Consider the following 72,089-nt stretch of genomic DNA (forward strand, 5'->3'; position numbering starts at 1 on the left):
CTTTAAGATCTGAATACTTTTTCATGTTTTTTTTTGGTTATGAATATTAAAAGAACACAATAAATATTGAAGCTTTCACTCTTTGAAGACGACAATAAAGGTACAAAGTTTTTTACTTTGGCGGATATTTTCTTCTTCTTTAAGATCTAAATATTTTTTGATGTTTCTTCCTTTTATGAATGAATATTTTTTGGGAGACGGATGAAATATTTGAAGAACACTCTTTGAAGACAACAATAAAGGTACAAAAGTTTTCTACTCTGGCGGATCATTTTTTCTTCTCTAAGATCTGAATACTTTTTGATATTTTTTTCTCTGATGAATGAATGTTTTTTGGGAGATGGATGAAATATTTTAAGAACACAATAAAGGTTGAATCTTTGAAGCTTTCATTCTTTCACGACGACAATAAATGTATGAATGTTTTTTTACTCTGGCGGACCTTTTCTTCTTCTTCTTTAAGATCTGAATACTTTTTCATGTTTTTGTTTGCTTATGAATATTAAAAGAACACAATAAATATTGAAGCTTTCACTCTTTGAAGACGACAATAAAGGTACAAAGTTTTTTACTTTGACGGATCTTTTCTTCTTCTTTAAGATTTGAATATTTTTTGATGTTTTTTCGTTTGATGAATGAATGTTTTTTGGGAGATGGATGAAATATTTGAAGAACACTCTTTGAAGACAACAATAAAGGTACAAAAGTTTTCTACTATGGCGGATCATTTTTTCTTCTCTAAGATCTGAATACTTTTTGATATTTTTTTTGTCTGATGAATGAATATTTTTTGGGAGATGGATGAAATATTTTAAGAACACAATAAAGGTTGAATCTTTGAAGCTTTCATTCTTTCACGACGATAATAAAGATATGAATGTTTTTTTACTCTGGCGGACCTTTTCTTCTTCTTCTTCAAGATCTGAATACTTTTTCATGTTTTTGTTTTCTTATGAATATTAAAAGAACACAATAAAGATTGAAGCTTTCACTCTTTGAAGACAACAATAAAGGTACAAAGTTTTTTAGTTTGGCGGATCTTTTCTTCTTGTTTAACAATTTTCTTTTTCTTCTGTGACAAATTTTTTTCTGACCAATTCTTTTCTACTACTAATCTTCTTCATTATCACTTTATTAACAATTTTCTTAATTACCCCTCTATTTTTTATCTTACAATGGAATTAATGGCCGCTCCACAATCCATACTTTATGCAAAAATTATTGGCAAATTCATTACTATGTTTCTCAAAGGCCAAGTGTGTTTTATAATATTTCCTGACATTTCTATATTTTATCTTTAATTACTTTGTCTTTTTCTCAACTTGCTCCTTTGTCAAGGATTTTGGACACATGGATTGAATGTTCATAATACGATGTGGGAAGGAAATTAGTTCACAATGGACCATTGTTGATGACAATTGTAATGTTCACAACGTTACATACAATATGCATATTCACAATCCAATGATTTCCCAAGGCTGAGATCATTTAAGATCTTTCTAAGCGGCTAAGTCAGACAAATTTTTTGTCTTAAAATATGTTGGAAGTTGTTCTTTTAAAATCCACTTCTCTAGACGTTCTCTAGACTCAAAAATACAATCCAACTTCCTAAACAATATTGCAATCTGTCATTTGCTAACTATGTCAAAGTTACTTCATTTTCAAGTTAAATTGTCGACATATTACTGTCAAGCCATCCACTTGGTTAGATATCTTAATCTCTTATCTTTGTATTTTTTTAATTTAAATTTAAATGCCTTATTAATAAGTAATATCTTTTCACTTGTATTTGTAGTATTTGAAAAAAGACTATGTGAGTTATTTTCGCAACAATAGAGTTTCAACTGTTGTGCTCCACGGACCAATAGACGAAGTCCAATGTAACATGATCATAAGACCAACATCTGTTAAGATAGGAGGTGACTAGAAAAAAGTTGTGTGCCCTTCATCATCTAAAGGTGGAGGACCACCATGAAGTTTTTTTGAAGTTGAAAGTGAAAAAATAAGCTTGCATGTAAAAGTTCTTTATAATTTAAATTTCTTCTAATATTTATACTTTATATGTACTTTTTTATTTCGGTTCTTATAATATTTGTAGTTTATTACATTATATACTTTGCAAAAAAAACATTAATTAAATTGTTAAGTTCTTTAATAAATTAATGAAAAACAGAAGTGCTAAAGAGGTGAAAAAATGTTAAAGAACATTTGAATAACTTTAAAATAATTGTAAAAAAAGTTAAAGAACTTTTAAATAATATATTTACTTTGAAAAACTAATAAGATGTCTTCGTATTCATTGCACCATCGGTATTGTAACACGTTTCCATCTAAATTTCACATGAAAACATCACTTGCATACAATAACTTCTTTTATTAAATATTAAATAGTTTTCACTAAAATCATTTAATGTAAATACTACAATAACTACTTTGCTTACATTTTGAAAACTTCATTTTTAAACTAATTCATTAATAAATATTTATTAGATGGTTTACATAAATGATTGGACAACATTGCAAATAAATGTATTCCAAGATAAGTTAATAATCATCACTGCTCAAAAAACAATGCAAACCTCTTGGTATTACAAAATATGTGCGTATTCTAACTCATTAAATGTATTGTTAATAATATTTTTTTAAAATAAATATGAATTTGTTTAAATGTTTTTATCAATTGATTTCATTATTATTTGCACTGCTCTAGATAATCATCATTGTATTGCTCCAGATATTTGCACTGCTCCAAATATTGTTCCATCTCCAACACTCTTTCATGATTGAACCTTTTCGGATTCCAACATTTTAAGACGTCATATTCACATTCAAAAATACATTTTGAGAAACATATTTATGACAAAAAACAAGAACTTATCTGTTGACATTTACACATTTCATTTACGACTCTCATCCAAGAACTTCTCTGTTTGATAATCATTTGTTTGAACATTGGTTTCAATATTGCATGACCAAAGACAGTCAGAGTTCTTCTACATTTGTTACAAATATTATTTTTGCAACTATCATATGTAGAAAAGTATGCATTCAATCTCTATCTCAAAAGTTATATCCTTTATTTCATTCTCTCAATGAATCACGATTTCTTTTTCAATGATTTTCAACTTTTAAATACCATTCATTGAGAGATAGTCACTTTTTGTTTTCAATTGTACATATTCTTTTCCTACAAATAATTTTCTATCTTACCAATTAAACAGATGACAACTACACAATCCACACTTGGTCCACAATCCATATTTGTTGTAAAGTGTAAGGGAGAATTCTTTACTATTTTTATTGAAGACTAGGTTTGTTTTATATATTTCAATTACTTTACACATTAAATCATTTACCATTGTTGTTCACTATGTTTCTTTTCCTGATGTTTCTTTGTTTATGAACTTGCTGCTTTGACAAGGATTTTGGATTTGTTAATCGATTGTTTGTGATAAGATTAGGGACTAAACTGGGTCCATGTTGGACTATTGTTGATAAGAACGATAATGTTTACAATGTTACATTCAACATGGATATTCATAATCCCATGATTACAAAAGGCTGGTGTGATTTAAGAAATTTTTATTAGTTACATCTACCAAAACTTTGTTACTTAAGACATTTTAGAAATTGTTCTTTTCAAATTAACATTTACGAATAGTGTTCAAACTCAACTGTTCAAAAAATTTTAAGGCATACTCGAATAAACCTTCCTCTGACAAGGTCCAAGTTAATTCATTTTGAGTTCATGCTTTCTAAATATAATATCTGAAGGCCATGTTTATGAAATCGAAAATTTTAGTGTTGTTCCAAATAGTGGAATATACCAAACTACACACCACCCTTATAAGATTAATTTTCAGTTTGGTATAAAAGTTACTTTTCTTGATACTAAGTTGGTTCCAGATATCAAACCACAATACACACCTTTGTCAGTATTGACTTCCACTAGATTTGACATAGATTATTTAGTAGGTAAGTTAAGATTTATAGTTTTCTATTATGTATTCTTATTTTCTTGGTATGAATATATCTTTATTTAATTTTTTATCTTTTAGTTTCATCATTTTGATGTATTATTATGTAAATATCTTGGGATTACTGGTAGGAGTTGACAATGAAAGAGAATTGCAAATAGAGGGAAATACAACAAAATTGAATGTCATTGTCATAGAAGTTGATGAGTACTATAGTTATAAAGTTTAGTACATACATTTTTTGTTGTTGTATGAAAATAATGATTTCACATAACATTTATTGAATTTGTAGGTTTCGAATAGAATGTACTTTGTTTGACATTTATGTAGATGAACTGGATGTCTTTCTTTCAAGTGGATAAGTACAAAATGTTGCAATAAGTATAGAGTTTGCTAAAGTTAAAAATTTTCAAGGTAAATTGTTGTTATTACTTTTATGCATTATTTATTAGACTATTTTTGCTAAAGTTTGCATTATCTCAATGTTAGTTTGAGATACACTATTTTTGCAATTTAGATAAGGTTCAAGTTCAGAATTGTAAGTACTACACTAGGATATAGTACAAAGTTGATTTTAAGGAGGCCTCTAAACTAAAATCAAGGTAAGATTTTATTTCTTCATTCTTCTAATTTATTTATAATTTCTTCTTAATTTGATTATAAATTAAAAATCTTTGATTATATCTATTGTGTTTACTTTTTTTTGACTTGACAGAATGTGTGAGAACACCGAATCTCCATCACAAGGATTAACTTAATTGTCCCAGAGTTCCAAACAGATTGTTGAAGATGACTTTTTAAGGCTTACACCTAGGACAAATATACAAGGTCTCAACGATTGTAAAGAGGTAAGAATATATTAGCAGTTCCAAATTTTTTATTCACATAATGATTGTTGTGACAATTTTATTTTACTGTGAAAGGTAATCACTTACGTATTGTTTGGAAGCATTAAACATATTTTGGCTTATGATGATTGGTGGTATATTGCTTATGTTTGCAACAAAGTTGTTTATCTAGATTCTAAGATGTTTTTTTTTTTTTGTGAAAAGTGTAATAAGCATGTTATGAAAGTCTTTCCAAGGTAATTTTATTGTGCATCAAAATTAATTTAAATTGAAATATTGTTTGTACTTTCACACTTTTTATGATTAATAGCTTCTTCTATTCATTTATCATATATAGGATCAAAATTCGAGTCATTGACTCATCAGATTCAACAATGTTTTTGTTGTTTGATAGGGATGCAACCATCCTTTTAAAGAAATCTTGTGTTGATATGTTACATAATTGAATCAATTAACAAATTGAATACTTTACAACTTCAATAAAAGACCAAGCATTGTACTTGTGCAGTTGCGACGTCACATTTGTGTACAACAATCTCCTATCCACATCCAATGAAATCGTTTCTGATTCATTGAATGGAACAATTGCTAGGTCACGTCTTTCCTCTAGATTCGATTGACAATGGACCTCATCACACTAAGCCAAAATTATCAATAGACAACACACTTTAGAGAGCGCTTAATTAAATAAGTGCTATCTATACAAATACAGAATAAAAAGAGAGCGCTTTATTGAATAAGTACTATCTAATTGACTTCACAAGAAAGCTCCCTTTTAAATAAGCGCTATCTATATTTATTTTTTAATTTTTTCTCAAAAATTCTTTTAGTAGACAACACTTGTAGAGATAAATGCCATGTATTGGGATACCTATTGAAAGCATGTAATTTAACAAATGTTGTCTATTGTTCTGCTCCTTTTATTAATTAAAAAAATAAGCACCTTTATGTTCCTTTCTCCCCGCGCCCATTCAACACTCGATCGTCTTCTCTTCATCAACGTTCTCTCTTTTTTCACCCTCGCCCATTCTATTTGTGTCGCGCCCATTCTTTTATCGTTAACATTCATTCATTCTTCCACACTCGGGCGTTTCGTCTGTGTTTTGTTTGCATTTTGTCAACAATTGTGCGTTTCATCTAGGTTGTAAACATTGAAAGCTGAAAGCTCCAACACTAAGGTCATCTGTAAGTATTGTTGAAAGTTGCCATGTAATATGATTTCTCTTATTGAGAAATTTTTGATTGAGTTTTGTAGGGGGAAAGGGTGAAAAGGAGTACACGATTGAACTTGTCATATGCCTCCATTACCTTTGTGAGATTATTAAGTTGTATGGGGTTTAGGGTTTTTGTGATTTTTGCTATTTGAAGTTCAATTCAAGATGTGTACAAGTAGTGGGTCAATCAGAATTGATGTAGAATCTAAAGGCACACATTATTATGTGGTTGGTAGTTTTTAATGGTTGTTCACGTGAACTGTTTTTGTGGACATGTTAGAGGGAAGGAGGGATTAATTACTTATTTTTAGGTTAATTCTATGTTTAAAAAGACTTTGATTTTAGTCCTTGTTTTTAACTTGCATAGTGAACTGAACCTAGCCACTATAGAAAGCTTTGGAGTGAACTTGTCGTGGTCATAACATCAAAAATTGAATGATGGCCAAAAGCTTTCTCTCTTGTAGTCATTTTTTATGCCTTTGATTGTCTCCCATATACCTTTACAAAACTCTTCAAGATTTGGCAAGGGTATCAACTAATGGCAAGGGTATCTCCCATTTACGAGAGATATGGCTTTTTCATTTTGCCAAGAATTTGGAATTCTAGTAAAATGGATGCTAGATTCAAAAGTGTTAGGCAAGGTATGCTTCTAAAACAAATAAATATGTGTCTTGGTTCACACTAGAGTTTGGTTCATCCAAGTGTTGTGTTCATAATATAATTTTAAATATCATGGCATACAAATGGATGAGGGTTCAATTCGTAGTGAGTTTATGCTTGTTAGTGCTGATGGAGGATTGTTCTGTCTTGTAGTTTGCTCAATGCAGACCCTCGAGATTGGATATATGATTGGTATGAATTATGAAATGGAATTTTTCTCAGATTAGTATCAATTGAGAAATGGAATGATTGAGGTTTTGTTTATGTTTTATAAATATTTTATGTTTGATTTGATTCATTAAGAGTAAGGTGCAACTTGTATTGCATTATATGATTTTATGATTAGGTAAAGACAAAGATTAATCGTGCTGATTTTAAATATTCTTAACCTGTTATATAATGTTGGTACCATCATTTATCATCATATCAAGATTATTTGCTTATGAACTTTTGAATAATAGCAATTTGAAGTTTTTGTGATGATCATATTATAGGAATTTTTGTGAAATTGATGAGACCTTTTTACAACCCGTGATTGAGGCTTTACAACTGATAGCAAACATCAATGTAGAAAGCCATGTGAAATGTCGTGTAAATGATGTAACAATTATTGCACGAGTTATTTGATTCCACAAATTAAGTGAATTATTGTTCCTCCTGTTTTGCAGGTTTTGTTGTAAATGATGTACTGAAAGAGGTATGAAGCCTGTTGAGGATTTATTTAAAACACTAGATAACAATGAATCACAGGTGAAACAAATAGCATGCGTAAAATCTGAAGCCAAAGGTTATTTTTCATATCCTAATTATTCTGATCTATAATCAATGTGGTTTATCTTCTCTGCCTCCAATTATAACAATGTAAACTTATCACATATTGTGAAAGACGAACAATTCTAATAGAAATAATTTATCTTTATCTTGATTATATATATATATATATATATATATATATATATATATATATATATATATATTTGTAGTGTAGTTTTAATTGGCTAATTTGATTTTTTTTTTGTTGTAGTATTTTCCTAGTTGCAGATGTCAACAATATTTTGACAATCAAATCATTGAAGCTAGGGAAGATTGATTTATTTATCTCAATAGTAAATGCTTATTATAGGTTGGTATGTTATGTTTGTATCCTTATAAAACTATGATTTAGTTTGAATTTGTACATTTCATTTTAATATTGTATCTAGTTGGTGATAAGTATAATTTTTTTTCTATTGTAGGATCAATTGGCTAGGATCAATTGGATGTGGAATATTCTAAGACTTAGGTTCATTTATACCGTGGAATTAGTGTGTTAGGTCAAGCTTGTATAAATTTTGTTACTTTTGTGGCTTGATATTGGTTGGTTATTTGGGCCATTTTGGGTTAGATGTTTGATTTGATATTGGTTGCTAGGCATTTTTTGTATAAGTGTGTTATAGTAGTTTGTTTACTATCTTGAAAGGAAAACTTGCCTAGCAATGCATGCATATTTTTTGAATCACATTTTGTTAGACTTTTGATTGATTGTGGTAGTTGCCATAGAAGTTTTATGCAGAAATAACACTAAAATAAGAAGGAATGAATGAAAATTAAAATAAATTATATAAAAAGAAACGCAACCACTAGAGAGTGTTTGTTGATCAAAGCACTGTGTATTAAAATACACATACAGAGCGCTTATTTAGAGAAGCGATGTCTATTGATATGTAGAGAAACATTGAGCAGATAGAGAGCGCTTATTTAGAGAAGTGTTGTCTATTGAATGTCATTAGATAGCGCTTTTTTGTAAGCGCTATCTATTAATAGATATTGGTCCAATAGAGAGCACTTAAAAAGCGCTATCTATGAACAAAAACAGCGCTGTATATTGACAATTTTGGCGTAGTGTCAGCTTCATATGCACTCACTTTGGAAGGGGGTGATTGAGGGTTTTCACATTTGAAGAAATCTTCACGAAATTTCTTGATTTCTGCCTATAAGTGATCAATGCGTCTATTATTTTTTTCCAATTTTTGTTTTGCAGAATGGGAATATTCTTGATCACCTTGAACGTCATCAACACCTTCATCCACCGTGCCTCCTTTAGAGAGATTCAGTGCAATCCTCAAAATAGCATTTCTTTTGTGTTCTTCGGTTAAAGAAAATTCCAAAACAATCTATAAATTAATAGATTAACCAAATATGATTAAAGCTAAACATAAAAAATATTTCAACACAATCTAAACCACAAAAATTGAAGATGGACATAAATAATCTTATTATTTTCAAACGCGAACTCAATGTTTGTTGTCCTTATGGTGAGATATGGCCATTCTAAAATTCTAGGGAAATAACATACTTGATCAATGAGACCTAAGGAAAGATGCTCCACAACCCAAAAATAAAACCCAAACTAATTTCACCCTACTAATGAAAACTTTGAAAGATGTAACAAACACAAAGATTTCGACTTTTACCTGCATCACTGAAGCTGTCCTAACTATGCTAATGGCATGCTTATTTTGTTGCTGCACATAAACCTCATATGACCGACTTATGGCGTCTATCAAGAAAGTATAAACGACCACCCAAATTGTAGATTCTTAAAGATGCAATGCTATCCAACAATTTGAAAGGTAACACTCTTATTCTACTAGAGGTTGTGGGAAAATATAAAACAACAAAACACATCAATATATACAACCGACAAACACCATCCACATCGTCCACCTCATCACTACTTAGCATGGAATAGATCTTCCTAGTTATACTTTAAATTGTTATGACCTCACCATCAAACAATGACCCAACTTCCCCACATAATTCGTCATCAAATTCAACGTCATCACCTATTACACTAAATTCCAAGCAGATGCAAACATCTACACACCTAAGTGGGATTGGGTTTTGCATTACACGAAAACCTTTAAATTCTGTAACTCATCACCTTAGCATCTCCCTTAACAATAGTTTTGAGATATCCACAACCCTTTCCATTTGCAAACACCATTTGAAAGGTGTACCTTCTAGATTTGAACGATGTATATGTCTCAATACACCATTGAGCTCAACAATGTATTTTTGTTTTAACAAATTCATGCATCCGAATCTATAAATAAACATGTCACAAAATAACAAGTAATTTTTTATTCAACAAATAAAAAATTTCCATATGATATCAAATATTTTTTAATAAACTCAAATTTACCGTCTTCTCTACCAAAATAACTACCAAAATAATTATTGAGATGTAAAAAAGAAATAAGCACACCTACCAAAATTCTTCACAAGTGAATTGTTTCCCAATTCACAGTTTCATAGACCTACTAAAAACCAATTCACCACATTATGATGTAAATAAAAAATATGATATGGATGAATTTTTAATAAAATGAAATTTACATGAATATAATTTTTACTTCAAACTTCAAAACAATAAATAAAGATAGAACACAAATGTATTTACACATAAGAAAATAAAATAGGAAAGTCAAAATTAAGGGTAAAAATCAAGTTATCATCCTAATAAAATATAAAAGACATCATTTTATATTTAAGTCCTCTCTTCTATCTCTAGGTTTCAATAACAAAAAGCAATTCTGCTTGCTGAATTCTTACCTCAATATTTGGAATTAAGAAAAATTTTCAATTAAAAAATGTAAACTATTAACTTTTTCGCATTTAACTTTAACTTTTTCATTGGGAAATTATACTTAAAGTTATTTGTGCTATGCATACGTCAAAATCAAGCTATACCAGTTTATACTATTTAATTAGTATAGAAATGAAGCTTTTTATGCAAGGTATATAGCAATATATACATATACATGTATCAGAAGTATGAGTAGGAATGCCACCATTACTTCATAATTGAGCACAACACACATGTCATACAAACAATATCATTATGCCAAATAGACATAAGTTAATGTGATGTTCATTTAACATATATAGTGCTATACAATGTGAAGCATGTTCTTATTTGTGAGCACGAACTACTAATGCTCAGGGAGGAAACTTATTCATTCTGATATATTATTGGAAGGTAATAATATAGCCAATATTATTATATATGAAATAGTAATGTGTGAAAAATTAATATAGAAGAAGCAAAATTTCCACATTACATATCCGTAGAAAGCACATAAAACCAGTGTTGTTAACATCATTCAACATCCAAATACACCAAAACTTTTGGAGTACATATTCACTGGATACCTTTTAAACATGGAAAATGATAAACTAACTCCATATTCTGACCCTTTCTTTGACTCCATGAGGTGACATGCATATGTGGCTTTTATTTTTTAAATTACAATTAATTTTATAAAACCATTTTCGATGCAGACGTGACTTTTATTTTTTTTATTAAAACTTCTTTTGTAGAAAGACGTAATGGACAGTGGGTGTGGGTGTGAAAATTGAAGGGGCGAGAAATAGGTTTTCTTTGCGCAGAGCCAACAAAAACGAAGAAAGGGGAAAGAAAGAAAAAAAGGGAAAAGGAAGAAAGGATAAAAAGGGAGAAGACGTGTGTTGTAGTGAAATCGAAGAAGAAGAAGGGAGAAGACGAACCTCACAGAGTTAGGGTTGTTGGTGTTTTCCATTGTTCGATTCAGCGTCTTGGTTGGTAGGTTTGGTTTTTTTTTTTTGCGTTTTTGTAATACGCTAACACTGTTTTGGTTTTTTTATTTGAAATCGCCATTGTGAGTTTTTTGGTTAAGGAACTGAGAATTTGTTTTGTTTTTGGTGGCATAGTCGTTTGAGTCATTCTTTAAAGGCAAAATTAACATCTATCTTGTGCAGGTGAATTACCACAACACTGTAATCGAAGAAGAAAAAGGGAAAAGACAAACCTCGCAAAGTTAGGGTTTTTGGTGTTTTTCGTTGTTGATTCAGCTGGTGGTTGGTAGGTTTGGGTTATTTTTTCATTTCTGTGATTTTGGTGCTTTTTTTTTTAAATCATCATTGTGGGTTTTTAAGTTAAGGAACTGTGATTTTGTTTTATTTTTGGTGGCATAATCTTGAGAGTCTATCTGGGTGTGTATGGTGATTTGCCGCAACGTATGAAATCTTCATTGTTAAATTTTAATGACAAGTTTTTTATTACAAATAATGCTTGTTTCATCTTAATTAAGTCTTTCTTGGTGTGTATGATTTTTAATGAACCAAGTACTTTGATAAGTGCATGAATACTAGTTTTCTGAATAGGTTGATTAAAACTGTGTGATTTTTTTGGTGATGACCTGTGTGCACATAAGTGATGACCTGTGCTGCATTTTTTGCAATAATGTGGTATCACTCAATTTTTTGAACTTCAATACTATATCAGTCAATACATTTTTACGGGGTGATTCACTTTGGATAATTTGTGTTGATTTGTAATTATTTCTTTCATGTGGTTTCATCCACAAGTGGATTAAACATGTGTGATATGTTGATGATGACTTGTATGCACACAAGTGTTGACATGTGCTGCATTTTTTGCAATCATGTGGTACCACTCAATTTTTTGAACTTCCATATTATACCAGTCAATACTTGTTTATGGGGTGATTCACTTTCGATAATCTGTGTTAATTTGTAATTATCTCTTTGATGTGGTTCCATAGCCAAGTTGATTACACTTGTATGATTTATTGGTGATGACCTGTTTGCTCATACATGATGACCTGTGTTGAATTTTTTGAAAGCATGTGGTATGACTCAATTTTTTGATCTTTCATGTCATACCAGTCAATAGTTGATTATGGGGTGATTAAGTATGTGTAATATGTGTTGATTTGTAATTATTCATTTCATGTGGTTTCATACCCAAGTGGATTAAACATATCTGATTTGTTGGTGATGACTTGTGTGCACACAAGTGATGACCTCTGCTGCATTAAGTGATTATGTGATAAGTGTTTTGTGCACGAGTAGTAGTTGTTCAAAGTGAGAAGAATTACGTTGAAGTAAGTCTGAGTGCTTACATTGTGCTTACCTGACTTATGTATTCAGGTGATAAATATGAGTGCAACCAGTGAGGGAAGTGATTTCAGTGTTAACTGCAAAGTATGATATATTTTGGAATTCAATTTATTTTGAAATTTGTTATGATAAAAATGACATAACTGTATTTTTTTATTGTTTCATATTTGTTTTAGGCATTCATGCCGGACAAAATTGATTGGTAGTTTGAATAATAAGTTAACTGAGGAACAAAAGTCATTTATTCGAGGAACACCATTTGGATGGTTGGTTGAGTTGAAAGAGTCTGTGAAAATATCAAGGAATCTTTTGAGTCCGTTAATTAGTAGGTGGGTGGAAAGGTTTGGGGGGGGGGGGGGGTTCACATGAGTACAAAAGTTGTTGGATTTACCTATTTAGATGTATGTCTTGGTCTAGGTTTGAGGATGGTTGGTGAAAACATTGATTTAAACCAGGAAGGGTTAAATAATGATTCAAAGAATTTATTTGGAGCTGCCAAACTTGTTCATATCGAAATGGTATATGATTACATTTTAAAACATATTAAAGAGCTTTGTTTAGAGGATTTTGGTAAGCTTTATGTTTTGTTAACAATTTCTGAGTTTTTGTTGCCCAGTCGTAGTGGAACCGTTTTTTCTATTTTGTTCAACATTGTTGATGACCTTGGTAGTATTGGGAAATTTAATTCGGGTCGAGTGGTGTATGAGTATTTGGTTGAGAGTATTTGTGAAGCTAAATTGTTCTTGAAGGAGAAACAAAGTACCAAACACTTCCATGTAGCTAAATGTGTTTATTTGTTATAGGTAGTGTATGTTAAACTAATTTCAAACTCGTTTGATGACTTTAAAATATTTGGTTATGAGTTTTGACTGATTTTGATTACAATTGTGGCAGCTATGGTCTTTTGACCATTTTTTGATTCCGAATTTAAAGGATTGTCAGTGCACGACCAAGTTTCCCAGAATCTTGCATTGGATGGAAATGAAAACAAGGGACAATCTAATTAAAAGGAGTTTCACAAATAACACTATAAGTTCGGTTTTTTTTTGTACGATTTTTTTTTAAATGTGTCATCTATACTTATTGATGGTTCTTGTGAATTGTTGCAAGTTGATGTAGATGTTGCTGCCTCTGCAGAAGAGCTGACCAATTCCTTCGTTAAAGAAGGTTTTGAGGTATATGGACGTCGAAATAAGGGTAGTAAAATAGTTGACTTAATTAAAGTTGTTGAACGTCAAGAAAGTGTGCTAGGGGAATTGCGAAAAGAACTTTTAGACTTGAATGCAATGATGATTGAGGGGAAGAACCAACGCCAGCAACACAAGGGCAAACTAAAGTTTTCTGAGTTGGGTGAACCAAGTGTTGGTGATTTGCATACACCTAATTCCAACCACCTCAAGGGCTTTATTGAATTTGGCGATTCTAGTGAGAGGGGCCATGTCGAAGAAGTACATTTTCAAATCAGGAAGCACAAGAATCTGAATAGAGCAACATGTATGTGCGACGAAGGGATGGTCCTCGGATGCGTGTCAAGAGTTTTGCAATAAGAACTCCTTTTGCAACATATAGTAGGAGGAAGTGCCATAAGTAGTTGATTTAGAAAAATTTATGTTTGTTGCAGTTAAGATTTATATTGCTAACTTTGATATTTTTTATGTGTAGACTTTGTGGAAGTGATTTATGACAATTTTTTTCTTGGCTTACTAATTGATTTATGAGATTCTGAGTGGTTTATGTGAAGTTGTAACATCCCTAAGGAATATTACTTAAATAAATAATAAAAAAATAGAAAATTGAATCTCAAAAGTCGCAATATTATTATTCCCAAACGCGGGAAAAATTATAATGTGAAAACACGCGCCAAATTTATAAAACATAAATAACAAGAGTATTACAAGTTCCAAAATTCTTATTCATAATTAAAACATAACAAAATATAGTAAAAACCTCCTAGCTCTAATCCCCAAGCTAGTCCTCACTCCGTCGCCTGAGCATCCTCAACATCACCTGTATCAACATCTACTCCCGTGTAACGAATCACACGATCATCGCCATACACAAACAGAAAGGGTGAGCTGATAAAAATAAAATAACATATATATATATATATATATATATATATATATATATATAATAACACAAGATAAGTCATCCACCCATATTATCCAATCTACTTAGTTCTTGGCCAAGACCTTAACCCCAAGGCTTTTTAGCCTTCAATCACACAAATGGTTAGCCTTGGACTCGGGAATATGATGCTCACACGAACCTGCCCGCTCGTGGTCCTACCTCTATGAACCTCCCCACTCGTAGTCCTGCTCTACGAACCTTCCCGCTCGTAGTCTTGCTCTACAGACCTACCCGTCCGTAGTCCAACACATGTGATCCACCAACCACGTACCTCCCTGCACGCAGCATCTCTCAAGCGTGAGCACGAAACATACAAACCTACCTCGCTTGTATCCTCACGCGAGAGTAACTGGATATGAACCTCCCCGCTCATATCATCACATGTTAACCACCATCCAGGAACCTACCCGCTCATAGCCCAACATCTCCCGATCCAAGTATAGCATCATTACTTAAAACGCAACACATACACAAGTCAAAGTCTGTAGAATTTTCGCCTGGTGCAGCCCCAATCGCCGCCAGGCGAAACAGGTCCAGACCGCCTGGCGATACCTCCTCACCGCCAGGCGCCAATGCTCTCCCAAACCCATTGTTTTACAGTCACCGCCTGACGGGGCACACCTTACCGTCAGGCGCCACGCGGTGCAAGGACCCCTGACGCTAGTCCTATCGCCTGGCGCACACACTCGAGCCGCCAGGCGCTACACTAGTGGCATACACACTATCTGATTTTCTTACACAGGACAGAGCACATGGACTTATACCACTAAACAACACCAAGATAATCATGTTCTCTTATTCTTCAACCTCGAATTGGTGAAATTTTGTCACACCACGCATGGTCCATTACCTATGATCCACTTCCTAATTGACTAGTTATGAATTGGCATTTAGAAACCATAATATCACATTCTCCAAGGATTTGTTTTAACATAACACCATTATTGCCCAATCCAGCACCTCCACTACATTTAACTAGTATTTCTATGCAATATTACATAATCAAATATCATCCATCATTGCATATAAGACACGAGTGATACCTAGAGCCAATAAATCATACTCAACAATTATCCAATCACACATATGCAAGGACTATGCTTCCAGAACCTGTCCTACTAATTAAAAATTATCCTTCTCCCTTTCTTTCCTTAACATTCCTACCAACACACCATATCCTAGTCTCCATTGCGTAAACATTATACCCCTCCAAAAGTACCCTGGTACATCAATCTTACCCTCTTCACTCACCAACTGTTCTGTATATTTCAAGTACCCAAAACTCTCTCGCGGCCAATCTACAGCACAACACCCAAACTAGGTCTGCTCACGTCACCGCCTAGCGGCCAACATGGAGCCGCCAGGCGACGTATCAGAACCTGGCTAAATTACAAGCGTTTCTGCATTCACAGTGAACCCCATTCTCACAAGATATGGTCTGGACTCCCATTTTATCAAAATCAAATAGCCCCTCGCAATTTATCAATTCGACTCCCAATCCTATTACTCTTTCCGCACCATTAGGTTTTACCCATACATCATTATATATCCCAAAAAAACCCAATATTAAATTTATTCCTAAGGTTGAATCACAATTCATCTTCTTTTCATCCCCATGTGTAATTTAAAATCATACAAGCAGTAATGAAATCATGATATCTTTGCAACCTCACAATTATAAGAATCATAGAGAGATCAATACATCACGAAATATACAATTCTGCAATCAAATAGTGACAGAATAATGTGCATCGTCTGGCGGTTCTTTCGTGCCGCCAGGCAGTTCATAACAGAACCCCAAAATAGGGAGAAAACTAACGTGTCGCCTAGCGACACATGCACGCCCGTCAGGCGATTTCTGGGTAGAACCCAGAATTGTGCAGAAAACCGCACAACCAGACATAGTGTTCATGCAATTATGATCATACAAGGCACAATATAGTGATTACGATTAGAAACACGCAGAAACAACTCCCCTTACTTGGAATCTTTGCACAAATTCGAATTTGATGCGTGTATCTAACTCAAAGATTCTCCCAAGCTTTGTTTCTTCTCCAATATTGGCTTCACTTCCAACTCTCTCTCTGCAACCAGTACCCATTCACGAAAAACTCCACTACCCAATGGTTCACCCTCAATTTTAGACCTTCTCTCTGCCTAATCTCTTCCTCTCTCAATCTTAATGTTCCCTTAATTACATTTTAATTTGCTAAAATGAATTTCTTAATTAAAAGTATGATTAAAGCCATTCAATGGATGTTAACCCATTCTTTTTCAGCTCTTACGTTGCCCCTGCATCAACTGCTAGGGTTTCTAAAACCCTTCCTAATCATGCCAAAAGAAAATTTGGCAAAAAGAGAGTAAATTTGTTCTTAGCAAGGTTTGAACCCACAACCCATCAATCAACAAGTCAAGTGCACCACCAATTAAACCAATTCATATTTGTGATAATTTCTATAATTCTAGGATTTTATTATCACGTCTAGAATTGAAGTATACCATCAAAATGATGCACAAATTAAAATAACATACAATTGGCACACATAGGACTCAAACCCAAGTCCTCTCACACAATCAAGTACTCTTAACCATTTGAGCTAGTACTTTTCCACATCATACCACCCCGCATCAAATGCCTTAAAAAGACTTCTATTACCCGCATTTATTAAATAATTATTTAATTAACTATTTAATTTTCTCGAGTCTTACATTCCCCCCACCTTTAAAGATTTTTGTCCTCAAAAATATGACTTACCAAGAAACAAGTGCGGGTAGGATTGCCTCATGCGATCCTCCATCTCCCATGTCATATCCTGAGTAGCCTCATCCCAAAGCACTTTCACGGTCTTGATCTCTTTCCCTCGAAGCTTCTTCACTTGCGAGTCGAGAATCTGCACTGGTCCAGTGTTCACCGTCAAGTCTTCCCGGATCTAGATATCGTCCGACTCTAGTACATGGGATGGAGCTGCTATGTATGATTTTATTCGTAGAATATATGTTAGTAATTTTTATTAATTAAAAGATAGTGGGCTTAGCAGAGACCACGAATTTTGAAGGTGTGCAAAATGTTTAGTGTAGGTCAACACTTAATACTTGACTGATAAACATTTATTATTGTGATAGTTGGCATGTATGTTATGTTCCACTTGTACCACAATTTTCCCACAGCTTCATCATGGGCAATATCCTACATTATATTTTATTCAATTTATGTGATTGACTATAAGTGAGGTTCATACTGAAACCCTTTTCATACATTAAAAATTTTGAAGGTGTGCAAAATCTTTCTCGATGGTCAACAATTAATAGTACATAGATAACCATATAATATTTCTTGAGTTGAAATCAATGCCTTATAGGAGATGTGGCCTAAGATCATCAACGTTTGTTGTTGAAGTGACAGTCAATTACATGGATACCAAAGTGCACAAAATAAGTTTAATATCATACATGTAGTAGATCCTTCCAAACATGTAGTGTCATGAAAATTAAAATTAACAACAAAAACGCAAAAGTTAAAAATAAATAGCATAAAAATTAAAGACATTAAGCAGTCATGAGTTAGGTAAGTGATATATTATCCAGAACAGAAGATTCAACTTTGGAGCTCTCTCCAACCTCAAAACATGGAATATTGGAGGATGGAGGAACCATCTTCTGTAGTATATCCTCCACATTAGTAGTGTCAGTAGGCTGTACGTTGGGCTGCAAATTGGGTTCCATATTTATGTTGTCATTTGCGTTTGGATTGGAATTTATACTGGTCTGGGCATTGACTTCCACGTTTTGTTTGACAACATAGTTAAGTCCCACAACAGGCATAAAAGTTTTAACTTCTTCAATTGGATGACTTATGTCATACTTAAAAACCTATTTATGTCATAAATTATTATGTTGTGTAACTTGAAGACATGTTATGAAATAAAGAAAACATATATTTGTTTGAAGATTAGTTATTTGCCTTAACAACATTCCTAAGTGTGATGTTGAGGTACACAAAAGGTCTTAATATGGCAACCTATTCAATGAAAAATCATAAAGTTTTATGAGTAATTGTAGATGAAAAGGAAAAACAATAAAGAGACATAATTTCATAGTTTAATTACTTCTTTCAACAATAATACAGAGCCAACACCAATGTCACTACCAAACTCACGATCCGATAGAACTTTATTGTGTAGGAGTTATAATTTTAATGTCTCCATCGTCAAGTAAACTTGGAAATTATGTGATTTTAATTAATTAAAATTTTATCATAAAAACTTCAATAGTAGTGGTTTTACAGTAAGGAAAAAAATGCTAATTGTGGTGTTTGATGAACTTTTCTGCCCATGTCCATCCACTGGTATAGAAATCTCGTGCATGACTAGCAACAACCATGTTGTTCAAAAATTCTTGTGTATTATGTGTTTCATTTAACTCTTTGTTAAGCAAAACAATCTGAGCATGTCCAGCAGGGCCAGAGATGAAAGTGGTGTTGGCGTTCCACTATTCCAAAAATTCTTTCAAAACAGAATCATCAACAGCAAGAGCCAACACCAATGTCACTACCAAACTCACGATCCGATAGAACTTTATTGTGTAGGCTTCCCTTGGTTGTATCAGTTGGGTCCTAACATAGCATTTTCCACATAAGCAATAAGTAAATAATGGACTGCACCGAAATCACTAAATCAAAAATAACCTTAATAGTGATGAGCATTTCCCCAAGGCCGTTTGATTGCACTCTTTGACAACACAAGCCACAAAAGGAATTTTATTCATTGATTTTCTCTTTGATAGTAGAATTAAAACTTTTAATGTCTCCGTCGTCAACTAAACTTGAAAATTATGTGATTTTAATTAATTAAAATTCTATCATAAAAACTTCAATAGCAATGGTTTTACAATAAGGAATAAAATGCTAACCGTGGTGTTTGATGAACTTTTCTACCCATGTTCATCCACTAGTATAGAAATCTCGTGCATGACTAGCAACAACCATGTTGTTCAAAAACTCTTGTGTATTATGTGTTTCATTTAACTCTATGTGAAGCAAAACAACTTGGGCATGTCCAGTAGGGCCAGAGATGAAAGTGGTGTTGGCGTTGCACTGTTCCAAAAATTCTTTCAAAACATAAGCATCAACAGCAAGAGCCTCTCAAGGATCCATTTTGTCAACCAACAATGGTTTCCTCTTTTGCACTTAATACCTAAAACGAAAGACAAAAAAAAATGGTGAGGCAATGATATTTTAACGTAGATAATGACCAACGTGGTGTGCAATAATTGAAGAATGCACCTACATATTTATAGTTCAAGTAGAAGGATTGATAACATCAGAGTTTAAAACATAACTCGAAATGACCAATATGCCCTTCAATTGTTTTTTCAACACGGCAAATTTAAAGCTGTCTTATTATGCTTTCTTTGAAAGAGTGTGCCCTGTTACATTGCTTCTCACCCACCAGACAAAGAGATCATTAAATGGCTTTTACTTCGTCCAACCTCCTTCTTCAAAAAGAAATTGCTTTGAATGCAGGAGAGACCAACCATAGCAAAACACAATAAATGTTGAACCTAACATTTCGCACCTGCACAAAGAAGTTTTGTACAAACCCGTCCGACGAATCAAGGTAAGTACTATTGTGGTAGACGTTGTTGGAAGGTGAATACATAACTAGAAAACCTAGAATTCTATTTTTTTTTCTTTGTTAAAAAATGAATGCATTTAATACTTTCTATAGTAAGGTCATGAGGTATGATTTTCAAAGGAAACTTACTAAAATGGCCATAAAACGTAACTTTGTCCTACTATGTATGTTAATGCATTACAAATTAGATGAGTATGTGTTAAATTTTTTCCAACCTAAGGGACTTGTATGGATTACTTGTAGATGGATTACTTACAAGAAAACAATGCAATAGGTTTGGAGGACATCAATTTATTAGAAGAAGATGGGGATAGTGGAACTATCTTCGACGATGAAGGCATTCATAAGGAAGACAACGAAAAGCACTCTGAGGATGTTGTTTCTCCCTGTGTTGGAATGTATTTTGATAGCGTTGATGACGTCAAGAAATTTTACAAAGAATACGCTTTTAGAAGTGGTTTCGGGACAAGAATCAGAACTTCGAGAAAAGACAATGACAATCAATTATGTTACTTCCATTAGTGTGTTCGCGGGAGGGAAAGTGTGTGTTCTCCATACCACCTGAAATGAAGACACTACCCACACAAAGAAAATAATGTCCTGCGCGCATTACTGTGGTTAGAAGAGAATATAAATGGATGATTAGTAGTGTGGTCCATGAACACAATCATAACGTAAGTCCTTCCAAGTCAAGACTAATTCGTGGGAATAGGAAGTTGAATATGCAAGCCAAAAGAACACTTGACATAGATGACGAATCGGGTGTGCCTATTCACAAGAGCTTTCGTTCTTTGGTGTGTGATGCAGGGGGGTTTGAGAACTTACATTTTGTCGAAAGAGACGCAAGAAACTATATTGGTCAGCAATGACGCGCTTTAGGGAAGGAAGGTGACGTACAAGCTTTATTAAACCACTTTTCCAGTATGAGGGAGTTGAACAAAGACTTCTTTTTTGAAATTGACGTTGATGCAGATAATCGCATAACCAATATATTTTGGGCTGATGGAAGGAGTCGGGCTGCATGTGCATATTTTTGTGACATTGTGTCCTTCGACACCACATACTTAACTAATAAGTACAATATGCCTTTTGCACCATTTGTAGGTGTTAATCACCATAGTCAATCAATCTTATTAGGGTGTGGGTTTCTATGTGCTGAAGACACTTGTACATTTGTGTGACTATTTCAAAGTTGGTTGCGATGCATGGGAAATAAAACCCCTAAAGGAATTGTCACTGATTAATGCAAGGCCATGCAAAATGTCATTGAAATTGTCTTCCCCAACACACGACATCATTGGTGCCTTTGGCACATCATGAAAAAACTACCAGAAAAATTGCTGGGATATACCAAATACAAGGAAATCAAGCATGGTGTAAAACAATTGGTATATGAGTCATCTAATGCTGAAGATTTTGAGAATAGGTGGGCAAAATTCATTGAAAAGTATGATCTAGAACTTAATGAATGGCTTTACACTCTTTACGAAGAAAGACGTCGATGGGTTCCTTGTTATTTGAAATGTCATTTCTGGGCAGGCATGTCCACAACTCAAAGAAGTGAGGGAATGAATGCTTTCTTTGATAGGTTCATGAACTCTACAACCACACTCCAACAATTTGTTGCCCAATATGACAATGCCCTTCGTTCTAAGGCGGAGAAAGAGTGCGAAGCAGACTTCGCTTCTACTAATACTACCCTTCCATCTGGGTCTCAATCATTTATTGAGAGACAATTTCAGGATGAATACACTCATGCGAAGTTTGGTGAAGTGCAAAATGAGCTTAGGTGTAAAATGAATTGTAATATCAAAAGTGTTGAAGTTCATGGTTGTAAGGCAAAGTATATTGTTAAAGAGGCGTTGATATGGAAAGACCAAAGTGCAGACAAATTTAATGAAGTTATATTTGATCTTATGACAAAAGACATTGAATGCACTTGTCGGCTTTTTGAGTTTAGAGGAGTTCTTTGCCGCCACAATTTGATAGTCCTTGCCTAAGAGGATGTAAAATTTGTATCACAAAAGTATATTTTGAGTCGGTGGAGCAAACGCATATTGCGAAGGCATACTTTGATAAGAGCATCATATAACACTAAGAAAGACGAACCAACTATTCATAGGTATGACTTATTGTGTAAGAGGTTCTATGACATTGCTGAGTTTGCATGCCAAAGCGAGAGGGGTACATAATTCTTGTGTTCCCAATTAGACTTATTATCAAGGAATCCTTCCTTATCTTGTTCCACTACATTGAGAAACTGTGAACAGGCAGATGTGCACATTTCTTCTCCAATTAATATTGGTGCTCACCAAACAATGATACGAAGTCCAATTCATGTTAAAAGAAAGGGTCGACCACGAGGTACAAGGAAGCAATCAACTGTCGAGAAGATATGCAAAAAAAAAAAAAAATCTATGGCAGCTAGGAATAAAGCATCTCGAAATGGCACTGTATGTATTTATTTGTTGTATTCAATGTACCATTTTTTAATACGCAGGTTATCCAGTTGTTAATTTTATTTGTCGACATGCACTTTAGGATTGGGAACTTCAAACTTCAACTGCACCAGCTCATGAAATTTTGAATCCTCAAAGGCATACCTCAACCAACATGGTTAGTTTTCATTTCATAATTATGTCTTGTTATGGTATTAAATGGAAATAAATAATTACCCCTTTAGCATGGCTAGGTTTATGATGACCAGTGCATAGGCTTTTTATCACTTTTAACATCAATAGAAAGTAATCAACACGTTACTGGTACAGAACATATAATTAAGTATGCTACAGTACAAATATGTTTAATTTTGCCTTATATTTATGATAGTTTAATATGCTAATTGTTTGTATTTTTTTTTTCAAGAACTAGTATCAACAACAAACGACATTTTTTGGATCATTTGGTATGACCAACATGGCATAACCAAACACCTTTTGCTATTAGAGTTTGTGTTTGTCAATGGCATGTTTATTTATTCACACGGTGAAAGTATTTGTACTGAGTACTATTTACTATGTTCAACTTCAGAAGTAGTGATTAATATTATTCACAGTTTTCATTGACACCATTTTGGATTAAAGACTCACAATATAGTTGCTCACAAAAAGGTGTACTACCCTGGCATTTTATTAAAATCATGTTATCAGAATTTATATAGGAAAATGATATTCTAACTCTCATTTTTTACTCTTTCTCTTACTTCTTGACCTGACAGCTGAAGTGTATTTAATTTTTTAATTTGTGTTTTGTTTTGTAAAGACACTTTGGCAACGGGTCAAAAGCGAAGGGAGAAAGGGTTCTTCTATCCCGCAGACCACACCCAAACAAACAATTAAGGTTTCTCTCTTTCGTAGAACACAAACAAAGGTGGAGAAGACGAAATTTAATTCTGCCAATTTCCAACTATCACTTAGTTGAAGCGCTTCCATTTTTTATATTAAGGTATGCTAGGTAAGAGTTGTGTTCGTTAGCTATTTTAAAATACGAGATTGCTTTCGGAATTCAGCAAGTTTCTGAATGGCGATGACCGCAAATGACGGTGGTGCTGGCGACGACAACAACCAACCTACAAATTGTACCGTCACTTGAAAACCCTAACCGGCCACGAAAACGTTGTCTCGTGTGTGAAGTTTTCTAACAACAAGACGCTATTAGCCTCGACAAAACCCTAATCATTTGGTCATCTGCCACGCTCTCCCTCCTCCACCGCCTCGTCGGCCACTCCAAGGGCATTTCCAACCCGGCCTGGTCCTTAGACTCTCACTATATCTGTTCTGCTTCTGAAGACTGCACCATCCGCATCTGGGACGCCACCATGGACGATTGTGTGAAGATCCTCCGCGACCACTTTGTCGTGGTCTTCTATTTGAATTTCAATCCTTAATCAAACTACATTGTGTCCAAGTCATTGGACGAGAGCATTAGGGTTTGGACGAGAGCATTTCTAACCTTTCCAATCATCATACATCTTGTATACTCTCAGGTCAATTGCTCATTTGTGAAACTATGCACTATTTTTTCACTATTCTGAAAATAATCTCAATTCATAGTTGCGCACCTCTCAGTTAGATTCATTGAATAAATGTGCTTCTGCACAAACAGTTCTTGAATCAGAAGTTGTTGATAACTTAAAAACAAATTGGCAATATCTGAATGCAAACCTATATTTGTCATATGATTTTGAAAAGCCAGCTAAAGCAAATGTTTTGTGTAGCAATTGCAAGGAATGGAAGCAACCTATTATATGGTAAAGTCACATGCTTTTTCTACTTATTATTATTAATGTTTCTAGCATCATATAATGACTATGAACCTTATATTTTAGATCTCAAGGAACTACAGATTCCGTCGCAGCTCAATTTTTGCTCAGACATATACACTCTCAGATAGGAATGCTGCTTTTGATTTATTTGGGATCCTCAAAACTCTTCGATGTGGGTCTTCAAAGTCCAATGTCACTCGCAGCTGCCATATTTGGTTTATGACACTTCCAGTTATATTACATGTGTGTATACTAAAGGCAATTAATTTCTACATGAAGGCGATATCTGTTTCTTTGAATTTGTTCAAAACTTAACCCATTTGAAAATGCATAAAAAATATAAGTAAAAGGAAGATAATATTTTATCATCCTTAAAAAAAATACATTCATTAATTTTAAATTAAAAGTAAAAAATATGATAAAATATTATTATTTTTAGTTGTTAGTTAAGTGTCTTTTATTTTATGGGTGTCAAAATATCTGTATATAAAACATATGTTATATGAAATGTCTATAAAACATATATATTTATATAGAAATTAATGCACTGTCAATATATATAAATATATCTCCAGTCTACAGAGAGAGGCTCCTAACCAATTGTTGGGGCTTTTGCTTCCAACACCCTATAATTGCTACATACATGCACCTCTACAACTTTTAAAATATATTTTATGCTTTATTTCAATTGAACCTCTTGCTTTACTTTTCTTGCTTGTGAATGTATTCTTTTACTGCATTGAAAGTTTGTTCCCCATATGAAAGTGTGTCATGTGAATGTGAAGGGAGGCCTGAAGTATATTTTATGATGTAAATTTTATTTAACATTGTTTTGTAAAAATTTCGGTTCTATTATAAAGTTTTCTATGATTTGAGAGAATATGGTAAACGATATTGTAATAAGACTATCCGTTATATTTGTTTATGAAACATAAATGGGATGACACAATTATTATTGTTATAAGTGAAGAAATGGTCTAGATTTAATTATTTTGATGAAGCACAATAATTCACTTCATATTTCAAATTGTATAGTCCACTAAGCATTATGTAATTCAAAAAAGACCTCTAGATTATGTAAAGCAATTTTTTTTTTCGTAATATTATTCAACAATCCAATATAGAGTGTGCAATCCAATGTCCAAAGCAAGAAACCACAAGGGCACTAATGAAGATCAACGGAGATTTTGAAGGTTGAATTGGTTATAAAGCTGAAAGGACAAAATTAGCAATTTTTTTAAAAAATGGGAGTGTACGAGGAGAATATGTGCATACAATAAGTATAAAGCTTTTGTTATTGGTTGCTTCTCTTTTATTAGTATTCACGGTGTCTTGCGATTATCCTTTCCATGAAAATTGCTCTCTCTAAGGGATGAAGTTAGGTATGGATTCAATGTGACATAGGACTTGTCATCCAAGCTTTTCATAATAATAATTTGATTTTACAATAGCAATGGTTATAACTTTTTGCTAAAGAAACCTCGTTTTAACAGTCACCAGACACAAACCACGCAAACTTTTACTTATATTTTTACAAGAAAACATACATTCCAATGGAACATCATCAGATCGCAACCAGACACAATGCTTCGATGCTACTTTATTGGATGCTTCGATAATTTGCCATATGATTTTCTGCTCCAGAAACTGTTTGGAGGGGATTAAAGTCAATGAAGAATGTCCGAATCTCCATTGGAGCAAGTTCAACCACCAAGTTTATAGGATCAACAGGTCCTCCCCTCACCACCTTAGGTTCTTCGGTGGAACCTTCTACCTTCCAATTTAACTTCCTCTTTTCCATTTCAGCTCTTTCTTGATTAGCAGACAAACTCATCTCTGTTACTTTATTTATCTGAAAAGGATGGGTTGTTAAAAGGAAGCCTATATATGGATACATGATATGTGAAAACATAACCTGGAGTAGTTAGTTATCGCTCTTACCTTCTTGTTGGGAAACAACTTTTTCAATTCCACACTAGCCATTACTGAGTAATTATTGTCCTCTCCAATCTTTATATGTAAACAGGCACCAAACAACAATCCATGAATATAGGTTATGTGTGAATACAGAGTAAAATATGTGATATTCGGTGCCTAATAAAAACAATGGAAAACTTGTCGTACATCCTAAAGCTTCCAAACTATATCATAAATCATTCATATGATTAATATCTTTGCCTGGTTAAGCTTAGTTTATGGTAGCATTAACAAACTGCTATTGATCCCTAACAGTGAGGTAAAAAATATTATTTCCGTTTCTTTGATAGAAATGTATACATGTTTGCATTTTCATAGCACAGGTTAAGAGCAAGTAAAACATGTATGTGTCAGAAAATAATTCCAATCATGGTTAAGAATATAAGATTGCAAACAATCCTTGGAAGATCATTTTGTAAGGATCAGTTTAAATCTTTCATTATTATCAGTACATAAGTAAAAGAAATTACTATACCTCGAAAAGGTGAGCCAATCTTACGAGTATTTTTCCATTTTTAAATTCCTGCAGAAGTTCATAAAAACAATAGATACTCATCAAAGATAAAGATAATGTAAAATGTTAGAGGGAATCTTAAACTCATTCTATTTTTATCTCTAAATGTTCCCAATCTTCCTTGCACACCTGGAGGGTTAAAAGAGCAACGTTGTTTGGTAAACTGTAGGAAGAATCTGTGCCTGAAAATGTTGATGTAGCGAAATGTAACCAATTATCCCCATCCTGCATGAAGAGTGGAAGACAGTTACTCAAATGATTAAGCTACTACCTTCTTGTGGGTCACCCTTCATTTTACCTGTTCTGTGAAGGCCAAAAGCAGGGGTGAATATAACTCCTGGCCAACTGTACGACGCCACTTGGCACCTTCACCTTTGTGGTCAATTCTAAGGTAAAGTTTTCCTTGAATCTGTACATATCACAGAAACTTGGACTATTAGTAAATGGTAAGGTAAGTTGGTGATTTGATGGGAGACAAATTTTAAATGGATTAGTCACGAGTACCACAAAATTTCTCAAGAGAGATGAACAAGAGCAAGAATAAAGAAGCTAGAGGAAGGAATTGGAGACTGTAAAATAGACAATCTCTTTTGTAAAAATGAAACTTTTTGTTGTTCGATATGTTAGAATATTCTAGAAACTTCAAGCATATTCTAGAACAAAGTAGGTAAATATCAAAAACTATTTCCAACTACTTTGTAGCTAAAGCTAGTCCATGCACCTCACTACTTCATGATTATATGAACCAAAAGAAATTGCAATCGTTCTCATTCATGCATCAATAATCCCAGCCAAACCCATCTACATTCCCTTAGGATTAGTTGTTTGACTTCTCTTTCACACCTTTAGTTAGCTTCTTGAACACACCTTCTAATTCTACGAATAAAAGACTCCTCTCTTGTATTTTTCACACATGACATATATGAAATTACTTGATTTTGTTTGAGACTAAGTGTGTTGAGAGTTTGATACTAAATTTAGGTGAATTAACAATGCAGTTATCCTTGGAGTCTGCAGGGGTGGTGGTGTGCTTTTCCATCTTTCTTGCCTTGTCCATTTGATTTTCATTTTACTCTTGTTTCTTATGATTTTCTCTTTGGCCAAGACATTGAAAGGTTTTCTTGGTTGAGTTCTTTGGGTGGAAATCCTTCTCAGTCTCAGAGGTGAGATCTTTCAAGTCCTATGGGAAATCTCATCAGTTAGGAAGGAATAATTGACGAACTTGAGTCAATTATTATCATTAGAATGAGATACAAAATAATTTAAGTTGTATAGCATCATTAATTCATCATTAGTTCAGTATTAGAAGGGCCAATTGAAGATATTTATGGAAAATAACAGATGGCAATTATGTATCAGGATAGTCTGCTGTCATTTGCAGTTCGTGGGCAGAGAATACCTCTTTAGAAGCTTTTATCTTTGGCAAGTATATTGTTGTGCTATGTACGACTTCTGTGCCTCCTAGTATTATATTGCCTTAGCTTATCAATTAATGTTCTATCATTTTGGTTCAACTTGTCAGATCAATGGGAAGAGGTATCTGGGTCCAGCATGTTGATCATTTGAAAATAGCTTGAGTTTCTGATTGTGCTGATGTACCAGAGGAACAATTAACTAGATTGCAAAATAATGTGGTGCATATGGATCAGAGGATTGCACACATGGAAGAGAGGCTTCTCTTTGAGGTGCAAAGTTTGCTCAGGAAGAGAACAAGGAATGAAAGTTATAATTCAAACAGGAAGGGAAATTTTCCAACTAGGGTTCAGATTTGAATTTCACGGTTGGATGAGCATTGTATAGCAGTTAAGAAAATGGAACTGTCATCCATTAAATGGGGAACACCCAGTGGACTGGATCACCAAGAAGGAATTAGGCTTTTGAAGTGCAAAATGCTTCGGAAATGAAGATAAAATTGGTTAAATTAAGTATGGATTCAACCAACCACTGAATCCTTGGAGAAAAAAAAAAGATGACCTCACTTAAGGGAAAATTAACGGCAGCTGGTTGAAAGGTTTGGAGGGTTTGAGAACCCATATCAGGAATTAGCAACCTCGAAACAATTAGGTTCTGATGAAGAGACAATCAAGGACAAAGCACTTTAAGAAATTGGAAGGCCCATGTCTAGGTTAAGGGCTAGGAATGCTCTGCAACAAAAAGATGACAACCCTAACTTGAAGATCTTGGAGCCAAAATTAATGAATTGTCAAAGCCTAAATGAAGAACCATGAGTCTTGAAGACAAGAAGAAATTTCAAATTAATTTACATTTTATATTGCATAAAATTTGTGATAATGGACCATTAGTTTTTGGCATTTGTTTTCGTTGATTTATTTTGGGCTTTTTTGTGTTTTACTTGTGAAGTGGGCTGATGTAGCAAACTTATGATCTGACCAAAGTTTGCCGGAGACATCTCAAGGTCTTTCCATGTTCTCTTAGTGAATATTTAAGGCAAGGAGCAGCAGTGGAAATTAAAACTCCACACGAGAAGTTTTAAGGAAGTGCTTAGGGGAGCAATTAGGAAGCTTTTAGGGGACTTTTATGAAGTCTCTAGGGCTATCCAAGGGGAATTAAACAAGCACTATGTAGCTGCCCCAATTCGTACTTATTTTGGATTTTGAAAAATAAGATGACAGATTTTGGCATTTTTTGAATTTTGTGAGAATAATCTCCTTGATTCTTGAATTTCTTCATTGAACTCTACATAGAGAAATATCAAGGGAAAACCACAACCGATGTAAGCATCCTAAGGTTTATCTTCCATCCTTGGAAATGGAACCTATCCTACCCATTCTATCTCTTCTTGCCTGGATCCATTTTCTCCTAAAAGTCCAATTTTTAAAACTCAACCACCTTTAAAACCCTAAACAAAAACTAAAATCATCTCTATCCTAATTCTTTGTATTTTTCCAAAGAATAAACCACCCTAAAACCACACCCAAAATTCATCCAACCGACAGCCCCATATTTCCCCTAAATTCCTAACCAACACCACAACTTGATTCCTTTCTCTAATTCCTAAATTTTCAGCAATTTTGTCTCCTCCATCCAACCCAGTTTTCTGAAAAAATTGTCCTATCAGAATCTTAATCTCCAGCAAATCAACAAGTCATCCCCTAACAAGGTGTGCATCAGGTTCTGTAGAGGATTATACTGAGAAATCTCAACTCCTCTCTTTACAATTAAATAGGCTGCCCGATGAAAAAATTTGGAAAGGTTTAAAACAAGCCCTAAATGAAGGAAAAATATTGCCATTGAATTCCGTTGGGACAAGGCTAATATTTCAACAGGTGGGAACCAAGAGCCAAAGTGGATAAAGAAGGATCAATTGATGGATCTAAGGCATATATTATTAGGAGTTATGTGATTGTTAACGGTGAAGAGAAGAGAAGAGAAATGGATTAGGTTAAATAAAAAAGTGAATTCATTCAATTAACTAGAGAGTACACTGATAGTGTTTACATATCCACTGGAAGTGGTTATAGATGAACTAACTGCTCCGGCCAGGTACAGCTGTCAGTGGAATGCTGTCGGACTAATCCCGTAACAGACGTGTACTTCTAAGCTAATGCCTGAGACATAGCAGACATAGGTTGACCTCAATAGAACATTAACTCCTCCCCACAAAACATTCGAGGTGGCTGCAATCGAGAAAACTCAGCCACTTTGGAGTTTGTCTCGAAGAAAGTGCGACCATGTGGGAGGGAGGCTTCCTTGAGAGGTCAGCCCATTGATCCTGAGTGGGAATGCATACAACAGCAAGCTGCATTAGAAATTACACAATGCCAAATATATAGAGATCTTAGGTGATCTCTTAGGGTTTATTTTTCTTTTATATTTTTATATATTTCCTTATTTAATTAGGCTCTTTATAATTAGACAAATATCTGGTTAAAATCAAATTTATTATAATATGATTTTTGGGCATATCATATCATGTATATAGAAATAAAATATCCTTATAAGATGGAACCTGTTGTGTAGTCCATACAACCACTTTTATAATATCTTAAATGTACATTGCAAGCAGACCAGGATCCACACACAAGAAAATGGTATGTATGGAGAGATCAACTAAATAAAATCGCGTACTTGCACTCAGCATGACAACATCTATCTCTCAACAACAAAAGTCAACACAATGAGACCTTACCAGAGCATCAGAAAAATCTCTCACAAATGAACACAACAACCAGAAATCATTATGCTAGCAATTGTAGATGGATTGTCGGAAAGATTTACTTAACCGTTAAGCCCTCGCACTTATCAGCAACGCAAACTGTTTCATTGAGTACCTCACCTACACCTCTTGCATCATCATGAAGCAACCTCCTGACAAAATATAAAACCAAATCACAAAACCGAGTAAATATCAATCATTATTTCATTATTGAACTTTACCAATATAACCCACCTATGCAGCATCACCTCCATTTGGCCATCCTGCAAGCTGGAACCTCCAACTGAGCGGTCCACCAACACCGAGAATTCCACACTACTATCTTGAATATATATTCCTAAATTAACCTAAAGAATAGTGAAAAGCCATAATATTTATTAATATCCATTTGAAGAACAAATCATATGGACTAAAATGCAGAAATATATATTTCAAACAAATCAACAAGCTTAAGAAATAAAAAATAAAATAAAATAAAAGAAAGCATTTGTTACAAGTGAAGCAGAGAATAAAGATCAACGTGAGTGTAAAACTCTGTATATTGGTTAGTTAGTTAGTATTAACTATAACTTGTTCTTTACTCTGGTTAGTGTAGCTTCTTTGGTTAGACAACTACAACTAACTTCTTTGATCAGGACGTTAGTGATAATTACCAAAACACTGCTACTTAATTCTGATACCACAATATTAACAACGGAAACTAAAATCTTTATTCACTGCATATTGTCAAATTTCAAAATTTAAAATTCTTAACCTTAACTGAAACAAACGTTTAAATAAATAAGAAACTCCTTTCCGAAATACAACTAATAATAGTAACAGACTCTCCCCACATAGTTCCCAATATGACTCCTCACTATGTGCCTCTTCATTCGTATCTACCTAACATATGCTTCCACATAAAAATACAAATATTGCAGTCAAACACAAACAAAACAAAGATGAGCTAACAAAACAAACAACAAGACACAATTCATAACAAAATAATATATAAATCACATCAAATGCCTCACCCAACATTTTAACCACACATGTGATCTTATCCTACCATTCATAGCACTTGCTGTACCGCACAATAATTCAAAACACAACTCATTTCAACACGAGGCATCAACTCACAGAGTCACATGATAAATTACTTTTGCTACTGGCACACTCTCGCATAGAGTTTCCGGCCTTTTGCTCCAAGAATTAAGCAAATATAAGATTCTCAATTGCAATTCACACATGTAGCTTACCAGTCATTTGGTCACCACTAAAGTTAAAACTCCTCACTGCTCACCACTAGACGCGGATGGAGTACACTTCATACTTCTCTCCTGAAGAGACTAATGGACGAAGTTCACCAGCAGTACCACCACATAGAGTTTACTAGTCATTCACTCCGAAAGAGCTAAAGCCATCTTACTCACCTCTAGAGAGTGACATACGGAGTTCACTTCCTAGTGCCCTCCCAGATAGTCTTATGGGCAAAATCCACCACCTTTTGCTGAGACACGACACACTTTCCATTCTTTCCAATCTCTCAAATACCACATGCATCAACTCATTAAATGACCACACATATAAATTAATTTAGTCTTGCACATACAATACCACTACAAAATCTATAAACCACCACACATTTAACAAGAAATATAATTCTCCAGCGTTAAAGACTATTTCTTTATTCATCTTATGTATTCATAACTCACTCAGTTTCTAATTAAATTATCAAAACCTTCTAATTAAATTATCAACACCAGACATGCTAACTTTATGTTATATATACACGCTAACAAAAAGAAAGCTTACCTTATATATATATATATATATATATATATATATATATATATATATGGAGGCTCCACTGTCAATGTATATAATTATACAAAACCACCGCATAAAAAATATTCCTATATATATATATATATATATATATGACCCCACCGCATACTAATTATGATACCAAAAAAAGATAAAGGAACAAATACAAAACCTTCAATGCTAAAAAAAACATTTCCGCATATACATAATAACCTGCATCCAGAAAGTATAATGCAACAACCAACCGTTATTCACCAACAAAAAAATCTTTACAACGTCAATGCTATCCATGTTTTGTTTTCTTCAAAAGAAATAAAACAATAAAACAACCAACTGAAAATCCAAAACAAACGAACTTTAACTTTTATATGCTTTAGGTATTATAATAATACAAAATCTGTAATTACATTCATAAAAGGAACCAAAACTGCAGAGTTTCCAACCTTCTATAAAAATATATAACCAAAAGAAGAAAATACAGAGCCCTAGGTTAGTAACCATAAATATACGTATCCAACTTTATTTTTTGTTTAGCAATCCCCGTATGATTCATTATCTTGCTTTATCTTTTTAAAATTTATTGTCACCTATCATCACGACCTGTACGCCCTACATACAAAACCAATTAACTTCCAGGAACCCAACCTTTTAATGCATCACAACCACATGATCTTACAAATTCACCGAATGGTAATTCACATTCACACCACCTTCATTATCTATATAATAATACTAGTAAAAATTTTACTCCATTATCACTATAATTATTATATTTCACATTATCTGTCCACCAATTCTTTCGTGTTATCTGCACACTCAAGTTGGTTTTAACAAATCTAATCGAAAGTGTCCCACGGATTACTCCATAAAGAGATATATCCTTTCCTCATAATTTATCACTTTATCTATAATCAAATAAATCCCCACGGAATTATCATTAATCAAATTAAATACTCTTATTTAATATTATGGTGCCTAAGCCCAAATTTTCAAAGAACCAAATAATTTAAATTCTACCCGGAAACATACTGCACATGCCAAAAAAAGAAAACGTTGCATCTCCATATGCCATAGTCTGATAATCATCAAATCCCTATTTCAATCTATGCTCTAGCTACAAAACGCAATACTTAAACAAAAAAACCGTAATTATATATTATATTAATACTAAAATTCCAATAAAACTACTCCAAAATCTGTCATAGAAAAACTAAATTAGTTAACTCATTTTACCTGGATTGTTACTTCTAACTCTTGATACTTTACTTTGCTAACCGGTATTGCGCTTAACTCCCAAACAATCAGTATTTTTCTCTCTCTTTCTTTTACCCTACAAGCTCTCAATCGGCACTATCCCATAATATATAGACTATCCCAAAGCTTTTGCAGTAAAAATACCCTAATCACTACTTCAGGCCTTATTTCAGGTTTATTGCTCTTCTTCACGTCCAAATTCATTAATCTTCCAATACTTGTTTTAATACCCATTTTTTCTAAGGAATTGTGCACCTATAAATTCAATTTCACTCAATCTCACCCAATTCAATTAAAAGTTGTTGGTGGGACTTCAACCCAATACCTCCCATATGATACCCAAATACTCTAACCAAATGAGCTATATAACTAGTAAGTTATTTTACTCATTCTAAAATTTATAATTTAAACTTAACTCATTTTCATTATTCTACTAAATTAAAATTTTATAGGGTCTTACATTAGGAACTCAAACTCTGGCGAGCACAGCTTATCATCCACAAATGGATGAACAAACCAAGGTTGTCAATAGGTGCTTAAATGTTTACTTACGATATCTAACAGATACAAAACCAAAACAGTTTACACTTGCCTTGGGTAGGGTTTTGGTTCAGCACAAGTTATAATGCATCTATGCGAATGTCTCCTTTTAGAGCACTTTATGGCCAAGACCCTCCTTCCCTGCTAAGAGGGACCACTATTCCTTCTTGAGTTAAAGGAATAAATTAGCTTACTCACCAAAGAGACTGTTAGAATCTGTTTTATTATTTGTATTAATTTTGTCAGGATTTGTGTTTTATTATTTCCTTATTTAGCAGATTATAATTGTAGTGTATGATGGTATCCCTGAATCATAGGGATTTGATTGTCTAGGTGTTATTATTATATTTCCTAAAATAGGATTCTAGCCTTGTATATAGGAATTGTATTCTCAGAATAATACATTGAACAATTCTAGACCAAGCTCGGGCTCTTCTTTTTCAACATAAGGTTCCTAAGAGGTTTTGGGAGGAGGTTGTTCTCACTGCATGTTATCTAATTAATAGACTACCTTCTAGTATTCTAGCTTCCAAAAGCCCTATAGAGGTTCTGTCCTCTTTTTATCCTAATGTGTCCACTTCCAACCACCTTGTTCCAAGAATATTTGGGTGTGTCTCTTTTGTCCACGTCCACAATGGTGATAGAGGTAAACTTGATCCTAGAGCCTTAAAATGTGTTTTCATAGGATACTCATCAACACAAAAGGGATATAAATGCTATCACCCCCCATCCCAAAAATTTTGTGTCAAGAGATGTCACTTTCTTTGAACACCAAAGTTACTTCCACCAAGCTCATCTTCAGGGGGAGACTGCAAGAAATGAAGATGAACTCCTTATGCTCCCTGACTTAAGTTTCGGACCAGAAATAGAGACTAAAAGTGTAACAACAGAAAAGGAACCTACTAAATCCAGTCAAGATGGGGTTGATGTAAGATTTGGGAAAAAATTGGTTTATACAAGGAAGACAAAGGCCATTCCAGAATCTGTCCATGTCCAACAATCCAAACCAACATTACTTGAGGTAACTACCCCTAATCCTTTAATATACACTAAATCCACTTCTGATTTTCCAAATGTACAAGAACCTGAATCCAGTTCAACACCACTTTATGAGAACCTAGATATTCCAATTGCCCTTAGGAAAGAGACTAGGAAATGTACCACCAAGCCACTATACCCTCTAGCCAATTACCTATCCTTTAAAAACTTCTCACCTACCCATAAAGCCTTCCTCACAAGCCTAAACACTACAACCACACCTACCTCTTTATCTGAGGCATTGAGTGATAAAAAATGGAAACAAGCCATGGATGCCGCAATGGAAGCATTAGAGAAGAATAGTACCTGGAATTTGGTTGCTCTCCCAAATGGGAAAAAACTAGTAGGGTGCAAGTGGGTATATACTATAACATACAAGGCTGATGGATCCATTGAGAGGTACAAAGCAAGGTTAGTAGCTAAAGGATTCACTCAAACCTATGGAGTGGATTACATGGAAACATTTGCTCCAGTTGCAAAAATGAATACAGTTAGGATGATATTATCCCTAGCAGCTAATTATGATTGGAACTTGCAACAATTTGATGTTAAAAATTCCTTCCTTCATGGAAAAATTGAAGAGGAAATTTACATGGAATTGCCCCCTAGATATGGTGGAAAAACAACTACCAACACTGTTTGCAAGCTAAAAAAGGCATTGTATGGGTTGAAACAATCACCACGAGCATGGTTTAGAAGGTTTACTAAAGTTATGATAGGTCTAGGCTTTAAACAAAGTCAAGGAGACCACACTCTGTTCATTAAACACTCTAAGTCAAGGGGAGAAACAGTGTTACTGGTTTATGTGGATGATATTATAGTGACAGGTGATGATGAGGAGGAGCAACAACGGTGTTAGGCCAACATCTGGCCAAGAACTTTGAAATTAAGACCTTGGGAAAATTGAAGTATTTTTTGGGAATTGAAGTGGTCCATTCTAAAAAGGGAATATTCATATCTCAACAAAAATACATCACTAATTTGTTAAAAGAAACTGGTAAGAAAGCATGCAAGCCTACAAGTACACCAATTGACCCAAACTTGAAATTGGGAAGCGTCGAAGAAGATACTGCAGTGGACAAGGAAATGTATCAAAGGCTAGTTGGTAGACTGATATATTTATCTCACACGAGACCTGATGTTGCATTCGCTGTGAGTCTAGTTAGCCAATTCATGCACCAACCGAAGGAGGTTCACTTAGAAGTTGCACTAAGAATTGTGCAATATTTGAAGGGAACCCCAGGCAAGGAATTTTGTTTAAACGAAATGGGAATGTAAGTCTGGAAGCATATACAGATGCAGACTATGCAGGGTCAATTGTGGATAGGAGGTCAACTATGGGATATTGCACTTTCCTTGGAGGGAATCTTGTGACTTGGAAGAGTAAAAAACAGAACGTGGTAGCCAGATCCAGTGCTGAAGCAGAGTTCAGGGCAATGGCACAAGGGATATGTGAATTACTCTGGCTGAAGATCATCTTGGAAGACTTAAGGATAAAATTGGATGAACCAATGAAACGTTATTGTGATAACAAATCTGCTATTAGCATAGCTCATAATCCAATGCAGCATGATAGAACCAAACATATTGAGGTTGACAGACATTTTATCAAAGAAAAATTAGACAGTGGTCTAATCTACACTCCATATGTCTCCTCACAAGAAAACCTTGTAGATATTCTATCGAAGGGGCTGAGCAACAACTTTGAGAGTATTGTTTCCAAGATGGGAATGGAAAATACTTATTCACCAGCTTGAGGGAGAGTATTAGAATCTGTTTTATTATTTGTATTAATTCTGTCAGGATTTGTGTTTTATTATTTCCTTATTTAGCATATTATAATTGCAGTGTATGATGGTATTCCTGAATCATAGGGATTTGATTGTCTAGATGCTATTGTTATATTTCCTAAAATAGGATTCTAGTCTTGTATATAGGAATTGTATTCTCCCTAAATTATGAGAGAGACACATTGTTAAAGGGGTTACAAGAGAATCTGTTGAAGGCCCAAGATCAAATGAAAAGATATGTTTATCATCATCCTAGATATGTTCAATTAGAGGTGAGGAATTCGATGTATCTCAAACTACAACCATATAGGATGACATCTTTGGCTAAAAAGTTGAATGAGAAGTTGAGCTATTATGGTCCTTACAAAATTCTAGCCAAGTTAGGGCAGTAGCATATTAGCTGGAGCTTCCACCTCATTCTAAAATTCAACCAGTATTCCATGTGGCACTCTAGAAAAACGTTATACACCGTACACAAAAGTCTCAACCCTTATCCAAAGTACTAACAGAAGGTCATAAGTTGAATTTGTTTCCAGAATATACTGTGTTGTCTCTTTTATCTCTGTAAACTTCATCTTTCTTAAGTTTTCTGATCCAGTTCCTATAAGTACCACAGTACAATACATAATATAAGCTAAAAATAGAAAAATGGATAGCGAGTCTTCAATAAAATGAAACATACTGGGTAATAATTTCCAGCTACGGGTTGGTTCACTTGCAGATCCCAATCTTGCCTGAAATCTTGAATCTGCAAAACAATTTCAATCAATTGAAAAAGAAAATACATTAAAGAAAAAATGGAACAAAGCTAGAGAATAAGCCATCCCCTCAAGAATAATACAAAAGAGAAACATCAAAAACTAGAGACTGAATCATGTAACATGGCTTCCTAAACTCTCTGCATATCTAATAAAGAAAAGTCATGAAAAAAAGAAGTGATCAGGACAACATAAGTTTCAGAAGAAAAAAAAATCCTGTCCATGATTTTGTCTAGCATGCTTTCCTGCAAATTCTAGCATTCCTTTCCAGCCAAAATCATCAGAGAACAGAGAAGAGCATGGAAACCCTTACTGAAAGATGAAACTCTAATTTTGATGAAGAGAAACTGATGCAACCCTTAAGACTCGTCTCTCAAAAAAATCCCAAATAATCTAATTTGAGAGAAAATTTGCCTCAGATCAATTTAAAATAAGATGATTTCCTGTTTCCAAACTAGAACAAGACAATGAACATGTCAGGTGACAAAGGAAAGCACTTTCAGATAGGCCAGCACTTTGTCAGATATCATTGGTGTTAAACCTAAATGAAGTCTCTTCACATTTCATGCACCCATCATGGATCCTATGTGAGACCCCCATTAACAAGATGGTTCAACTCAAGGTTTTCCTATTAATTATATTGTATCTTCTGCTTGCAAAAATGTTGGAATTCTCCAATAGAAAATTTGAATAGTTTATCATAATACAAAGGCCAGCAGAGTTGATACTACAATCTAATAATCACTTGTATACACTATTTATAATACTAGATGGAGAGAAAACAAAACAAACCCTCTTAATGAAGTCACGTCCATTAGAATCAGTGTAGAATGTCTTGTTGGTCTTCATTGTCGTTTTAAATTGAGTAGTAATTTCTTTCCCAATGCCATCATCCACTGGTATAGGCCCAACCTACATATGTATGTATAAATTTAAAATGCAACATCTCAAATGTTTCTGATAATTGAAATGAAACAATCATTTGCTCTTCCAGTTCGATAACATACTGTGAACTCAATTTCAGCATGCTCTTTTTCCTTGAATACCCTTGTAATCTGTGTATGCAAAAAACAAAATTAGACTTCCATGCTTACTGTAAGGAAATCGAAAATTACAAGAGATATAACTTCTAATTTAACTGAAATTTGAGGGGGGCGGGGACGCTGCAGGCATTAGGAGTGATGTGTGAATGCGCATAGGAAAGATTATTCGTATAATAGCTATTTTAATCATATTTTACCTGGGATACCCATGGATTGAGCTGTTGATGCACTTCATCCAATATTGGACCATGCAGGACAGTAAAAGATACCTGAACAAAAACCATACAATATAAATGTAAATTATTGTCTGGATTGGTCATAAATTAAAATCATCAACCATTGAATGTTTGAAAAGAAAAGTCCATAACCTGATGATCTGATTTAATGGGAAACGAGCCATTTGGACGAAAGACATATGCCCCTGAAGCCTAAGAAAAACGTAGTTTGCAATCAAAACAAATATTTAACCAGGTTCATTAAGAATATTACAGATTAAAGTAAGAAAGTGATCTTATCATAGTTCTAACTAGAAGACAGAGTAAAGGAAAAGCCAGAAAAAGAAACTAAAGAAAATGAGAAAACATGTACAATGTAGAGCATTAAGTCTATCTTCTGATTGACAAATGCTCTATTTATCCTGCACTGAAAACAGAAAACAAATGTTGGTTCTTTTATTGTTTCTATTTGCTAGGTTATTGAGAGCATATATGCTCAACTTGAGTGTACTTTGTACTGCATATACTACACTCTCAACACGGTATTTCATATGGCATAGGGAGACCATGCTATACAAATCATCCCCTTGGAACATAATTCTCTTTTCTCCTTTCACTACATGGTATGATGAGTATATAAAGGTAGCTACCAAACAGCTAGGGCAACCTGTTTCCAAAAAGAATCCTACCAGTCAGCCAACAGCTACTGGTGGGATCAGAAGGCTTGTATGGTGGCCAAGTCCTAATAAAGAAATCAATCACATCTGAAAACCACAGGTGTGGCAACAATCAAGTGTAGACACTGATGATTAGAGCAAAACAAGTCTCCTTTCGGCAACAGAGAGGAGAATCTCTCTGATCTGTTGAAAGCCTAGTCATTTTCAGGGGCTTTCTTTGGTATTGTTGCTATTTTTGAAGCAAATTGGTCAGTTACGATGCTGTTAGGTGAAAAATGTCATTCTGGGCTGTTTTTGGTGCTCTTTAAATTTAACAAACAAAATACTATACCAAAATATGCCTAACAAAGAAATGTCAAAATGTCATCATCCGGCTAGGACAACCTGATATATAACATTGCACAGAATAGAATAGCAAAGACAACTATATCAATAAAAAAATTATTCCCACTAACAGTGCACAAAATTAATACTAATGATATTCAAATATATAGAAGCTTCAGTATATATGTAACTACCTGGGGATCTTTATCAGTCCCATCGTTTCCAGAATAATAACTGTATGATTGTTCAACTGATGCTGTAACCTTCAACCAAAATAAAATAAGAAACTTCAGCATTGCTAACTTTATTCCTTAATCAAATTGAACTCAGAAAATAATGGAATCCCTTATCAGATAACAACTGATCTTGGAGTATATTGAGAAGACTACAAATAGAAAAACTAATAAGCTCATTGAAACTTACCAGGGTTCTACTGTTAACATAGTGAGTCAGTTTTCCCTCATCTGCTGAATAAAGTAGCATTAGATTCCCTTGTCCAACTTGTATGCTTTTATTAGTACTTCCTTCTGGACTTAAAATCTTTGAGATTGTTGAACTATCATCTATGTCATTCAAAGAGTCATAAAGTTGAAGTTAATTAATGTTATATTTCAGTCCCACTACACTGATACAGACAACAGACCAGAGACAAATAAACACAGTTAAAAACAAAGCAAGAACACATCACTAACTTGATTGATCAGAGCTTGTCACTGTATAGGTGCTGAAACCAAGGGGAGGTACAGACACTGGAAATGCAAGCCAATACTTGAGTGCGTTGCTCCCAGGAGCTTTTCCTCTATATGCTTTGACATAATATTTTCTCATAGTCAAAGTAGCATTAGACAGAGGCAGAAGCTGAGACTCAATTTTCTTCCCATCTGAATCCTGAACAAAAACATGTGTAGCGGAAATCTGGCAAATATGTTCAGGAATCAGTCACACAAAGATTAAATTAGTGTCTGAAGTGATTGAATAGTTACAAGTTATAAATAATCGGAATGATAATCACTAAAAATTGAATCAAAGAAATTTGTTCGAATATCATATCTGATGTGTATGCACATTCTGTTTCTTTCAGCTTGCTTATTGGTCCAAGGGTGCATTAATGCATACAATTAAAGATCCAAGGGGAGGAAATACGAATAAATGAAACAGTATATGAGTGCCTATAGATCTCTCGATTAGCTCATTCCATCAAACTTGAAGAAATTATGAAAACAAATGTTTTTCTTATCATCTTTAAGCCTTCTAACACACAATAAACAAACTTTACGATCCTTCAAGAGGCAAACAAAAAGCTCTGAAGAATAAAATTTGCAAGAATAAGTGAAGTAATATATTTTTCAAGACTACAAAAAAATGACCCAATGATAACAACCAAGTAAATGGAACATGGCAGCAACCACAGATTTTGAAGTGATGGAATACACCTTTCACAGCCCATACCCAAGTCTGACAAGAAATAAAATAAACAAACTGCCAGTAGAAGAACTTACAGGAATTCGGATTACATCTTCCCTCTTCCAAGCAAGAGGATTATAAACAACAATCACCTAAAATGGGAATAAAATTTGTGAGAAACTTTTTAATAAGAAAAATTCATGTCTAATTATAGTCAGGCAAAAAATCATATTATCCTTACCAAGCTCTTTCCATTAACCAATGTAGTTTCTGATGGAGGACAGTAACTTATATTAAGAAGAGGACACTGAAAATAGATTCACATAATTTAGTATAATATCAAATGTTCTTAAACTAAGAAGATTTAGGAAGCCTAAGTTAATAAAAAAAATAAGTGACAGATTGATAATAGTTAATAGCATATATCAGAAATCAAAAACAGTTAAAAGCAGCCAAAAACATTTTCAGTAGGATAAATAACTCCTTTGTCGTTCATTTATATCACTTATCAAGGACATATAAGACAAAAGAAATACGAATCCTTATCAACTAAGGTTAATGTAGAGAACTGTGTAAAACTATGTCAAGAAGTGAACTTTAAGTCTAACTCAACCTCATAAAACCGGTTTGTAGGATGAGGTTTGCACCCACTTATATACTATGAAATCACCTTATCCCTAGCCAATGTGGGACTTCCAACACACCCCCTCACGCCGAAGTATATACATCTCGAGCGTGGGACTAGACATTAATGGGTGGTCCGATAGCGGATGGAACTACATGCCCAACAAACAAAAAACTTTCCGATAGCGGGTGGCACAATAGGCCAAACAAACGACAAATCTCGCTAGGATAGGCTTAACACATGGCTCTAATACCATGTTAAGAAGTGAACTTTAAGCCTAACTCAACTCCACAAAACCTGCTTGTAGGGTGAGGTTTGCACCCACTTATATGCTATGAAATCACCTTACCCCTAGCCAATGTGGGACTTCCAACAAACTAAATGCATAAGTTTGGATTGACCACAATTTTGTACAAGTATTAAGAGGAAAACATAGAGAAAAGGAGCTCTAATACCAAATTAAGAGACAAAAAGAAAAATATAGAGATTGACCATGATTCTGTACAAGTATTAAGAGGAAAACAAAGAGAAAAAGGAGCTCTAATACCAAATTAAGAGACAAAAAGAAAAATATAGAGCAAAGAAACCTTTGTATTGATTATTGAGTTTGAAAAAGTAACGAGCTTGTGTTCAAAGCAACTACAAATGTCGAGTGGAGCTCCTCTAGCTTGGTCTGAATGGGTTGCTACTTTTCGGTGAAGACACAATAGAGATGGAGATAAAGTAGAAGGTCAAAATCACTACTTGCTGGAGACAAAATTCAACACTAGTGGACATTTGTTGGTCACTCAAGCATACCCATGTGTAGGATGACAAAAATATCATCCTTGTAAATAATGTCGGTGTTCAAAAAGATTAATAAAATTTCAAAAGACCATGTTACTCAATTAAATTCACGTGATTAAAAGTCTTCTCTTAAAGTGAAAGTATGTTAGGGAATAACTTGCACAAACTACAACAAGGTGGACCAAACAAAGTTCAATGTGGGAATAGTCAGACACCCACAATCTAATCCCAAAAGAGAGGGGATATGTAAAACAACCCCTAATCATGAAGGCAAGACCCAATTGGAGAAGGTAACACCAAGGCGAGTTAGCGGCCAATGGGCATGACCAAAACATTGGCCAGACGTGCCACCACCTTCTGCTGCCAGTGATTGATGGAGAGAAAAGAACATTTGCATCTAGGTGCATGTGGTAGCTCTGATGGCCACAATTTTGGTGGTGCAGTGGTCACATAGTCAGGACGACCCTAACAGTGAGGTAGCTGGTTAGAAAGCTGACAACAGCAGCAGTAGTGGAAAAAATGATGGAAAACACCTCGAAAAAATTGCACAGTGAAGAAGGGAAGCCAAAATTAGAAAGAAACACAATTTTCAGAAAAACAATTTTGCACCAATGGACAGTGAGTTCATTGTTGGGGAATGAATTCGACTAGGCTTTGGATACCATCTAGAGATAAATGATAGGGTCTCATGATGGAATCCTTGTGTATCCCAAGAACAACAACTAGGATCATATAGTAAAATACGCTAACAAAAATCATTCATCTTTAATTTTTAATTGACTGTCAAGTCAAACTGTTTCAAATAGTAGGTAATTTATGTTTGATTCTTCCATAAAAACTAAAAGAAACTTATGCTATGACTGTGGTGCATTGCCTGTTGGAGGTTTGTCACTGGGTTCACCCTATGCGAACTTAATCTTTGATTTACCAAGGAAGCAAGTGCAGATGCAACCAACCTTTCTGCCTGAAAATTAAAAAGTTGTATGCATAAGTTTATGTTTATGATATCAATACTAAAGGAGAAAATTATTTATATACACCTCTTCATATCCTAATGAGAGTCGCAGCGCATAATCAGAAGCAACATGCTGTCTTTCTGTGCCACTAACTGCATCATGGTGCTGGGCAATTGCTAAAGCATCAGCTAATGCATCAGTATTTGGTCCTGTTTCATTCCTCCCTTTAAAATATTCCAATTGCCTTGCTGCCTAAATGTCAATAAAAGAAAAGCGATAAAGATAGCCCAAACAAGAAAACTGAGCCTTTAGCTCACAAGACTTAACAAATTAATTCATAAAGTAAAATAGGTCAAATATTTTACCTGATAATAAGAACTCAGCACTCTCACATAGCCCTTCAAACCTGGCCTACTTGTAAAATATCCAGTCCAATATGCATTTGGGTGATCTGCGTACCTAAAATGTTGTGTCTTGAAGTTAAAATTGGATCTCTAAACTAAGTGGAAGCTTTGAAGTGAAGGAAGAGATGGGAAGGGAAGTAAATGAAGGTGGTAATCTTCCTATTTGTCAAGATCCAACTCTCACAAAAGTTTATGTTAGTGTTAGAATTAAGCTGCGCATATTTAATTGATCTTATCACATATATAATACTGATTAGCTGTTATTAAATACTAATTCTTAGTTGATCAAGTCATTAATTTGTGCAAAATTGGCCATCAAAATTACCATCAGATTCCCTTGTGCGGAATGCTGTACAAAGTATGTTATAGTTATATATGTGTGGACTGATTATCTCACAATTTACTAAATTCTATATGGTCTCTAATCTGAAGTGGAAAAGGAAGAAGGGACAGATCACAAAGATGCTGACCTTAGAAGTTATAAGTATTGAGGAAAATAGCAATGGTAACCTCTCTACCACCCAGAATATCTAGGAAAAGACACTTCAGAGATTTAGCAGCAAACTTCTTTTCCTAAAGTAAGATCATGGCAAATAAATTGCAACCACAAATTGGAGTTGAACGGAGAAGACGGCTTGTTTTGGAAACATTATAGAGTGAGGTAACTGGTTTTGGAGAACTGCAAAGAATATGCAATTCATTTGATAATGTTAGAATTATTACCTATTGTATCATTAACCCTATGTATAGGGTGTTGAGTGTGGGAAACTATCTACTGCCATATCTACTGCTGCATCTAATCATGCCTAGTATCTTAGAGCAGTCTTTTCATATGTACTTGCTTCATTATAAATAGAAGAGAAGGAGAGTGGTACTGTTGTCCACTACTCATATATTTTAAAGTCTCAGTTTCAAGTTGGTATCAAAGCGGGTCGATCCCGCTCTGGTTTCTGTCTCATCTGGTCCATCACCGCTGTTCGCGGTTGATCGCCGTTAGTCACGGCCGCTGTCTGCGGCTGTCCAAGTTTGCTTAACCTCGTTTCTGAACTACCCAACACTGTCAAACAACATTTCAACACTGTCCGCCACTGTCTGCAGTCCTCCGTCGCTGTCCGCCGCCGTCCGCCACCATCCGCCGCCGTCCACCGACGCACTTCCGTCCGGAAACCACCGGATCTGGACCGCCTCTCCGCGCGACAGCCAACCCCGTCGGTGTCGCAGGCAGAGCCGTCGCCACGCGCCTCCACGCGTGTCATCTCTGTTCGCTCCAGTCAGGCGCGTGCCGCTCACGCGCCACCGGCCAGTCGCCGGTTCGTCGTCGCGCCACCTCCGTCGCCGTCGCCAGAGCCTCCTCTACCTATTTTGACCCTCAAACCTCTGTTCCGGTGAAGTCCAGTAGCACCCCTTGTGGAAATCGTCACTTTCGAATTCGAAAATCGTCACTGTTTCACTGTTTTCCGTGATCCTCTCTGTTTTTGTTTATTCTCTTGATCATATCATGGCCATTGGAGGTACTGGGAGTGCTATTTCATTCTCCGGAAGCCCCTGCATTACTTCCGAGAAACTAAATGGCCAAAATTACTTATCTTGGTCCGCTGCCGTCGAGATGTGGTTTCTCGGTCAAGGACATCACGACCACCTTGAGAAAGATGGCAGCCACGTACCTTCTGAAAAGGCTGAACAGTGGAAACAAGCAGATTTCCAACTATGTGCTCTATTGTGGCAGTCGGTGGAACCACGACTTTTGATGTCCCTACGGGCCTTCAAAACTTGCCACTCGTTTTGGAAGCGAACTCAGAATATCTTGTCAAATGATATTCAGTGCCTCTATGATTCGGCGAACAAGTTGGCATCTATGAAAATGACTAACCATGATATGATTTCATTCATGAATGACGCTCAAGCTTCTGTAGAAGAACTTCGAATGTTCTTGGAAGTCGACTCTCTAGATGAAATGAAGAAAAAGCTTGACAAATACTATATGGTAATGATCCTCTGCGCTATACACCCAGACTTTAATCATATCCGAGATCAGCTTTTGACCTCTCATGAGGTTCCTTCCATGGAAACTTTGATCTCCCGCATGATACGTGTTCCAGCTCTTCAAACTCCAGAAACTCTTGCTGTAATGGAACCATCTGTCATGATCGCCACCCGAGGAAGAGGAGGTCGTGGAATTAGAGGAGGTGGACGTGGAGGTCGTGGGCGTCCTCAGTGTACGTATTGTAAAAGGATGGGTCATACCCAAGAAAACTGCTACACTTTACATGGATTTCCTGCCAAAACAGCCAATGTCTCCCAAGCAGAGACTACTGACTCCAAGTTCACTGAGGACGAGTATCAAGAGTACCTACGCCTCAAATCCAACAGCTTGGCACAGTCATCTCAAGCTCCAAGTACATCAACTGTTTGCATCTCTCAATCCATGGAAGGTCACAATTCATGGGTAATTGACTCTGGTGCTTCTGACCACATTTCTGGTAATACCTCCTTGTTCTCAACCATTTCATTCCAAGAAAAATCTCATTTTATAACCCTTGTGAATGGTTCTAAAACATCCTCAAAGGGAGTCGCTCAAGCCATCTTATCTCCGTCCTTAAATCTAAAATCTGTCCTTTTTGTCCCTAATTGTCCTTTCATTTTAATTTCCCTAAGTCAGTTAACCAAAACATTGAATTGCTCTGTAACCTTCGATAACAAATCTTTTGTTATACAAGAGCGTGGCTCGGGGAGACAGATTGGAGAAGGATATGAAGCGGGCGGATTATACCATTTTGGATCTCGTCCACGGCTGTCATGTGTTGCAGCTCCCAATCCTAAAATGTTACATGATCGGCTTGGTCACCCTCACCTGTCCAAGTTAAAGAAAATGTTTCCTGAACTTAGTAGTCTCCAGACTTTAGAATGTGAGTCATGTCAACTAGGAAAACATGTTAGATCTACCTTTCCTAAAAGGTCTCAATCAAAGTGTACTTCTAGTTTTTCTGTCATCCATTCCGATATCTGGGGACCTAGTCGTGTCTCATCTTTTGGCTTTAGGTATTTTGTTACTTTCCTTGATAAATATTCGAGATGTACTTGAGTTTATCTTATGAAAGATCGTTCTGAATTATTATCCCTCTTCACATCTTTTTTGAATGAAATCAAGAATCAATTTGGTCAAGTAATTAAAATCTTAAGAAGTGACAATGCCAAAGAGTATTTTTCGTCTGCTCTTTCTAATGTTTTGAGTTCCCATGATATCCTGCACCAGTCTACTTGTCCTCATACGCCGCAACAAAATGGTATAGCAGAAAGAAAAAATAGACACTTAGTTGAAACTGCTCGTACCCTTTTGCTTAGTGCCAACGTTCCTGTCCATCACTAGGGAGATGCCATCTTAACTGCAGGTTTTCTTATTAATCGGATGCCATCTTCCTCTCTCAATCATAAGGTCCCTTTCTCCATTCTGTTTCCAGAAAATCCTCTCTTTCACACTTCTCCTAGAGTTTTTGGTTGTGTATGTTTTGTTCATGACATGTCTCCCGGGTTAGACAAGCTTTCTGCTCGCTCTCTCAAATGTGTTTTCTTGGGCTACTCATGACTTCAAAAAGGGTATCGATGTTACTCTCCTGAAACCAAGAAATATTACATGTCTGCCAATGTTACATTTTTTGAACAGACCCCTTACTTCTCTCCATCTGTTCAAGATGTCCATGTCATACAGCAGGTCCTTCCTTTTCCCGTGGTTGAGTACAATATTTCCAATGTCCTTGTCACTCCAAGCCTCAACCAAAGTCCTCCTGAGCCATCATATCCACCTATTGATTCTCTCCAACACAGGACACCGACGACTAGTCTAGTTGTACAAGAACAAGGTGAATCCCCTACTTCAGATTCTTCTCCCTTGTCTCTTGATCCCACGACTCCTGGTGAAGGTGATTCAGGTTGGCCCATTGCTCTCAGAAAAGGTACTCGTTCCTCTTGAAATCCCCATCCCATTTATAATTTTCTTAGCTATCACCGATTATCTCCTTCTTATTGTTCACTTTTATCCTCAGTGTCTTCTGTTGTTATTCCCAAAAATGTGACTGAAGCACTTGATTATCCTAGATAGCGACAAGCCATGATTGCAGAGATGCAGGCTCTTGAAAGCAATCATACTTGGGAGCTCGTGCCCCTCCCTTCGGGCAAGAAGGTTGTTGGTTGTCGATGGGTGTATGCAATTAAAGTTGGCCCCGATGGTCAGGTTGATCGACTCAAAGCCCGATTGGTTGCAAAAGGGTACACTCACGTTTATGGCCTTGACTATTGTGACACCTTCTCTCCCGTGGCCAAAATGACTACTATTCGTCTCTTCTTTGCAATGGCAACAATTCGTCACTGGCCGCTTCATCAATTGGATATCAAAAATGCCTTCCTTCATGGTGATCTTGAGGAGGAAGTTTACATGGAGCAACCTCCTGGGTTTGTTGCTCAGGGGGAGTCTGGTATGGTATGCAAATTGCATCGATCTTTATATGGCCTCAAACAATCACCACGAGCTTGGTTTGGAAAATTCAGCTCCATTGTTCAGAAATTTGGGTTAAGACGCAGTGAGGCAGATCATTCAATCTTTTACAAACATACCTCTCCTGGGAAATGTGTCTACCTAATAGTATATGTTGATGATATTGTTATTACAGGAAATGATACTACTGGAATATCTCAACTGAAGGAGCACTTGTGTAAACATTTTCAAACCAAGGATCTCGGAAGCCTCAAATACTTCTTGGGCATTGAAGTAGCTCAGTCAAAAGATGGAGTTGTAATCTCTCAAAGAAAATATGCTCTTGATATATTACAAGAAACAGGTATGATTGACTGTAGACCAGTAGAGAGTCCTATGGACCCAAATCAGAAGTTAACAACAGAAGAAGGCGAATTATTCTCCGATCCAGAGAGATATAGGAGGCTCGTTGGAAAGTTAATTTATCTCACTATTACGAGGCCTGATCTATCTTTCGTAGTTGGAATTGTTAGCCAGTTTATACAGACTCCATGTATTGGACATTGGAATGCCATCATCCGTATTTTAAGGTACCTCAAGAAGGCTCCAGGACAAGGTTTACTATATGAAGATAAAGGAAATGTTCAAATCTCTGGGTACTGTGATGCTGATTGGGCAGGCTCTCCTATTGACAGACGCTCTACTACGGGATATTGTGTCCTCCTTGGAGGAAATGTTATCTCTTGGAAAAGTAAGAAGCAAAATGTAGTGGCTCGATCCACCGCTGAAGCTGAATATCGGGCAATGGCGTCTCTCACGTGTGAACTCATATGGGTAAAGCAATTTCTTCGAGAGCTTAACTTCTGTGAAATTCAGACCATGAAGATGTACTGTGACAACCAGGCTGCTCTCCACATTGCATCAAATCCAGTGTTTCATGAGAGAACTAAACACATAGAAATTGACTGCCACTTTGTTCAAGAAAAATTGATGACCAAGGAAATTTGTACTGAGTTCGTTGGGTCAAATGACCAACTTGCAGATGTGTTGACCAAGTCATTAAGGAGACCTCGGATTGAGTTCATTTGTTCCAAGCTTGGTTCATACAATTTGTATGCTCCAGCTTGAGGGGGGGTGTTAGAATTATTACCTATTGTATCATTAACCCTATGTATAGGGTGTTGAGTGTGGGAAACTATCTACTGCCATATCTACTGCTGCATCTAATCATGCCTAGTATCTTAGAGCAGTCTTTTCATATGTACTTGCTTCATTATAAATAGAAGAGAAGGAGAGTGGTACTGTTGTCCACTACTCATATATTTTAAAGTCTCAGTTTCAAGTGATAACAAGAGGTGAGTGTGGGATTGCCTGAAAAATGAAGTGTTACATTGTGTCCCTTAGAATTAGCATTAGATATGCTGCATTAATTATAAATATAACAATTTAAAAAATTCAATAGCTTAAGCTATTAGAAGAAAGCTCATGCTAGCTTTATTATATCTACTTATTATATCTACCACATCTTCATTGAAAGAAGGTTTACTTTCTTCCTTTTGTTTGTTGGGAGTTAAAGTTAAAAGAATGGGAATTGACATTTATATCAGTTATTTAATTTAAAATAAGTTATTTACCTTTCTTTCCCCTCGTTAAAAAGCTCCCAAACAGAAGGTTGTGACTTCCCTCCCCTTCCCTTCTCCCTCCTTACCTCTAATTCCAAAGATAAATCTAGAACATAAGTATAATAAACTCACGGGAAGAAATCACCAACTTTAAGGGGCCAATATTCATTAGCTGCATATTTTGCATCAGTGTAGATAGATGGTGTTGAATATAATGCATTGACACGTCCATCCTGAGAGAATGTGACATGATGTGCAAGTGCAAGTTGTAATTCCAAGGCGCAAAATCAGTAAGTCTCATAAATGATATAAAACAATAACTCCAGAGAAACAATTTAGACAAAAGCGCAAGCTAGGTTACCTGATTAACATAGTGAATGAACTTATCCATCTGCCTAAACCAAGAATTAGCATATTGATAACGGAAGTCTGTACCCATTGTCCACATAATGTGATTTGTTTTGGTCACATTAGCCTAGAAATAGGTAGAAAATTTATTCTGTATTTTCCATGATATACAAATACTCCATTTCAAACAACATAAAACCAACTAAAATATATGAATAAAAATAAAAGGTTTACTCTCATAAATTTGTCAGGCTTTTCAAAGGCCGTAGTGTTATAGATTCTCAAAGAAGATACCTTGCAAAATTGTATAAGACTTTAACTTAAGGCTACAAATTTGCTTCGGTGACATCTAATAAAAGTACAAAAGATGGATATTATAAAATTAAAATGTGTAAATATTTAAGTTAAAGGAAAATTGTTACAATTAATATAAGCCAGATTCTTTTTAGGTAATTCTTATTCTTTATCATCCATGCCTTTCGTTGAGTGAGGATAAAATATGTTGTTGAGTTACAAGGAGATATTGTAATTATTAAAAGTGTGCTAATGTAAGATACTAGAAATCATTGTATTATTACTCTAGAGGGTAGAGGTCTCTATATATGTTGGAGTGATTTACATTGAATCAATTCAATCAAAATCTTTTTTCCCCTTATATAGCTAGTCCTTTTCAAGTTGGTATGGATCTCCCAATCTTAGGGGCTCTACATCCACATCTTGCGCTTTGTCACCTTAGCTACAACTCTTTTGTTTTAGCTCAAAATTTTGCTCATGACCAAAATTGTTTTGTAACTTTCTTTTTCTCTCGTAGTATTTTTCAAGATCTTGCCACGGGGAGGATGATTAGAATTGCTAAGGAACAAGGACAGTTATATTGCCTTATAAAATTGGGAACCAAGGTCAATAATAGTAGACAAACAACTACTCAAGTCTAGGTGGACTTATCCAACTGAATCTAAATCTACATTTCCATATGTACCATTTTTTCTAGCCTTCACAATCAAGTTTTCATGTATGCTATAGTCGTACATGTTCATATTCAGCCGGAAGTTAGATCTTAGAGTTGTTAAATATATGTCTGTTGGTTATGCCTCTGATAAAATGGGATATCCTTGTTACCATCCTTAGAAGTAGAAGTTTTTTATCTTTATGGATGTCACTTTTCATTATGTCTTCAACTTTAGAGGGAGAGTTCTATAGAAATTCAGTCTTTTGAATCTCTTAAATCATCCTTTGTCCCTTTGGTACAGGAATCATCCCATACTAATACTACTCTTGGTACTCCTAGTACATCTGTAGGCATATCTCAAGTGAATGCTTCTGAAGCTGCTCCAGATGAGGGTAACTTTATTTGAGTCAAGATCATCTCTAATCAAAGGAGACAAAAAGCAACCAAACCTAATCCAAGAACAATTCTAATCATTTAAGCTAGAAGGAAGTGTTTCTACTTTACTTTAGAACCTTTGAAAAATCCCATGAATAATTGTGAACCTAACCTTGATGACCAACCTATTGCTTTGTGAAAAGGAACACGGTTGTTGAAATGTAATATTATTTTATTATTATTTCTTTTTGTGTGTACCCAGCTTTAGGGTTAGGATTTGAGGTAAATGTCCTACCTCATTTTGTAACCTATATATTTACATCAATAAGGTACAACAATGTAGGTCGAATACACCGTGTTTTCTCTATCTTATTTATTCAAGTTGTTATCACATCGGGTACGATCCTGCTCTATCTTCTCCTTCGTTGTCCCTAGCAACATCTATCATTATCACCACTACTCTCGACTATCGTTCACCACTATCAACATCATCGTTTACTGTCATCCAATGTTGTTCTCTTGGAAAAGGTCACGTTAAGGTACACCTCAAGGGTTATGATGAAGTCACGCGACCAATCAATCATCCACGCATCATCAAGGGTCAATCTACTTGCATCCGATTTTTGGCACATGTCCTCCACATGCCACCTTCCCATTGTCGAAACCACTTGGCAATATCTCCGTCTGGCTCTTCTTCGGCCATTTTTGTTGAGTTACAAGGAGATGTACCTATATGAGTTACTTGTCAACACCACTTGGCAACATGTGTGGTATTGTAATACATTGTAATCATTATTCTAGAGGGTAGAGTTCCCTATATATATCTTCTTGTATAAAATTACTTTGAATGAATTTTCCTGTCATATAGCTAACCCTTTTCAAGTCCTTCTTTAAGATGCATACTTTAGGTGTCAAAAAGATCACGTGGCAATTTTAGAAGTACAAGAAGTTCCTAAAATACCTTTCCCACCAACACATATTTTTGGCCTTCAATGTGAAAGGTAACAAATCAAAATCCACTACATTCCTAGTTTACTAAGTAGAATTTAACTTGCATTCTTAGACCTCAATTTAGCATTTGAGCTATCAATGTAGAGATTTATATAAGAAAAACCAAAAAAAAACAAAAAACAAAAAAAAATGAAAACAAAAAGGTTCAATTGTCAGCCAGATCTCACCTGAGCTAAGGCAGCATATACAAAATCGTTGACCCTTTCTTGAACATTATAGTCAAATAGTAGAATGTCATCCTTCAAATAATCAAATAGAGAATTAAACATATTATTCAAGTAAGTTTAAAATAAATAAATAAACGAAGACTACCTACCTGAATAGGAGGGGAAACATCATTTATCTCAAATGTAAAACCATCAGGAGGATCATAATGCCTAGGAAATATCCCAGTAAATATCTGCAATGAAGTTTATCCTTAGGGATAATTCCTCTAAAGTACTTAAATGAGGGGAAAAAAATCTAACTTCTAAGTAGAAACAGAATCATTAAGGAACTAACTTGTGAAGAAGAACCAAGAGACTTGCAACCTTGCCAAATAACCTCAAGAGTCTTCTCCTTCAATCGCTTGGCTCTATCTTGGTAATCAATTCTAGCAAAAAAGAGAGAATCGAATCCTAGCTGCAACAAAGATACAATCAAATACGACGTGCAAATTCATAATGGCATGCGACAACTTCAATATGATTGTGTGTGAATGACTTTACACATAATAGTACAATCTTCAAGTGACTAGAAGTGAAATAAAGCATGTTATGTTGGTAATTAGTACACATAATTGCCCACAGGGTTCAGTTATGATGAACATACCTCAGCACCAAGCAAGTAAGCCTGAACTGCAGAATGGCCAAATGGATCAATCTGCCAACCAACTCTTGGAACCTTACCAAATTCCTCTTTGATAAATTGATGCCCCCGCGTGGTCTGGTCAATTAGATCAATGTAATGTGGGGTAGCCTCATCATGCATACACATACCCCCATTTCTTCAAAAACAGAATCAGGAACCAAACAAAAAATAGCACAAAAATAAGAAATTAGTAGTCAGATTCAAAAGTCACTGACATAATATATGCCAGTTATAAATTAGGCAAAAGCACCCTCCCAAATTAGACATGAATTTGAAAAGAACTAGCTATTAACTAGCTTCAGGAAGAATAACATAGGGTAGGCACATTACATGAATTCCAACTGACCCGAGTTGACAAGCTCCTTGACCTTAATTTTCATTGCTTTACTTTGCTGTCTCCACCATCTTTGGAAAAAAGCCTACCCATAAAAAAATCAAAACTCAATTAAACCCACTAATTACTTAGTTCTTGTCCCTTAAAACCCAACATGTAAAAAAATAAAACACCACGAAAAGCACAGGAAGGTACTATTATTTATTCCTGTACACAACTTCAAAACTCACTCACTCAGTTAATATTTTCTCACTTCTTTCCTTTGTTGATGTATTTCACACATTATACTTGCAACTAATTAAAAGATTCTCTCAAACCATCGGATTTTTTTCTTGACACGTACAATTAATATTTTAATCACTTCTATTAAAATAAATTTTAATACCTTTTTAAAAAACTGTCACTAGTTAAAAACATATTTATATCATTATGCAAAGGCCTCATTATAAACACAAAATATACTTTATATACTCATAGACATATACTCTTTTTAGTGCTTCCTGAAAGAAAGAACTAATTACAATGCAGGAAAAAAATGCCCATGCATCAGCTAATTACCAATCCGGTAATTCTAAAGGAGGAGAACTATAACAACAAATGGCATGGATGCTAACAGCACCCTGATTGGCTAAAGAATCAGCTATGATATCCCAATCCTCTCTCACTGAGAATATGAGAAAATGAAATATTCCAGTCATATCTCATGAAACTTGTTATTTTGGCAAACAAAAGACCATGTGGAAGTGAATTATGAACTCCGTGGAGCACAAGCCTTATAATTTAAAATGAGATTCACATATCACTTGTCGCAACTGTTTAGACATGACTTTTAAGGATCTAGTTGGACAAAAGTATATGAGTTTCTTCACAATTAAAATCAGTATACACATAAGCTAATTTGTAAAATCTCTCTAATATAACTTCTTTAATTCTTTTTTTTACTTGTACATAAGCTAATTTTAATTTCCAAAGATGCTCATTTCACTTCTATCTCCTAGAATTACTCAGAAAGAAATTTGTCCAAACATGAGTCTCTTTGGACCAGCTTATACTTGAATTAATACGTAGAATTTCTCACATATAACTTCTCAAATATTTATCTTTAACAAATTAATTTTATTCATTCAGATTTATCATTATATTTTTCTCCCCTAAAATTCTTTACAAAAAAAAGTTCATCCAAAATACAAGCTACGCAGTGCAATGCAACTGAAATGCCATATATGATCAATTACCATCTCAACATATATGAACTTGCGATTCTTGTCCTCCAAGAGCGAGGATATCACAGAATCCAGCACGTTCTGCACACATGCACCCTGCAACCACAAGTCATCTCAATTAATTGTTCATAATACAATTCCTAACTTTGCAGCCAAAATTAATAATAATAAATTATATAAAAAAAAAAAAAAACAAAGACAGACCCGAATGGAGTTGTTGGCCCCAACGTAGTATTGATCGACGGTCTTGAGCCAGCCAACATCGTCGTGGGAATGAGGTACCAAGTGCACGTTTATTTTGTCTGGTACTATCCTCTGCGTCGTATTATACTCTATGTACTCTGATTCCACAACCCAAATCGCCGCCACCAAAAAGGCGAATACCGCTGCTGCATTGACCATCGCTGCCGCTACCGATTTTCCACTGATTTTGGCTATATATACTGTTAGTTTCTTTTCATCGTTAATGAATTAAGTAACTGTGGAGTGCAAGGAAAGACACAAGAAAGGGCCCTCCGTGAATGATTAACTTTCTTTTTCAAAGAAAATGTTATATACTTCTTTGGATGCATTATCTCAGTCTTTTTGTCTAGACGTGAGTGGATAAGTTTTCATAAAAGTTGAAAAAATGAAAGAATAACTAGGACAGAGAAAAATTCGTATCCGACTTAAACTAAACAAATTCAAAGTAAATTTGATAGATGAGATAAAAAAAATGATAATTATAGTCGAATTTGGATTACGATTACGAGTGAAATTTTATGAATATTGGACTCGGTTTAAATTTATATTTTAAAATTTTAAAATTTATATATATTTTAAAAAAAATAGTATAATATTGTTTTGGTGAAATTTACTAGTAAGTTATATAAAATTAAAATTCATTATAATTTTTTAGTTAAAAATTTACTATATTTATGTTATTTATATTATAAAAAATTATTAAAAAGCTTAATTTAACATAAATCTATAATCTGAAAAATCATATCAAATTAATTTATAATCAAACAATTAAAATTTGATTAACTCGATATCAACCCCAAAATTCCAGCTTCCATCATCTCTTCCAAAATTATGTTCCAATATCATTTTGTCATTTATAATTATTTCCACACTTTTCTTTCATTCCAAATAGAAATTAGATCAATTTTTTGAAATAAAAGAAAGAGACCCAGTATACTGAAATAGAAAAAAGTAAGTGTTCCTCTTTTACTGAAAATTTGTTGTTGATAAATAAAATCGGACCATTTTTTCTATTTCATTTAATATGATTCGTTTATTTATTATATTTCTTTTATTATACAAAATATATACAAAATAAAAATAAAATTAAAAAATAAGATGAAACAAAATTTTCTTCACATATTTTCAAACTTTAATTTTAGAAAAAAAAAAGAAAAAAGAAAAAAAAAAGGAAGAGCCCAATTTGTTATTAATTATCACACTCCTTCTCATGAACCCAATAACTCAAATATTTTCTAACTTTATTCCTAATAGAGAAATTAGTTATATAATAATAATTAGAAGTAATATCTATTCAAATGGTAAGAATCAATATTATTAATTGGGATTGATTTTGTGCTCTGATTTATCATTCATGATGATTATTTTGTGCTCTAATTTGCTAGGATTTGATTCTCATAATTTGCTATCATAACCAATTTCTTTTTTATATTGTTCATTATAGTTAAAACTGATATTGCATTGATATTTCAAGGTGTGAGTATAAATACGCATTTTGTCATGACCAGAAAAAAGGATTCTCTACACTTTTCTAATTATTTCCCATCACCACTCTCACATACACACCTCCTCTTTCATCTCTCTTTCAAAAAGAAAAAAAGAGAAGATTCTTTATACTCTCTCTTGCTCTCTCATTACCACCCACACAAACTCATCTCATTTTTATCTCTCTTGAACAAAAAAAACAAAAAAATATTATAAAAGAAGGCAAGAATTCCTTATATTGTTCATTATAGTTAAGGTTGAGATTGCATTGATATTGCAAGGTATGAGGATAAATACGCACTCTGTCATGACCAAGAAAAAAGGATTCTTTACACTTCTCTAATTCTTTCCATTCACCACCCACACAGACTCATCTCATTTTTATCTCTTTTGAAAAAAAACAACAAAATATTATAAAAGAAGGCAAGAAAAAAGAAGAGGCAGAAGGTACGTCATTGTTAGTTTCTTTTTCTTTTGATTTATTTTTTTTTAATTTTCATCATTTTGTTTAAATCATAATTTTTTTTCCTATTTCTTTGGTTTGATGTTTGCTCGACCGCTCGCGTTGCATGACACCCATTTTAGACTTTCGTTCCTTTTATTCTAAAAAAATATATACCAATCTAAGAATAAAAAAAATAGCTTTCTTTGTTTACTTTTTAATATCTATCTGGTTGCTCATGTCGTAGTAACATCCACATCCACTTTTAAATAACTTTAAAAAAATATAAAAAATTATAAAAGATAAAAAATATCAAAGATTAAAATAAAGAATTTATTTTCATTATCGGTCCGGCCGCTCGCGTCGCATGACACCAATAATAAAATAATACTAAAAATTTGAATGAAAAAGTTTTCAAAATTATTAAAAAAAAATTAAATAATTTTTCAAATTTTTTTCCAAATAGCTTTTTCAAAAAGAATTACGTAACTCTGATTCTCCATTATAAATGGAGATATGTAAGAGCGAGGATTAATCTTTGTCGGGCCCAAAAACTAAAAAAAAAAAATTATTTTTTTCTTTTGTACATCCTTTTATTATTACTTTTGGGGAAAATTAAATATTTTGAAAAACCACATAACTTTTACACATTTAATTAAAGGTACCATCTTAGGATGGGCGTCGTGGGGTGCTAATACTTTTCCCACACGTAACTGTAACATTCCGACAGGATATTACGAATTTTAATAAAATAAAGGTAAAATTCATAATTACACTGCATTTAATAAAACCTCATTTCCCAAAAACGCAAGAAATTTAAATATTTTTATTAATTGCAAATATAACCAAAGTTCAATACTCATAAAAACTGAACATGATAATAAATCCTTTCATCAGAGTTTACAAAATATCTCAAAACAAAATCATGTAAAACTCCTCACTCCACATCTAAGCCTCATCAACTCCACCTGCAATATCATCTGCTCACGTGTACCACGTACACGATCATCGCCAAACACAAGCAGATAGGATGAGCTAAAAAGATAACACATTATTATACATAAATCCACCATATACATACATACATACATATATATATATATATATATATATAAAGAAAACATTAAAAGAAAATCCTTTATTTTATTCTGCATGGCCACAACCATGCATCAGTCATTCCACCACTAAAGAACCTCCTCCTTTTCTATCACATGGCCACAACCCGGTAATATCGATGCACATCAAGGAAGACTCGTTCCCTTCCTTCCACATGGCCACAACCATGTAATATCATTGCACATCAAGGAGACTCGTTCTCGCTCTTTCACATGGCCACGACCATGCTAGCAGTGTTCTACATCCTCTATTAAGTATCTCAAGGCGCTTTGCTGCCACACCTATCGGCCACAACCGATAAAGCACGTGCCGAAACCATGCTACGGATCACACACTGTAACGCCAAGTGGAGTTCCCAAATACGAACATAGTCCGTAAAGTCTTAGGACTACCAAACTCTTCAACAAAACACTAAGAAGGGCAATCCATCTGGACCCATCTGTACTGGCCACAACCAGCACACTCACACTGGTAACACTCGCCAACCCGAGCCACAACTCAAGAGTTTCTCGTGTTCATCCGCTATCCCGAGCCACAACTCAAGGGAAGTCATTCCGGTCCACAACACATAGAATGCCACGTGCTTAACCCCTACCCTAGGCCACAACCCAAGGATACGTTCCGGGCCACAACCCATGGAACACCAGCAAGCCCACCATTAAGATATCCTAGAAGCATGATAGTTCACACATCCCAAGTCCACCACCAATCAGTTTAATACCACATAATCATATGCAATTAAACATATAATCCAACCATCCTTTGTTAATCTTCAAGCCTTTGCCTAAGCACTCCAGTCCATCTCGCTTAAGCTAGGTTACCTCGCCTAAGCGAGCACCACGCACAGAACCAGCCTCGAACTCTCGCTTAGGCAAGTTACACTCGCCTGGGCAAGATCACATTTCGCCCAAGAATCAAAATCTCTCGCATGGGCTGCGAGTTAAGCTACCATCAAAACATTCTTCGAGTTCTCGCTTAGGCGAGTGAGTCTCGCCTAAGCGAGATGACCTTTCGCCCAAACCAAAAATCCTCTGCCTGAGCGATAGCCTCGAGCAGATAAAGGGTACGAGTCCCTGTATATCTCTCCTAGGCGAGTCTAGCTCGCGTGTGCGAGAATTGCAGGTTCTGACATTGGTTCACGCACACAAACACTACACCAGATACTCAAAACACAACCCAAAACGTACCAATTCATTCAGCATAACTTCATTAGGCATATGAGCATAATTGGACAGGAAAATATTCCCCTACAACCCAACTTTGCATAATCACAGAATATACAGAACACAACTCCATTATATGCATATATTTAGGTCAAATTCCAATGAAACAGTACCCAAAACCCACAACCCCAAATTCCCTCATGTGCAACACGAAATTCAGGTCATAGCTTCATTAAAATCATGCAAGACAATGCAATTAAGATAGAATTTCGGGTTCAGCTCCCCTAACCTGGAATTTCCACTTGTTAAACCTTGAAATTGGAAGGTTCCTTTGATCACTAAAGCTTGCCTTATCACCACTTCAATTAGTCCCTTGCAATTCACTCTCAACCCACTATTTTTTCCTGAATTCGTGTACCTCACCACACCCTCTGAAAATCAGCCTCTCAAAACCCTCTTCTTCTCTCCTGTTATCCCTAGAGTAACTTTTATTCGTTGGGCGATGACCCTTCCACTCGGCACCGTCGGATCACTAAGGTCGACTTTCGTCCCTGCTAAATGGGTGGGTCTTGCAGTCATGCTCCCTTCTGCCTTTGCACTCGAGGGCCAATCTTCGTCTGGCCCGAGGAAACCTTTGCATGCCTTTAGTACTTGGGTAGTGCAAAAAAAACGAGAATATGGTTTAATTGTGGATTTTATTGCTATTCAAGGGCTATTACTTGATTGTCAGCCCCTGGGCCCTTCTGCTAGGTTTTCTCCACCCCTTCAAATTCAGCCCACAACTAAATTTTTAAGCAAAAAAAGTTAAATCTAGCTCACCAAAGATTGAACCCATGACCATACCAATGCCAAATCAAAGCTAAATCATCAAGCCAATTCATGTTTCTTGACAATTCACATAATTCTATAACCATGTTATCACCCCACATGACCTTGTATAATATTAAAATTAATAATAAATCAAACAACACATAAATGGCATACATAAGACTCAAACCCAAGTCCTTTCACACAATAAAATACTCTCAACCACTTGAGCTAGTACTTTTTCATGTCATATCAATCAATATTTAATGTCATAAAGGCTCCTCTACCCGAATTTATTAATTAATTAATTATTTAATTAATTAATTTTCTCGGGTCTTACAGTAACCGACTCCTAGACGAAAAATCTGATTTTTCGTAGCCTATGTATTATCTTTTTGGTTCTTCCGTAGTTTTCAAAAATAAACTATGGTGGCGACTCCAAACTTTGTTTTTACAAATTTTTATTTTTGGTTCGTTGTCCCGTCGCGATTTCGGTTGCGACACTCGATAAATTATATGGTTGATTATAAATTTTAAAATATTAAATTTGAATTATATTAGATTGGTTAGGTCGGATTCAAATCTAATTAAATTTAAGAATAAATAGTTAAAACTAATTTATATAAATTAAAATATTTAAAAGTATTTTATATATTTTAAACTTTTTTTTCCTTTAATTTGTACAAAGATACATTTGTTCTATTAAAAAGTTGTTTTACTTTTACTTATATAATTTGTACATAAGATAACATTATTTCACATACTTATCTTTTTGTAATGGATAGTGATATAGTGACATGTAGAATTTTACTACTTTTACAACCATGCGTCGTACTAGTTTGTTAATTTTTTTTTTCATTTTTAATGAAATTCCATTTTGGTAGTGTTTGAAAGGCATAAAGGATTTGAAGATCCACAAACAAAGCGTGAGGCTAAAACCCGTCTTCAATCGCGTTTGTTTTCTCGAACTAGTCTTCCTCTTCTTCAAGCTCGCATATAGTTCTTGAACCAATGTTGTTGGTGTGCAATATATTTGTGTTTTTAAGCGTTCTTTTTTAACTTGAAACTCGTATTTTTGGAAGACGTTTTGTTCAATCTTGACGACTTGTTGTTGAAGCTACTTTTGTGGAAACTCGTGTTCATCTTTGAACCCCTCTCGTCCAAAGCTGATTAAACTCTGTTTGTGGTCGAAGTCACTATAAGTTTTGAAATTCCTAAACCTAATATAAATATCTTGTATTGGCGTAAGTTTGTGGCTTTCGTCTTTGGGATGGAATATAATTAGGGTTGGTTCTTCGTAAGGTTGTGATGGTAAATTATATTTATCTTTGTTTATTGGTTATGATTTTTTGTTCTGTAAAAGGCAAGGAAGAAGATGGATTTTTTCTTTGAAATGTGGGTGGTTGAAGTTATGGTTAACTCTTTGCCTTGATGAAGGAAAAGAATCCCCTCTTATTAGTATATGCTTACTTAAGAGTTAATATCGATCAACCCATGATGTATGATTTGTACATTAGATATCCATTGGTTGGCTTATGCAGTAAACTGTAAATCCACATTTGTGCTTACTTTAGACTTAATATATGTGAACCCATGGTATAACAACGAACCCATGGGATATGATTTGCACATTACATGTCAATGTTACTTGGAAAATGGAAAGATTTATAGAAGTTATACCCTTCATCGGATTTGGTTGGGTTATAGGTGGTGAAAGTTATCTAGAATGAAAGTATAAGCAGAAAAATGTTAAAATTTCCACTGCCGGGAATTGAACCCAGGTCTCCTGGGTGAAAGCCAGATATCCTAACCGCTAGACGACAATGGATTCTTGTTTATAAAGTTTTTAATTTTCACACAGAAAGGTTGGTTGCATTTGCACTTGCTTCCTTGGTAAATCAAAGATTAAGTTCACACAGACTATATTAAAAAGTATACTTTAAGTTAAACTTAACTTTGCAAATCCTAAAATTAATTTATATAAATTAAAATATTTTAAAAATATTTTATTCAATCTTTCAAACTTTTACTTTTAATTTGTACATAGGATAATTTTTATTTATCAAAAATTTATACTATTTTTATTTATATATTCTTTTAGAATGACTTTAACCCATTATTTTAATACCATGTTAAAAATTAAAAAAATAAGCTCTAAATTTAATTCAATTCTATAAAATCGACGTATAAGATAGATTTGTATCCACTTATATATTATAAATTATTTTATGTATAGTTGATGTGAGACTTTTAACAATTTATAGAGAAGTTCCTCAATAGAATATTATTATTATTTAGTTAAGAAATAAATGGTCTTTGCCTTTTTAGCTTATTGTATATTTCGGTTAGAGAAATTACGTTTAGGAATAATATACTTAAAACTTAAATTTAATATAATATTATTGGAAAGAAGTGTTCTACTATGAAGTGAAAAGTGTAATGACTTTAGGAATTGAGCTAATCTTTTTTGAGAGATGAAAGTTGAGTTGTCCATTAATGAGTAAGAAAAGATCACAATATAGAACATTCTTCAATGATTAAATCAATAAGAGTTTTGTATAAGAGTAAACGATATATTAAAGTATTGAATAATGAATGAGTATTTCGTCATATATTATCATGTATTTATAAGGTGTTCAACCTCCTAAAATAAAGTCTTAACTAACCAATTAGATATATTTAATTACGCAAATAATTGAAAAATATCTCACATTTTCTATTAATTGTTTATTCGAGTTATTCCAATATAGATAAGTACTTCGCCAACCATATTAAGTTATGATTATATTTCTAAGTTGCACACATATAGGTGGGTACATATGCCCCTAAACTTGAAATACACAAATGTGGTTATGCAAGTGAAATCGATTTCTAGGATGAACAAGCTTTTATTGTATCAATTGATTACAGAGGTTAAATTTTTAGTACCAGGTAGATGCTTCGTAAACCTTTCATTGGAGCTTAGTTCATTTAACTATTACATGTTGACTGCTTTTAGTTATACTTTATGAGAAATGTTACCCCAAGAGTGATTTCCAGTGTTCATTTATGAGAGGTTTTCAACATTAATTTGAGACATTGCAACATTTAGACAGCTGAGGTTTCACTCTTCAAGACACATTGTTCTAGGATATAACGTTTGAGGACTTCGTCATTAACCATGTGTCTACCACTGCATTGAATTCCAACTCTTCCAGACATATTAACATGAAGGCCAACCCTGTGAAAGTTGGAGGTTATGATATTTTAAAAGTGGTGAGGACGGGTAAGTGTTTCAACGCTTATGAGATAATGTTGGTGAGGTGAACGAAGATCACCTCGTTAAGATCAGAAGATCTAATGAACCACGTCAAACAATCTGATCTATATAAGGTCATTTAATGATTTTGATGATAACAAACGCTTATAATCTTTTTAACATATGTGTTCATGTAGTTGAAGGATCCTTAGACAAGTTTGTTTCTTCTTAGATTATATGACTTTAAAGACCTCATCTAATGCTCTGTCGGACGGTGTATGATATCAAATTCATTTATAATAAAATCAATCAAGTCGTAATGGTAAATGTTTTACAGACTAAGTTAAAATTACTTTCAAACGGCTAGTTTATGCATGATAAATTGGTGTTAATAAAATCAATGTTTGTATGATAAACTCTTTTGAAAACAAATAATCTTATGCACTTATGATTAATGACGCTTAGTTGATATTTTTGAATATTTTGTTTGGATTGTTTCCTTTGGTAGATTTAAAGATATGAGTGTTGAGAAGATTAGATCAAATGTTTTCACAGCAAGATTTCCCTATCGAAAATATGGAAGATACAACTTGAAATTCCTATTAAAATATCAGTAATGATATTTTAACAATGCACATTTGACAACTTCTCTCACTACCTGACGTGGTAGTGAGAGATTAATTTTTTTAAAAAAAAAAAATCTACGTAAGCAAGTGTTTGAATGAAGCGTGAGAGAATGGAGGTTTTATTTTTGGTGTGCAGAGTGTACAGCGGTTACGTTGTGTTGCAAAAAAACTCACTTGGCATTGCATTTATAGGCGATTCTTCTTCCCCTTTCACTGAAAACCAACTTCTTCCGTTGAAGAGCGTTCCTTTCACCTGTGTTGAAACCCTATATTCTGTTTTGATTCCTTTCATTCCATTCTTGGTCACATTTACGATGGTGGAGGAGGCATGGGTTGACGGAGTCGCTGAAGCTGGGGGTGGGTAAATCCCGTTCTGAATCCTGTTCGCGTTGTGATTTGTGTTTGAAAGCTGTCATTTTTGCACTGGTGTTGTTACTGGTGTGACTATTGGAGGAGGTGCATTTGGTTTCTTTTTTGAAGAAGTTTTTGCGCGGTAAGTAAATGATTTATTCCACATTTCTATGTTTGGTTGCCATGGTGGGTTGTGATGTAGTTGGAAATTTTTTTGTGAAAGGGGATTTCTAATTTCGTTTAGGGTTGATTTATATGAATGTTGGAGTTATTTAGTTATTGTTGCGGAAGAAAGAAATGAGGTTACTTGTTTGGGTTTAATTTTCGTTGCTTAGTGCGTTTTGGGTTTTGGCTGTTTGTTATGTGTTACTAAGTTGGTTTTTTTTAAAGTGAAATGGCTGGGAAACACAAAAGAAATTCGTCATTAGAGAAAATGAAGGAGGATGTCAATAGAGGAAAGGCACCTGTTAGCACAAACAAAAAGGATGTCAAGAGAGGAAAGTCATCCAACACCACAAAAAAAGCATTTGTGAGTGATGCGAAAGCTTGCGATAATAAAGAGGTAACTTAAATGATAAATGTTTATATGCATTAAATTTGGTATATTTGTTACATTGCTGACGTTTGTGTTAATTGTAAGTTGAAATATTTTTTTTAGGTTCGCATTAAGCACCGCTACCAAACCAAATACATTGTTGAAGGAAACACCTTACTTAGTAGTAATCACCGTAGCATACTTGAATTGACCCCTTTTTCTTCATGCCTAAGGATAAAGAAATAGTTGAACATCAACTATGCGTTGCTTAGAGAGGTTTTGAGTCGGTGGGTTCCTACTGGGGAATTCATCCAAGTTAGGCAGCAATTGGTTAAGTTAAGTTGTTTAGATGTGACCATATGTTTGGGCTTAAGTGCTGGGGGTAATGATGTTGTTTTTGATAGTGAATTGTGTGGGGAAGTTGGTTTGCTATTTCCTTTAAGGGAAATAAAGGTGAGTGACATCATTGAAAGGATGCGTGATTTGGTTGGTGAGGAAGATAATGTGCAAAATGTTTCCCGCCTTTATGGGCTTGTATGTTTTGCTGTTTTGTTTTTCCCTCGGACGTCTAGGACCCTGACAAACCTACCTTCTAGGTTATTAGATAACCTAGACACACTGAGGCAGTACCGGTGGGCTAGTCATGTGCATAGTTTTCTGATTTCTTCTTTGAATAGATCATTGACAGTGTATAGAGAGAAGTCCAATAAGCACACCATATTTGTGTCTGGCTCAGTGGTCATTGTTTAGGTACAAATTTTTTTGAATTGTAATATTTAGTTGATGTGTTTGTTATTTGAGGTGTATTAATAATGGCAAATTTCATAAATGCGTGGGCATGTCAAAAGCTTGGTTTGGGAGATATAAGTGGTACAATTGCCTTTCCCAGATATTTGTCATGGCCACTGGTAAGAATGTGGGGTGAAAGAATCAAGAAGTGTTTTGAAGTTAACCAGGTGCGTTATAGTTGTGCATATAATTGTAAGTGTACAACTGCCAACCTATATGTATTCATTTGCTGAGTAGCTCTGTTTTTGAACTTTTAATGCTAAGTATGCAGTGTATAAGTGCGAAGTCATTGGATGTTGAAAAAAAAGGAATTCTGTGTTTGTTTTTATGATTTTGAAATGTACCAGTTACCATAATGTTGCATCGCATTAGTGTAATATAATTAGTGCATGTAGAAGATCAATGATGTTTTTGTACAACAGTACGTATTTGCGAAGCCATGTAATATTATTTGCAGAATTTACTTGAAATTGAATTTGACATGATGAGGCTCAATGAATTTAACTATGTTTTTCGAACTGCAAATTCATGAAATGTGATATCAAGAAGTGTTTGTTTTGTTTTTGTTTGCTGCGTAATGTGGCTTCCCATTTGGGATGGAAGTCCTGATGCAGGAAATTTTGGCATTGAGGAAGCTGAAAATACTGTTGAAGCTGGCCCAAGTGCTGAAGAAGACAAAACTGGTGAAGAGCACAAGGATGTTGTTGATTCCAGTTTAAGTGAGGATGCTTTGATAATTGTTGAGGCACTGGCCTTTGTTTCGCAGCAACTAGGGGATCTAGAAGCTGACAACACAACTGATAGACAGTTGTGTTAAATTAATAATATATACTTTTAGTAGGAAGGTTGTAACATGTCTAAAATTTGTGCAGATGTGTGATGAAGAAGCCCATGATTCCCTTGAGGAGGTGGCATATGCTATGTTGAGGGAAGAGAAGGTGATGGAGGTTGAAAAATGTGATGACAACCCGAATCTTCTAGCAATTGTGCCTTACGTGAATCCCAGTAGTCCTCTTCATCAACCAAGTAGTCATCTTGCTGAACCAATTACTCCTCTTTCTCAAGTACTTGCTCCCCACGTGGAGAAGTTATTTTTGTATCAAATTGTAACTTCCAAATCAAGAGGGTAATAGGAATAAATTTTTTTTTTTGTCATTGTTTGTGTTATTTTAATGACTTTAATATAACCTTGTTGACATGACAGATGTTTATTTGTCGATATTAATGACTAGATTCTGACTAGTTCTGAAACGAGAAACTTTGCGTCGCGTGAATGGATTGACAATATGGTAAGATTGGTGAGTTAAGTTAATTTGACATGGTAAGATTGGTGATGACTTTTTTGTTGTTGTGTGCGTATGTAGTCCATTCTCTTTGCAGCAGGGACATTTATGTACAAGGAAAAATGTCAAACTGGGAGTATTAGTAGAGTAATTTTTAGTCCAATGTACACGGTATGTGTAGTGATTTTTTTATATACAATTTTAATTTATTTGCTAGACTTAATTCTATTAATATTTTGTGCAGGATAAGGTGATCCGTGATTATGCAAAGAGGAAGGTTAACGGACGGGTCTGGTCTTTACCGAACTATAATGAATTTTTCTCAAATCGCCTTCTTTCTATACATGATCTTTTGACAGCAAAATATGTTAGTGTTGTTATTTTTATTTTTCTTTATTGTGGTTATGTTCAGCTTGTGTGTACCAATTATGTGCTTCTAAGTTCATTTACTTGTTTCAGCTAATGACACTAGTGCTTCATGACAACCACTGGTGGTGCTATGCCCTTCATTGGGAATCAAAAAAATTGTTTGTGCTTGACTCCCTAGGATACAAATTGACAACCATATTGTAAGTACTGGTATGTTGTTTAGTTTACAAAATTGATTTATAATTTGTTTTGCCTATTAAGTAATATGACATGTTACTTAAATTCATATGTTTAAAGGCACATAATCTGGAGTTGTTGTTTTCTATGCTGATGTCTCCCAAACCGAAAGAGAAACCAACTTTCAAAGTAATCATTGAAGAGCTGCCACAACAACCAAATTTGAAAGTTGTTGTGTTTCTAAGTTGAAAGTATCGTGCCATGTCAGAGATGATGAGTTATGTGATACCCGATGTTACTGAATTTGATTAGATTTGATTGTGGTATAATGGTACTCAAATATCTTCAGCATTGGGAACATCATAAAAAGTATAATGGGCAAAGTATGCCTACTTATACTGGGATAAGTTTAATGTGTAAAGAGGAAAATTGTTGATTCATGCCTTGATGTGAAAAGTTAAGTTCAATGTAATGAGTTGTTAATTTATGATTGCAGGCGAAGCTGCAATAGTTCAAGCAAGACTACATATGTGATTGGGTTATGGATCCCCAAAATATTCACCGCGACGCTGTTCTTTTTGCCATTCAGTACAACACATTTTCTTTTCCATCAGTAGATTAATAGGTTTAGGACATCAGCTTTTGTACATGAAAGGGTGTTTTATAAGCTTTAAGTTAATTAGTTTGTGTATAGGGCATGCAATGTAAATATTAACATATTTATTTTGTTGTACAAATGTTTGCAATATTGTTGAAACCCAGGACGCAATAAATGCTAAACTTTGGATTGCTTTCTCACATTATGGTCATAAATTTAATTTGGACGTTTGAGAGGTTCCAGTTTATGTGCGTACCAGGTGGTTCGTAAGTGCGAACCTCAATTACTCTAGATTTAAGTGATTTTGGATATAAGTGCGAACTAATGTGTCCCCTTATGCTAACCTGCGTTATATGATTTGAACAAATTGTTTAACACTTGTTCGGTTGGATGAGAACTATCCCGTATGGTGGGGTGACTAAACTATTGACTCCCTTAAGATTGACATCAATTCATAAGGAATAATTGTAATGATAAGTTTTTCACATTGTTGTTAATTTTTTGCAAATGACCAACTCCTACATTAAGTGCAAAACATAGTTATCATAAGTGCAAACCTGCACTTTAGTGCAGAATATTGATTTCCCTCACCACGTACAAGTTGTTGGCCTTAAGTGTAGTCAATTTATGATTTTGTATTGATGTATGAGGTGGGTAGGTTTGACGTGAACCCATTTCAGTAGGTGGTGGTTTCAGATGTGATTCTGGATATAAGTGCGAACTAACGTGTCCCTTCTGCTAACCTGCGTTATATGATTTGAATAAATTGTTTAACACTTGTTGGGTTGGATGAGAACTATCCCGTATGGTGGGGTGACTAAATTATTGACTCCCTTAAGACTGATATCAATTCATAAGGAATAACTGTAATGATAACTTTTCCACATTGTTGTTAATTTTTTGCAAATGGCCAACTCCCAGATTAAGTGCAAAACATAGTTATCATAAGTGCAAACTTGCACTTCAGTGCAAAATATTGATTTCCCTCACCCACGTACAAGTTGTTGGCCTTAAGTTTAGTCAATTTATGATGTTGTATTGGTGTATGAGATGGGTTGGTTTGACGTGAACCCATTTCAGTAAGTCGTGGTTTCAGATGTGATTATGGATATAAGTGCAAACTAACATGTCCCATTCTGCTAACCTGCGTTATATGATTTGAACAAATTGTTTAACTCTTGTTGGGTTGGATGAGAACTATCCTGTATGGTGGGGTGACTAAATTATTGACTCCTTTAAGACTGACACCAATTCATAAGAAATAACTGTAATGATAAGTTTTTCACATTGGTTTTAATTTTTTGCAAATGACCAACTCCCAGATTAAGTGCAAAGCATAGTTATCATAAGTGCAAACCTGCACTTCAATGTAGAATATTGATTTCCCTCACCCACGTACAACTTGTTGGCCATAAGTTTAGTCAATTTATGATGTTGTATTAGTGTATGATGTGGGTTGGTTTGACATGAACCCATTTCAGTAAGTCGTGGTTTCAGATGTGATTATGGATATAAGTGGAAACTAACGTGTCCCCTTCTGCTAACCTGCGTTATATGATTTGAACAAATTGTTTAGCACTTGTTGGGTTGAATGAGAACTATCCCGTATGGTGGGGTGACTAAATTATTGACTCCTTTAAGACTGACACCAATTCATAAGAAATAATTGTAATGATAAGTTTTCCACATTGTTGTTAATTTTTTGCAAATGGCCAACTCCCACATTAAATGATAAGCATAGTTATCATAAGTGCAAACTTGCACTTCAGTGCAGAATATTGATTTCCCTCACCCACGTACAACTTGTTGGCCATAGGTTTAGTCAATTTAAGATGTTGTATTGGTGTATGATGTAGGTTGGTTTGACATGAACCCATTTTAGTAGTCGTGGTTTTAGATGTGATTATGGATATAAGTGCAAACTAACGTGTCCCTTTTCTGCTAACCTGCGTTATATGATTTGAACAAATTGTTTAGCACTTGTTGGGTTGAATGAGAACTATCCCGTATGGTGGGGTGATTAAATTATTGACTCCCTTAAGACTGACACTAATTCATAAGGAATAACTGTAATGATAAGTTTTCCACATAGTTGTTAACTTTTTGCAAATGGCCAACTCCCACATTAAGTGATAAGCATAGTTATCATAAGTGCAAACCTGCACTTCAGTGCAGAATATTGATTTCCCTCACCCACGTACAAGTTGTTGGCCTTAAGTTTAGTCAATTTATGATGTTGTATTGGTGTATGAGGTGGGTTGGTTTGACGTGAACCCATTTCAGTAGGTCGTGGTTTCAGATGTGATTCTAGATATAAGTGCGAACTAACGTGTCCCCTTCTGTTAACCTACGTTATATGATTTGAACAAATATTTTAGCACTTGTTAGGTTGGATGAGAACTATCCCGTATGGTGAGGTGACTAAATTACTGACTACCTTAAGATTGATGTAAGACCCGAGAAATTTTAATAATTATTTATTAAATGCGGGTAGTAAGAGTCTTTAAGAGATTTAATGCGGATTGCTATGACGTGAAAAAGTTTTAGCTCAAGTGGTTGAGAGTACTTAAATATGTGGGAGGACTTGGGTTCAAGTTCTATGTATGTTGTTTGTGTGTTATTTAATTATTATTGTTTTTACTAATATGTTAGAGCATGTTGAGTGATAATATAATCATAAAATTATATTAATCATCACGAAACATGAATTGGTTAAATGGTTGAACATTGA

General features: G+C 34.6%; 2 protein-coding genes and 1 non-coding gene across 3 annotated transcripts; 1 reads left to right on the forward strand and 2 right to left on the reverse strand.

The window, feature by feature from the left end:
• The first annotated feature begins 21,721 nt into the window (after positions 1–21,721).
• On the forward strand, positions 21,722–22,405 carry LOC114189712 (protein FAR1-RELATED SEQUENCE 5-like). The gene has a single exon (XM_028078371.2). It carries the CDS (start codon positions 21,722–21,724, stop codon positions 22,403–22,405), a length of 684 nt encoding a protein of 227 aa, XP_027934172.2.
• Positions 22,406–26,065: 3,660 nt separating this feature from the next.
• Positions 26,066–56,662, reverse strand: LOC114173498 (alpha-mannosidase At3g26720-like). Its single transcript, XM_028057951.2, has 29 exons — positions 56,341–56,662; positions 56,149–56,232; positions 54,910–54,998; positions 54,541–54,715; positions 54,232–54,351; positions 54,047–54,130; positions 53,898–53,969; positions 51,409–51,522; positions 51,180–51,280; positions 44,919–45,012; positions 44,638–44,805; positions 44,472–44,561; positions 42,428–42,493; positions 42,282–42,338; positions 41,475–41,697; positions 41,206–41,345; positions 40,977–41,045; positions 39,935–39,994; positions 39,764–39,835; positions 39,531–39,578; positions 39,316–39,435; positions 38,448–38,513; positions 31,572–31,684; positions 31,405–31,489; positions 27,459–27,569; positions 27,290–27,385; positions 27,122–27,169; positions 26,611–26,679; positions 26,066–26,521 (listed from the first exon to the last, which is right to left on the reverse strand). The coding sequence occupies exons 1-29, from the start codon at positions 56,536–56,538 to the stop codon at positions 26,270–26,272; spliced, it is 3,084 nt and encodes a 1,027-aa protein (XP_027913752.2). The 5' UTR covers positions 56,539–56,662; the 3' UTR covers positions 26,066–26,269.
• Positions 56,663–63,148: 6,486 nt separating this feature from the next.
• Positions 63,149–63,220, reverse strand: TRNAE-UUC (transfer RNA glutamic acid (anticodon UUC)). The gene has a single exon. It is a non-coding gene; the product is annotated as a tRNA-Glu (tRNA).
• Between the last annotated feature and the right edge of the window lie 8,869 nt (positions 63,221–72,089).

The sequence above is a fragment of the Vigna unguiculata genome, chromosome 1, assembly GCF_037176805.1.
Source record: "Vigna unguiculata cultivar grain cowpea cultivar isolate G323 ecotype 2 chromosome 1, ASM3717680v1, whole genome shotgun sequence".
Classification (NCBI taxonomy): Eukaryota; Viridiplantae; Streptophyta; class Magnoliopsida; order Fabales; family Fabaceae; genus Vigna; species Vigna unguiculata.

What these genes read in the sequence shown, in the direction of transcription:
- LOC114189712 (XM_028078371.2), top strand. Translation starts at nt 21,722, where the DNA reads ATGAAAAAACTACCAGAAAAATTGCTGGGATATACCAAATACAAGGAA.
- LOC114173498 (XM_028057951.2), bottom strand. Translation starts at nt 56,538, where the DNA reads ATGGTCAATGCAGCAGCGGTATTCGCCTTTTTGGTGGCGGCGATTTGG. An exon ending in TATATGCTGCCTTAGCTCAG is followed by an intron (nt 51,523 to 53,897) that starts GTGAGATCTGGC and finishes ACCTATTTCTAG; the next exon opens with GCTAATGTGACCAAAACAAA. An exon ending in ATGCTGAAATTGAGTTCACA is followed by an intron (nt 39,436 to 39,530) that starts GTATGTTATCGA and finishes ATACATATGTAG; the next exon opens with GTTGGGCCTATACCAGTGGA.